Source organism: Salvelinus namaycush, chromosome 26 (assembly GCF_016432855.1).
Source record: "Salvelinus namaycush isolate Seneca chromosome 26, SaNama_1.0, whole genome shotgun sequence".
Taxonomy (NCBI): Eukaryota; Metazoa; Chordata; class Actinopteri; order Salmoniformes; family Salmonidae; genus Salvelinus; species Salvelinus namaycush.
The window spans coordinates 24,568,710-24,640,798 of record NC_052332.1 but is presented as its reverse complement, the minus strand read 5'-3'; the positions used below and the strand labels follow the sequence as shown (position 1 = coordinate 24,640,798).

The following is a 72,089-nucleotide window of genomic DNA, read 5'->3' as shown; positions in this document are numbered from 1 at the left end:
CAGAGAGAGAGATGGGCAGAGAAAGAGAATAAGAGGTCTGGGTCAGCAGCTTCAGGCCAGCAGCCTTGTCTCTTCTGCCACATTCTTTCTTTTCTGGATCCATGTATTGAGCCTAGGGCAACGGGTAGCAATTTTACAGCCAGACCCTCTACTACGTCATCCACAAGTGTGGGCGCCACCGGTGCATCAAGACCCTCTACGTCATCTACAAGTGCGACCATCGCCTCCACAGGTGCAGCGAAACCCTCTACAATGTCTACATCATCCACAAGTATGACCACCACCGGTGCAGCCATGGAAGATGATGAAATGGAGTAAGCACCTCTGGATCTCGGACCAGCTGAGATTATTATGAACCTCACGGAAGTGACCACTGAGGACCTTGTTGAACAGGATGTGGCCATGAAGACAAACGAGGAGAGAAACAAGGAGAGAAACATGGAGAGAAACGATGACGAACAACGTCACACCAGGCGTCATCTGAGGTACCAGCCCCCAGATCCACGCAACTCATTTCAGCAGAGGCTCCTCCAAGCCGTCGAGAGGGATGCAGCCCAACCTGATGCTCACAGGAAGGAGGATGAAGAGACCCTCTTTGCCATGAGCCTGGTGCCAACACTGAAGAGGCTGCCTCAGCAAAGAAAAGCAGCAGTCAAGATTAAAATGTATCAGCTGCTTTCCGAAGCTGAGTTCAATGGTACGTTTTTTTTCTTCTCCACAACACAGGTAGTGTCATATTTTTGCGACAGAAGTAAAGTAGGTAATTTTTACAGTATACTCATGTAGGCTAACTGGTATTTCAGATCAAAGGTTTAATATGAGGCAAATGTATAGCTGTTGTTTCTGGGTTAGAAAATATCCTAAAACAACAGTTTGCTGTCTAAATATATTCATATTCATATTTTGATCTGAAATATAAATTCCATGAGTAAACAGCAAGAATGACTAACTTTACCACACAATATTTATGCCACTAACTACACTATACAAGCAGTATTTAGTTATCATAAATCTCACCTTCTATGGTGTTATATTATGTAATGCTTGTGTGTTGTTTTTCTCCTCCCTTCCAGAGATGGAGTCAATTTAGCCGACCAGCTCACAGGAAGGACAGGAAGAGGAGAGGAAGGACAGGAAGATGAGAGGAAGGACAGGAAGAGGACAGGAAGGACAGGAAGGACAGGAAGAGGAGAGGAAGGACAGGAAGGACAGGAAGAGGACAGGAAGGACAGGAAGGACAGGAAGTACAGGAAGAGGACAGGAAGGACAGGAAGACGAGAGGAAGGACAGGAAGGACAGGAAGAGGACAGGAAGGACAGGAAAGACAGGACGAGGACAGGAAGGACAGGAAGGACAGGAAGAGGACAGGAAGGACAGGACGAGGACAGGAAGGACAGGAAGGACAGGAAGAGGACAGGAAGGACATAAAGAGGACAGGAAGGACAGGAAGGACAGGAAGGACAGGAAGAGGAGAGGAAGGACAGGAAGGACAGGAAGAGGACAGGAAGGACAGGAAGGACAGGAAGAGGACAGGAAGGACAGGAAGAGGACAGGAATGACAGGAAGGACAGGAAGGACAGGAAGAGGAGAGGAAGGACAGGAAGAGGACAGGAAGGACATGAAGGACAGGAAGAGGACAGGTAGGACAGGAAGGACATGAAGAGGACAGGAAGGACAGGAAGAGGACAGGAAGGACAGGAAGACGAGAGGAAGGACAGGAAGGACAGGAAGAGGACAGGAAGGACAGGAAGGACAGGAAGAGGACAGGAAGGACAGGAAGAACAGGAAGAGGAGAGGAAGGACATGAAGAGGAGAGGAAGGACAGGAAGAGGAGAGGAAGGACAGGAAGAGGACAGGAAGGACAGGAAGAGGACAGGAAGGACAGGAAGAGGAGAGGAAGGACAGGAAGAAGAGAGGAAGGACAGGAAGAGGACAGGAAGGACAGGAAGAGGACAGGAAGGACAGGAAGAGGAGAGGAAGGACAGGAAGAGGAGAGGAAGGACAGGAAGAGGACAGGAAGGACAGGAAGAGGAGAGGAAGGACAGGAAGAGGAGAGGAAGGACAGGAAGAGGAGAGGAAGGACAGGAAGAGGAGAGGAAGGACATGAAGAGGACAGGAAGGACAGGAAGAGGAGAGGAAGGACAGGAAGGACAGGAAGAGGACAGGAAGGACAGGAAGGACAGGAAGAGGACAGGAAGGACAGGAAGAGGACAGGAATGACAGGAAGGACAGGAAGGACAGGAAGAGGAGAGGAAGGACAGGAAGAGGACAGGAAGGACATGAAGGACAGGAAGAGGACAGGTAGGACAGGAAGGACATGAAGAGGACAGGAAGGACAGGAAGAGGACAGGAAGGACAGGAAGACGAGAGGAAGGACAGGAAGGACAGGAAGAGGACAGGAAGGACAGGAAGGACAGGAAGAGGACAGGAAGGACAGGAAGAACAGGAAGAGGAGAGGAAGGACATGAAGAGGAGAGGAAGGACAGGAAGAGGAGAGGAAGGACAGGAAGAGGACAGGAAGGACAGGAAGAGGACAGGAAGGACAGGAAGAGGAGAGGAAGGACAGGAAGAAGAGAGGAAGGACAGGAAGAGGACAGGAAGGACAGGAAGAGGACAGGAAGGACAGGAAGAGGAGAGGAAGGACAGGAAGAGGAGAGGAAGGACAGGAAGAGGACAGGAAGGACAGGAAGAGGAGAGGAAGGACAGGAAGAGGAGAGGAAGGACAGGAAGAGGAGAGGAAGGACAGGAAGAGGAGAGGAAGGACAGGAAGGACAGGAAGAGGAGTTGTCTGGTTGCTGTTTTGACCTCCCTCATTGTACCTTTCTTTTCACACACGTCAGTTCCGTTTAAAATCAGTCAATTCATAAAGTCATTTGTTTATAAAGTCTTAGGATAGCATTCATTATTAGTGTTACATAGATTTCTGAATTGACAGAATTGAAACTCACACTGGAGAATTCACAGATGCTCTTGTTGGTCTCTTACGAGACTAAAGGTGAATATATTTCTTTCATTTAAAACCACTTGAAAACTGGGTGTTGAAACTGTTTGTGAAGTTGTGTTCCATTGACTGGTCCATGACGTCCAGGGGCCATTTGTTTGTTTAGTGGTGTTATGGTTACACATTATTAAATTTTTTTCAGAGACAGAGACACACCTCTCCTCCACTCCTCTCTGTGCCTCAGATCTCCAGTGCCCTGCCCTCTCTCTCTTTATCGCCACACACAAACATACTTGTCATGTTCTTTCCTGTACTTGAATACTTATAAAATTCTAATGTTTTCATAGTTGTTTCATTTCTTTATTTACTAATTTAGAGTTAATCTGCTTATTTCTTCCCTACACCTTTGCAGATCTAAGACAAGATGAAAGTAAAAACACATTCTCTTCCTAATTAGTTTTTCTTCCACCTGTATTTTGTCAGGCCAGTGAACATGGTGGTAAACTGTACTATTTGTATGGACCCTAGGTTACCCTTTCCCTTTGTTATCATACTAACTGTATGTCGTATAACCTTAATTAGTGCTCCTGCTCACCTGATATACCATGCCAGGTGTGTATAATACTGACATTAATGGGAGAGGGAAGGGGTTATTAAGGTGTGGTCTTTACTCCCAAATGTCACTTAAATATAGCTTCCAAATGAAGAGAGACAATGAGACATAAAATAATCTGGGGGAAAATGCTATTTTATGGACAACGGTAGATGGTTCTGAAAATAACCTTGGTGTTAGGGGGCTCTTAAAAGAGTTGTTTCACTCCACAGCATACTGCCATGGGACTTCACCTGCTGGCGATGAGAAGTAGGTGGTCAGCTTCTCCCTCACCTGGAGTGCCTGTCTGGGGGCGTTGTTGGCACCTGCCCTGACATCAGGTAGGTGACCATTTGGCGTGCCCGTCTCCATCCGGAGCGGCTCCTGGAATGACCTCCGCAGGAAGTTGTGGAGAACACATGTGGGCTTCACGCAGGCATCGACATTTGAGGGGCTGAGACCAAGCACTCTCCGATACATTCTCCACCGGGCTGCCAGAATTCCTAACCTTGCCATGGACAGTCATTTGTTAAAGAACCTTACAGGCTTTGGCAATGGTAGCTGGTGTCCAGCGAAGGGCCTTAGGAGGTTGTGTCTCAAAGGGAATGCCTCATCACCGACGAAGACGTGGGGAACGGGTCCCAGGTCTTCAGCCCCAGGGAGTGATGCAAGTGGTGGAATCTCCAATGTGCCATCCTGAGTCCCGGAGGGTCCCGCCATCACTTCCCTTGCCATAAGCACCAACATCGATGACACGGAAACAGTAGATGGCATCTACAACAGCCAAGGGTACAACTGAATATGTACCCTTGTAGTTGTAGAATTGCGAACCCGAGCACAGTGGAGCCTGGATTACATACATGTTTCCCTGCAATTTCCATCCCCAACTACAACATTTTCCGTCAAGATAGAACTGCCAAAGGGGGCGGAGTTGCAATCTACTGCAGAGATAGCCTGCAGAGTTCTGTCATACTATCCAGGTCTGTGCACAAACAGTTCGAGCTTCTACTTTTAAAAATCCACCTTTCCAGAAATAAGTCTCTCACTGTTGCCACTTGTTATAGACCACCCTCTGCCCCCAGCTGTGCCCTGGACTCCATATGTGAATTGATTGCCCCCCATCTATCTTCAGAGTTCGTACTGTTAGGTGACCTAAACTGGGATATGCTTAACACCCCGGCCATCCTACAATCTGAGCTAGATGCCCTCAATCTCACACAAATTATCCATGGAGAATAAGAGCACCTCCTCCCAGCTGCCCACTGTACTGAGGCTAGGAAACACTGTCACCACCGATTAATCTATGATAATCGAGAATTTCAATAAGCATTTTTCTATAGCTGGCCATGCTTTCCACCTGGCTACCCCTACTACGGCCAACAGCTCTGTGCCCCCCGCTTCTCCTTCACCCAAATCCAGATAGCTGATGTTCTGAAAGAGCTGCAACATCTGGACCCCTACAAATCAGCTGGGCTAGACAATCTGGACCCTCTCTTTCTAAAATTATCTGCCGAAATTGTTGCAACCCCTATTACTAGCCTGTTCAACCTCTCTTTCGTATCGTCCGAGATCCCTAAAGATTGGAAAACTGATGCTGTCATCCCCATCTTCAAAGGGGGAGACACTCTAGACCCAAACTGTTACATACCTATATCCATCCTGCCCTGCATTTCTAAAGTCTTCAAAAGCCAGGTCAACAAACAGATCACAAACCATTTCGAATCCCACCGTACCTTCTCCACTATGCAATCTGGTTTCCGAGCTGGTCATGGGTGCACCTCAGCCACGCTCAAGGTCCTAAACGATATCATAACCGCCATCGATAAAAGACAGTCCTGTGCAGCCGTCTTCATTGACCTGGCCAAACCTTTCGACTCCGTCAATCACCACATTCTTATTGGCAGACTCAACAGCCTTGGTTTCTCAAATGACTGCTTTGCCTGGTTCACCAACTACTTCTCAGATAGAGTTCAGTGTCAAATCGGAGGGCCTGTTGTCCGGACCTCTGGCAGTCTCTATGGGAGTGCTACAGGGTTCAATTCTCGGGCCGACTCTTTTCTCTGTATATATCAATGATGTCGCTCTTGCTGCTGGTGATTCTCTGATCCACCTTTAGATGACAGCATTCTGTATACAACTAGCCCTTCTTTGGACACCGTGTTAACAAACCTCCAAACGAGTTTCAATGCCATACAACACTCCTTCCGTGGCCTCCAACTGCTCTTAAATGCTAGTAAAGCTAAATGCATGCTCTTCAACCGATTGCTGCCCGCACCTGCCCACCCAACTAGCATCGCTACTCCGGGCGGTTCTGACTTAGAATATGTTGACAACTAAAAATACCTAGGTGTCTGGTTAGACTGTAAACTCTCCTTCCAGACTCACATTAAGCATCTCCAATTCAAATTGAAATCTTGAATCGGCTCCCTATTTTGCAACAAAGCCTCCTTGACTCATGCTGCCAAACATACCCTCGTAAAACTGACTATCCTACCGATCCTTGACTTCGGTGATGTCATTTACAAAATAGCCTCCAACACTCTACTCAGCAAACTGGATGTAGTCTATCACAGTGCCATCCATTTTGTCACCAAAGCCTCATATACTACCCACCACTGCAACTTGTGTGCTCTCGTTGGCTGGCCCTCGCTTCATATTTGTTGCCAGACCCACTGGCTCCAGGTCATCTATAAGTCTTTGCTAGGTAAAGCCCCACCTTATCTCAGCTCACTGGTCACCATAGCAACACACACCCGTAGCACGCGCTCCAGCAGGTATATTTCACTGGTCATCCCCAAAGCCAACACCTACTTTGGCCACCTTTCCTTCCAGTTCTCTGCTGCCAATGACTGGAACGAATTGCAAAAGATCACTGAAGATGGAGACTTAACTTCTTATGGCTGCAGCCCGGCGTCGGTACACTTATGACAACAGCCAGCTCAAGTGCAGGGCGCGAAATTCAAAATATATATTTTTTAAATATTTAACTTTCACACATTAACAAGTCCAATACAGCATATGAAAGGCACACATCTTGTGAATCCAGCCAACATGTCCGATTTTTTAAATGTTTAACAGGGAAGACACAATATGTAAATCTATTAGCTAACCACGTTAGCAAAAGACACCACTTATTTTACTCCACCAGTTTTTTACTCCATCAGTAGCTAGCACAAATTCGACCAAATAAAGATATAAATAGCCACTAACCAAGAAACAACTTCATCAGATGACAGTCTGATAACATATTTATTGTATAGCATATGTTTTGTTAGAAAAGATAGATATATGAAATAGCATCATAAAATGTTTCTTACTTTTGCTGATCTTCCATCAGAATGTTGGACAAGGTGTCCTTTGTCCAGAACAGTCGTTGTTTGGATTTAGAACGGCAACTTTCCCTCTTCATTTAGCACACGCACTAGCCAAGTGGCACGGATCTCTCCATCGTCAACAAAGTCAGAGAACGGAACACGGCAAAACTCCCGAAAAAATTTCAATAATCTGATTAAACTATATTGAAAAAACATACTTTACGATGATATGGTCACATGTATCAAATAAAATCAGAGCCGGAGATAGTAGTCGTCCATAACGGCAGCTAAACAGAAGGCAATCCCACTGTCCACCTCGCGCTCCCAAGAGTACCGGAAATGAGGGACACGTCATACAAAGAACTTGTATTCCAATTCAGACCAAGATAAACACTAAATTTCTTCTCTCACAGCCTCTTGACATCCAGGGGAAGGTCTATGAAGTGCACGTAGACTCTTACGTATCATGCCCATGTATAGGCAGGAAGAAGAACAGAGCCTCGATTTCAGACTTTCCACTTCCTGGTCAGGAAGTTTGCGCCAAATGAGTTCTGTTTGACTCACAGATATAATTCAAACGGTTTTAGAAACTAGAGAGTGTTTTCTATCCAATAGTAATAATAATATGCATATTGTACGAGCAAGAATTGAGTACGAGGCCGTTTGAAATGGGCACCTTTAATCAGAGCTACTCAATACTGCCCCTGCAGCCATAAAAAGTTAAATCTCCCTCACTAACTTTAAGCATCAGCTGTCAGAGCAGCTTACCAATCACTGCAACTGTACACAGCCCATCTGTAAATAGCCCACCCAACTACCTCATCTCCATATTGTTATTTTTTTCACATCTATCACTCCAGTGTTAATTTGCTAAATTGTAATTACTTCGCTACTATGGCCTATTTATTGCCTTACCGCCTTACTCCATTTGCACACACTGTGTATTGATTTTTCTATTGTTATTGACTGTCCTTTTGTTTATCCCATGTGTAACTCTGTGTTGTTTTTGTCGCACTGCTTTGCTTTATCTTGGCCAGGTCGCAGTTGTAAATGAGAACTTGTCCTCAACTGGCCCAATTGGTTAAATAAATGTGAAATAAATAAAATAAAAAGTGGAGCCAAGACATTTGGGGAAATTCCACCTCTCCAGGAACTCGGCAGCGATGGCCCTCTAGTCTTCCTCCTTGGGGACAGGTATGTATTCACCAACCAGACAGTCCCAAATGGTTTGTGCCACAGAGGGGACAATGCCTGCCACTGTGGACCGTCCAACTCCGAAGCTGAATCCGATGGTCCTGTAGGAGTCCCCTGTCATCAAGAGCCTGAAATTTAATTCAAAAATAATATATTATATGTAACTTGAATTCCACCCACATATTCTATCTACTCACATAGCTACCTCATTACTGTTTATTATGCTCTACTAATTATATTGTAATACTCAACCATCATTAACAATGCCTTGTAACAGTACAATTCAGTCTATGACTAATCAATAAACTGGATCCCAGGCCAACTCTGCTCTTAGAAAGAAAGGTACTATCTAGAACCTAAAAGGGTTCTCCCTTTGAATAACCCTTTTTGGCTCCAGGTAGAACCCTTTTGGTTCCAAGTAGAACCCTATTGGGTTCCATGTATAACCTATACCTGGAACCAAAAAGGCTTATCCTACGGGGAAAGCAGAACGGCACTTTTGGAACCCTTTTTTTCTAAGAGTGTACGTGATTCCAACAAGAAAGTAATGAATGACTGTAACTGTCTTGAACAACAAGGGGTCTGGAGAAGACTAGCCTACCTTCATCAGGGCAGAAGGCACCTCAACTTTCTTTTCATTTGGTAACATTGCATCATTACATTTAAAATATTTTAAACCAACTTTGGGAAAAGTTATAGTCCTAATGAACATTCTGTAAAAGTACATCTGATGTCACATAGGGGCTATTAACTAGAGAGCCCTCTAAAATATATATAATATCAATCAGTTATGGTATCAAACACTTTCAAAATTTACTTTAGCTTAGCAGAGACAAATCGACAGGCGTTCAACTGGGCTGACGGACTCCCGGTAGTTGGTATCCATCCGGGAGATCCTGGCTCTAACCATCTGGAGCAGGTGATCGAACTGGCTTCGGTCCAGACGAAAGTAACCTCAGAATTCCTCTCTAACAGTCTAAGCTCTTGAATGAGACTCCCCTGCCTGCTTTCGGGACTTCAACCATCTCTGGATCCACACAGACCTGCACTTTCGGCTGGGCTGGGCCCAACAGCGCGATCAAGACCACCTTCCTCAACGTTGGTCTCATTGTTGAAAGAGCCTACTTGTAACGGATTTCCTCTTCGTCTGAGGAGGAGAAGCAAGGATCGGACCAATGTGCAGCGTGGTAAGTGTCCATAATTAGATTTTTAATAAATCAAAATGAACATAGAACAAAATAACAAAAACACAAACAAACAACCGAAACAGTCCCGTATGGTGCAAACACTAACACAGGAAACAACCACCCACAAAACACAATAGAAAACAGGCTACCTAAATATGGCACCCAATCAGAGACAACGACTGACAGCTGCCTCTGATTGAGAACCATACTAGACCAAACACATAGAAATATAACAACAGAACAAAACATAGAAAAACAACATAGAATGCCCACCCCAACTCACGCCCTGACCAACTAAAATAAAGACATAAAAAAGGAACTAAGGTCAGAACGTGACACTACTCTCTAATATATTGACCATTTATTATTGCATTTCGCTCCAAAACAATGTATTTTGGAGGAAAATTATATTGTAGGCTCTCACAATGAATTTTTAGATGTTATCGAATAAATAATAGGCTATGTATGCTACTTGGCAAATACATTAATACAATTTTTTTTATAAATTCTACAGTCAAACTGTTTATGTAATCCCATTTTTTTTTTACTGGATATGCGTGTAACACAAATTCAACATTCACATTTTGCTACTTTCTGTCAAGTCTACACATACAATTGTATGCATACGTTCGATAAATCCAACGTATGCACCACACAGAACTAACTGCAACTGCCTCTGCAACGCAATTTTGTAGTATGAAAATAATGTCAGTGTTGGAGCGTGCTCTTGGCTATCCGTAAATTTAAAAACAAGAAAATGGTGCCGTCTTGTTTGCTTAATATAAGGAATTTTAATTTGTTTATCATTTTACTTTTGATACTTTAGTATGTTTTAGCAATTACATTTACTTTTGATACTTAAGTATATTTAAAACCAAATACTTGTAGACTTTTACTCAAGTAGAATTTTACTTCCTTTTCTATTAAGGTATCTTTACTTTTACTCAAGTATGACTATTGGTTACTTTTTCCACCAGTGTTCTTCTTTAAGTTGTTTTCCAGCAGACTATATGCTTTTTTGCATATTGATGCCTTTCAGAAGCACTGCACATTTGTTCACAAAAAAGGGAAATGGGGGGGAAAGGAAATTGCAACACCATCTAACCCTATATACACTGAGTGTACAAAACACCGCTCTTTCCATGACATAGACTGACCAGGTGAAACCTATGATCCCTTATTGATGTAATTCGTTAAATCCACTTCAATCAGTGTAGATGAAGGGGAGGAGACCGGTTAAAGAAGGATTTTTAAACCTTGAGACAATTGAGACATGGATTGTGTGTGTGTGACGATCAGAGGGTGAATGGGCAAAACAAAAGATTTAAGTGCCATTGAACGAGTTATTGTAGTACGTGACCAGGTGCACCAGTTTGAGTGTGTCAAGAACTGCAATGCTGCTGGGGTTTTCACGCTCAACAGTTTCCCGTGTGTATCAAGAATGGTCCACCACCCAAAGGACATCCAGCCAACATGGCACAACTGTGGGAAGCATTGGAGTCAACATTGGCCAGCATCCCTGTGGAACGCTTCACACATTGTAGAAGCCATGCCCCGACAAATTGAGGCTGTTCTGAGGGCAAAAGAGGGTGCAACTCAATATTAGGAAGGTGTTCCGAATGTTTTGTATACTCAGTGTATATACCACTATCCCCAACACACCCCACCACCCCTTCCCACTCCTTGGGCCCTAACAGATCCTACACCAGGCCACCATCCTGGTGTAGTTCTTCTGCACTACAATCTCTGACACACAGACACTTCTCTGCTGCTGCTATTACCAATTCAATCTTCTGGGATTTCCTTTCCATCTGTGCGGTACAATTAATGACTATAGCAATAAATGCCAAGACACCAACCTTACTAAAGCTGCATGAGAAGGTTTTGTTTACCTCAATTTCTCCCAGACTGAGAAACAGCATCACCAAGTGGTTTAACTTTATTCTGTCTTTGTTTTATTGCATGTCACACTTGCGCAATAGAACTGTGGCTTGAAATGTAAGAGTAGCCTATCACTGTATAGATTATGCAAGATTATTTAAAATATGCATGGCCTGTTATATATTTCTGTCATGACTATCTGTTTGTAATGCTCTCCATGGATGTGTTCGACTGGAAGAGAGACTATCCAGTTTACGTTACATATTTATAAAAAACGATCCAATGGCATGGCTTTATGTGGCCTACAGTATTATTGGTATTATGTGCGTTTTTGTATCTTTAATTTGAGATTAAAACACGAAAAATTATACACTTTCCTTCATGTGTGGTATTTCTTGATCATCATGTGTACTTGGTACTTCTCTGTACTTGTACTCTGTACTTGTCTTGCTAGATTGCACCACTGTTAGTCTTGTATAATGTCCTTTGTCTTCAAGGTTTTAAACTGCAATTGGCTCGTTAGCATATAGGTATTTGCTATAACCTTGCAATAACTGTTTTTCCATAACAGGTGTTTTACTGAGATTATTAGTTGTCAAAGTACGCCCTCTTGAGGATTTAATTGAAGCAGTATATTTTTGATGAACGGCCTCGGCTCTGGAATAAATAGAGCACAAACAAATACTGACCTTAATCACATTTAAATATATTTTTTGGCTAAATATTTGTAATAGTATGGGAAATATGAATAACAATAATTGGGAGTATGCTGTCATAGATTTGCACCAGGCTTCATTTACTGTCAGGCAAAAAGAAAGCTTGCAGTTGTTTTTCCAATCTTAGCATACATTTTCTGTGGATATAAATAAATAATTAGAGTAATGTAGTTAATTTCACATTTTCTTTTAATCTGATTTCACATATCTTTCATTGTTTGTTTATTTGATAGGTTCCGTTTAGGCCCATGCAGGGAAGCAACATTCAGTACAAAGTAGGTCTACAAATTACACTTTTAAACCACACTAACGATTCAGAAAGAAAAAAAATTGGTTTAAACTTCTTTCTAAAAATTGTATGTGCGTAGGCTACGTGTGTGTGAATGTATATGTGAATGTGTGTATGTGTGTGGAAGAGAGAGGCATTGGAAAGAATTTGCAAAAAAACCAGAGCAAACTACAATGCTATTTGGCCCTAAACAGAGAGTACACCGTGGCAGAATACCTGTCCACTGTGACATATTTGACTATGTACAGAAAAGCCTTGCTATTGAGAAAGGCCGCCGAAGGCAGACCTGGCTCTCAAGAGAAGACAGGCTATGTGCACACTGCCCACAAAATGAGGTGGAAACTGAGCTGCATGTCCTAACCTCCTGCCAAATGTATGACCATATTAGAGATACATATTTCCCTCAGATTACACAGATCCACAAAGAATTTGAAAACAAATCCAACTTTGATTAACTCCCATATCTATTGGGTGAAATAACGCAGTGCACAATCACAGCAGCAAGATTTGTGACCTGTTGCCACAAGAAAAGGGCAACCAGTGAAGAACAAACACCATTGTAAATACAACCTATATTTATGTTTATTTATTTCCCCTTTTGTAATTGAATACCGTATATAGACATAATATGACATTTGAAATGTCTTTATATGTGTATGATTACATTTTTTGGTGACTTTAATATTCACATGGAAAAGTCCACAGACCCACTCCAAAAGGCATCATCGAATCAGTGGGTTTAGTCCAAAATGTCTCCGGACCTACTCACTTCCACAGTCATACTCTTGACCTAGGTTTGTCCTATCGGACCACCATTTTATTACGTTTGCAATCGCAACAAATAATCTGCTCAGACCCCAACCAAGGATCATTAAATGTTGTGCTATAAATTCTCAGACAACCCAAAGATTCCTAGATGCCCTTCCAGACTCCCTCCACCTACCAAGGACGTCAGAGTACAAAAATCAGTTAACCACCTAACTGAGGAACTCAATTTAACCTTGCGTAATACCCTAGATGCAGTCGCACCCCTAAAAACATTTGTCATAAGAAACTAGCTCCCTTGTATACAGAAAATACCCGAGCTCTGAAGCAAGCTTCCAGAAAATTGGAACGGAAATGGCGCTACACCAAACTGGAAGTCTTCCGACTAGCTTGGGAAGACAGTACCGTGCAGTATTGAAGAGCCCTCACTGCTGCTCGATCATCCTATTTTTCCAACTTAATTGAGGAAAATAAGAACAATCCTAAATTTATTTTTGATACTGTTGCAAAGTTAACTAAAAAGCAACATTCCCCAAGAGGGGATGGCTTTCACTTCAGCAGTGATAAATTCATGAACTTCTTTGACGAAAAGATCATGATCATTAGAAAGCAAATTACGGACTTTTTAAATCTGCATATTCCTCCAAAGCTCAGTTGTCCTGAGTCTGCACAACACTGTCAGGACCTAGGATCAAGGGAGACACTCAAGTTTTTTAATACTATATCTCTTGACACATTGATGAAAATAATCATGGCCTCTAAACCAAGCTGCATACTGGACCCTATTTCAACTAAACTACTGAAAGAGCTGCTTCCTGTGCTCGGCCCTCCTATGTTGAACATAATAAATGGCTTTCTATCCACTGGATGTGTACTAAACTCACTAAAAGTAGCAGTAATAAAGCCTCTCTTGAAAAAGCCAAACCTTGACCAGGAAAATATAAAAAACTATCGGCCTGTATCGAATCTCCCATTCCTCTCAAATTATTTTGAACAAGCTGTTGTGCAGCAACTCACTGCCTTCCTGAAGACAAACAATGTATTCGAAACGCTTCAGTCTGGTTTTAGACCCCATCATAGCACTGAGACTGCAATTGTGAAGGTGGTAAATGACCTTTTAATGGCGCCAGACCGAGGCTCTGCATCTGTCCTCATGCTCCTAGACCTTAGTGCTGCTTTTGATACCATCGATCACCACATTCTTTTGGAGAGATCGGAAACCCAAATTGGTCTAAACGGACAAGTTCTGGCCTGGTTTAGATCTTATCTGTCAGAAAGATATCAGTTTGTCTCTGTAGATGGTTTGTCCTCTGACAAATCAACTGTAAATTTCGGTGTTTCTCAAGGCTTCATTTTAGGACCACTATTGTTTTCAATATATATTTTACCTCTTGGTGATGTCATTCGGAAACATAATGTTAACTTTCACTGCTATGCGGATGACACACAGCTGTACATTTCAATGAAACATGGTGAAGTCCCAAAATTGCCCGCGCTAGAAGCCTGTGTTTCAGACATAAGGAAGTGGATGGCTGCAAATGTTCTACTTTTAAACTCGGACAAAACAGAGATGCTTGTTCTAGGTCCCATGAAACAAAGAGATCTTCTGTTGAATCTGACAATTAATCTTGATGGCTGTATAGTCGTCTCAAGTAAAACTGTGAAGGACCTCTGCGTTACTCTGGACCCTGATCTCTCTTTTGACGAACATATCAAGACTGTTTCAAGGACAGCTTTTTTCCACCTACATAACATTGCAAAAATCAGAAACTTTCTACTCCAAAAATGATACAGAACAATGTATCCATGCTTTTGTCACTTCTAGGATAGACTACTGCAATGCCCTATTTTCCGGCTACCTGGATAAAGCACTAAATAAACTTCAGTTAGTCCTAAACACGGCTGCTAGAATCTTGACTAGAACCAAAACATTTTATCATATTACTCCAGTGCTAGCATTTCTCTACACTGGCTTCCTGTTAAGGCTAGGGCTGATTTCAAGGTTTTACTGTTAACCTACAAAGCATTACATGGGCTTGCTCCTACCTATCTTTCCGATTTGGTCCTGCCGTACATACCTACACGTACGCTCCGGTCACAAGACGCAGGCCTCCTTACTGTCCCTAGAATTTCTAAACAAACAGCTGGAGGCAGGGCTTTCTCCTATTGAGCTCCATTTTTATGGAATGGTCTGCCTATCCATGTGAGATACGCAGACTCAGTCTCGACCTTTAAGTCTTTATTGAAGACTCATCTCCTCAGTAGGTCCTATGATTGAGTGTAGTCTGGGCCAGGAGTGTGAAGGTGAACGGAAAAGCACTGGAGCAACGAACCGCCTATGCTGTCTCTGCCTGGCCGGATCCCCTCTCTCCACTGTGATTCTCTGCCTCAAACCCTATTACAGGGGCCGACGTGATCACTGACGTGATATTTCTGTTCGGGTTGGCGCCCCCCTCCTTGGGTTCGTGCCGTGGGGGAGATCTTTGTGATCTTCGTGGGCTATACTCGGCCATGTCTCAGGATAGTAAATTGGTGGTTGAAGATATTCCTCTTGTGGTGTGGTGTGGGGGCTGTGCCTTGGCAAAGTGGGTGGGGTTTGGCCCTGTCCGGGGGTATCGTCGGACGCGGCCACAGTGTCTTCCGAACCCTCCTGTCTCAGCCTCCAGTATTTATGCTGCAATAGTTTGTGTCGGGGGGCTAGGGACAGTCTGTTATATCTGGAGTATTTCTCCTGTGTTATCCAGTGTCCTGTGTGAATTTAAGTATGCTCTCTCTAATTCTCTCTCTTTTTTTCCTTCTCTCTCTCTCTCTCTCTCTCTCTCTCTCTCTCTCTCTCTCTCTCTCTCTCTCTCTCTCTCTCTCTCTCTCTCTCTCTCTCTCTCTCTCTTTCTGTTTTCTTTCTCTCGGAGGACCTGAGCCCCAGTCCACCTGGTTGTGCTGCTGCTCCAGTTTCAACTGTTTTGCCTGCGGCTATGGAACTGTGACCTGTTCACCGGACATGCTACCTTGTCCCAGACCTGCTGTTTTCAACCTTCTAGAGACAGCAGGAGCGGTAGAGATACTCTGAATGATCGGCTATGAAAAGCCAACTGACATTTGCTCCTGAGGTGCTGACCTGTTGCACCCTCTACAATCACTGTGATTATTATTATTTGACCCTGCTGGTCATCTATGAACATTTGAACATCTTGGCTATGTTCTGTTATAATCTCCACCCGGCACAGCCAGAAGAGGACTGGCCAACCCTAGTAGCCTGGTGCCTCTCTAGGTTTCTTCCTAGATTCCGTCCATTCTAGGGAGTTTTTCCTAGCCACTGTGCTTCTACACCTGCATTGCTTGTTGTTTGGGGTTTTAAGCTGGGTTTCTGTACAGCACTTTGTGACATCAGCTGATGAAAGAAGGGCTTTATAAATTCATTGATTGATTTATTATTTTTGAATTTTTGTGAGTGTAATGTTTACTGTTCATTTTTTATTGTTTATTTAGCTTTTGTTAATTATCTATTTCAGTTGCTTTGGCAATGTAAACATATGTTTCCCATGTCAGTAAAGCCCTTACATTGAATTGAGAGAGAGAGAGACAGCAAGAGAGAGAAAGAGAGAGAGAGAGAGAGAGAGAGAGAGAGAGAGAGAGAGAGAGAGAGAGAGAGGTGATTGGTTGAACTGCTCAATGAAAACGGAAGAGGTGAGAGTGTAGAAACCTTTGCCACGGAGCATCAAATTTGCAGATACCATTCGATGTTTCAGCAAGGATCAGCAAATCAGTTGAAACTTGAAACAACATATTTGGCACCTGAGAATAAAACAATTAAACACTTGCCACTTGTACACGTTGAAGACTAAAGGAATTACTGAAAGAAGACTTCAGACTGACGCACTAAATGGAAACACAACCTGCCTTTACTTGTAAAAGTGTATAACGCAGGTAAATTGTGTTAATTGTATTAAACCAAACTTGTTTTTTCCCTTGACAACTTTAAGAGGCCGTTTATCTGTTTTGTATGGGCATTGCTATTTAGTAATCGAAACGTCTAGACTTTAACCTGTTGAAGGACTGAAATGTGTGTCTTTGCCAGTCTCAAATCATTTTGAAAGCCTCTTCCTTTTGAGGAACTTTTTTTTTAGACAGACATTTGAAATTGCCACTTGCACATGCTCAGATGTGTCAGACATGACAAACAGGGTCCTGCTATATTTGTGTAAGAGACCTGTGGGTTGATCAGATTCCGGTCCAGTGTTTGCAGTTGACAACCATGCAAGCCTCATTAATTATTTATGCTCAAATTTAAAGTCCTGCATCACTGGAGTCATGCGTGGTGAGGACTTTACTCTCACCTTAGGATATAATATGGACCTATATTAGTAATCTAAGTGCAACATTTCCCCCCCAAAGTTATTTTATAATATAGCCTATTGTAAAATCGGTGCTAACATTGCTGTGAATAAGGGTTGTGGGGGGGATGGCAGTTCACTGTAGATTTAACAAACCATACCAATCATACCTTTTGATGCCTTGTATATTGAGACTGTGATCAGTACTGAGTTAAAAGGGGTCAAAATAGGCTATGAATGTGATCTGCATTGGCCATGATGGAATTCCAGTCCAGTGGCAAGAGATCTATCTAACTCTCCTCCAAACTGATGTGTGAGAATGTCATTGTTTCTCAGATGATTTCAATGTTCATGGAAAACTACCCCCTTATTATTCCATTATTACTCAGAAGATACCCATGTACCTTGGGGCTTATATCACCTCACCACATTTGGTATTATCCTCTTCACATGTGCTGTTGAGAATGAGAGGCCTCATTAGTTATGGATAGACCCCAGCAGGGGGATGTGAGTGCTTTGTTCTGTTCTTCACGAGGAATAACTAGTCCTCATCCTCTCTGCTCTGTCCCCAAACCACGGCTGGCACGATCAACCTGGATGAAGAGGAGTGTGGAATACAGCTGCTTATCCATCCACCACTGACCACCACACAAAGACCCCTTTAGAATCCATTACGTCTACGTCTCGGCACATGTATGCATGACCGTAGACTCATACGCACGCGCACACAAACACACACACACCTTCACAGAACATCTACAAATATTTGATGTTTCATTATGGTGGTTTCTGGCATCACTCAGAGGCATGGAGTCTTTGTTACCTCGCTGAATATTGTAGCCAATGCCTTACCCCAAAAACACACATGTGATCGGCATAACCCTTCTCTTCCGTGTCACAGGAATAGAATGAGAGTGACAACATCTCTCTCGCACCCATAGTGGCAATGGATGAGTTGGAATATTTCCCACTTAAGTGCACATCTGGTTAGAGAGCGTCTGTTGTAAGAGTGTCCAGAGCTCCCTCCCTAGTCAGTATTCAGGCGGGGTTATGGATGGGTTATACAGCTAGGTAAATGGGTTAGTATTCTCTGGCGGCTACAAATCAATCGCTGCCCATTTACCTGATTAAATGTAGTAGTATTTCACCAGTAACCCTGTCCCTGTCGTCCCTGCTCTCCTGTCTGGTGAGAAATCAAAGACAGGCATTTCCTGTTGGTTATGGTCTGTTATTTTTGCTGTACACATATTGCAGGAGCTTTGTGTTGTTAACGTCGTCAGTGTGTTTGTAAGGCAACGCTGCTTAGCTGGTGACAGGAGGTGTAGTGAGAGAGACTAGGCCTAGGTTACCACGGTTGAAGAGCTTTACCGATAATGAGCATGTTTGTGTTACTGTCCCTCTGCAGGCCTACTCTGCTTTCTCGCTCTCTCTCTCTCTCTCTCTCTCTCTCTCTCTCTCTCTCTCTCTCTCCACAGAAACAGTCAGCCCTGTGTGTACAAATCAAATCAAATTGTATTAGTCACACGCACTGAATACTTACGAGCCCCTAACCAAGAATGCAGTTTCAAAAAAATACAGAGTCAATGTGCACTGGTTATTTGAGGTAGTATGTACATGTAGGTAGAGTTATTAAAGTGACTTTGCATAGATGACAACAGAGAGTAGCAGTGGTGTAACGAGGGGGTGGGGGGGGATCTGCAAATAGTCTGGGTAGCCATTTGACTAGATGTTCAGGAGTCTTATTGCTTGGGGTAGAAGCTGTTTAGAAGCCTCTTGGACCTACACTTGGCGCTCCGGTACCGCTTGCCGTGCGGTAGCAGAGAGAACAGTCTATGACTAGGGTGGCTTGAGTCTATGACAATTTTCTGGGCCTTCCTGCATTGGCCATTGACACACCAAACCCTTCTGACTGACTAGCCAAGCCTTTCATCCTCAGTCGTACCTCACCCACTTTCTGTTTGGGAGGAAAGATAAGAAGCAGCAAACAACACTGTTTTACATGTATCTTTGCTTGCTGCTGTCTGACTCATGGTCAAGGCAATCGATTAGTAATGCAATTGAAATAGAGTAACAACAGACGAACACACTCAAAACGATTATTACCTTAGTACTAGAGACTTACTGGTTATGTTGCTCAACTTACAAGACAGTCTATCGCATTCTGTTTATCGTCTTGACTTTGTGCAGAAGACTGCCATAGAGTTTTATGATGAGCATCACCAGACACGTAGCCTATCACCTATTTGCCAATTGTGTTACCCGAGTGAGTCTTGCTGCTGCTCGTATTCAGTAGGCCATTCAGGGAGCGGTCACTCTTGACCTTTTGCTCTCTCACTCTCTCTTGTAACGACCATGAAGACCTATAGAATATGACTTGCTATACTTACCAATTCTTATCAGTTAATAATACTTTTTAAAAATGTATTTTCATATGCATTCAATATTTTTTATTTCAATTTGAAATGCATTTTAATTGGTATGAAATCCTGTTCAGCTTGATTGCAGCTCTTGGTGGATTTGTTTGTATGTGGATATGTTGCTGTATACGTGGGATTTGTTTGTATGTGGATATGTTGCTGTATACGTGGGATTTGTTGGGATCCTTGGTGGACTTGTTTGTATGTGTGACATGTGCCAATGGGATTTGGTGAGCGGTGCTGCTCCCGCCCTCTAAAAATAGCTCTTGCGGTCTAGCAGTGGCTGTAATTAACTTAGCGTACTAATCTACCGTTAGGGGTGTGTGGTAAAGCGTGTTGGGAACTCTGGGTGTGTGGATGGAGAGCTGAGTGGACTATTAGCCCACCCTTTGTTAAATCACTCCCTCACATGAGCTTGCCCAGTCTCATGCGGCTCTGGAGAACATCGTACGTGTGGGGGACTCCAGAAAATCAATCAAAGTATCTCTAGCTCCATGGATGGCATTCAGGTTTAATGTATAGATTATAATAGTAGGGGTAAGCTCTGACTTTCTGAGACATTGATTTTTCCCCCTCTAACTGGAAACCTTCATCATGGTTTTGACATAGTGGATCATGAAAACATGCTCAATATCTTCTTTAACCTTCTAGGAGTATTGCAAGCTTTATGACACCAATGACTGATGCACCACATGCAGTACAATGCTTCTGGCTGCTGTATGTGTCTCCTGCCACCCAGCTTATCTCCTTGACTGGTGACTGCAGTCCCTGCCAGACCCAGCTAACGAGTTCACTGGGCTCTCTGAGTAAACAACACTGATTCTTACTCCAGCCGGTCAGGTGCTCTGCACAACTGACTCTCCAATTATTTAATGGGCATCCATGTCATGAGAACCATTTCGGGCTGGGAGGCTTTTGACAGGGTTGCTTGTTGGATATCCATTTGATCCATTGATGATATGGGGTGAATTCCAATCTTCAGAGAGCTACTTTGTAAATGTAAACACATCTCCCATGTGTCTATAAGCTAGACACAACTGTCAGCTCTCTCTCTCTCTCGCGTGCCTGCTGGTATGGCGACAGGTGACAGGTTGGAAGATTCAATACGTGACAAGTGTGTCTTTTTGCCAACAGGTAAATGATGCTGGAGGCTGTGTGACTGGCAGCTATGGGACCAAAGAGGTGCTATTTCGTGGATGTCACCATGGTGACTGCACTCTGCCTGCTGTGTGAGTACTACTTATGCATTCCCTCTGTAATGAACTATCTGTCATTGAGTTGAGTTTATTGAGTTTGTTTTATTTTTACAGGGACAGTGCACATTAATCAACGTTTCAGTAAAAGTGCTGGTTTTAGCCAGCCGGCTAATTTTCAACCACAGTCCCTGGGCAGGTTATTAAAAACAATTACAATATAGACAATCATTGAGCAGTGAGCACACGCAGAGCAACATAGGACAAGCAAGACATAGCATACAGACAGAGCAACATAGGACAAGCAAGATGTAGCATACAGACAGAGCAACATAGAACAAAAAGCAGCAAGACAAAATTCATAAAAGCAACAAAGTGTTTCCACACCTCACAAGCTACAGACAACAGACAACATGAAAAGCGGCAATACACAGCTAGGGATTATGTTCACAAATCTGATTGACCTTTAGCCATGTCTTCATGCATTTTGTGAAAGTGTGATATGTGGTGCAGTTATGTGTGTCTGATGGCAGTGTATTCCAGACATGGGAAGCTCTCACAGAGAAAGCGGATTTTCTAAAGGTGCTTTTCCTTAAGGGAACTGTACAGTCACCTCTCATGGCAGACCTTGTGGATCTTCTGCCATATGTTTGGGTTTTCTGTTTAACAAAAATACTGAGTGGAGGGGGAGCCAGGCCATTTAGGATCTTGAATACAAGACATGCGTCGGTGTATTGCACAAGATTTTCCCAACTCAGGAGCTCATGCTTTCTGAGGATGTAGCAGTGATGATGGCTATTGGGCTTCCTATCAAGCACTTTGAGAGCCTGTTTGTAGACAGACTGAATAGGTTTTAATGTTGTACAGCAAGCTTGGGCCCAACTAGTCAAGCAGTATGTTAAGTGGGGGAGTATCATAGATTTGAAGTACAGTTCTGCTACCTCTGTAGTCAAACAATTTCGTATAAATCGGAAATTAGCTAGGTTGAATTTGGTTATCTGAATGACCTTTTTCACATGCTTTTTAAAAGAGAGGTTGGATTCAAGTATGATGCCAAGGTACTTAAAATCAGATACCACCTGGAGCTTCTCCCCTGACACATAGACATCTGGCTCAGTAGCATCTGTTGCCCTCTTTGTGATGAACATGCAAACAGTTTTTTTTCACATTGAGATGCAAACACGAGTCACTGAGCCACTTTGTAACCTGGACCATTACAGTAGTGAGTTCTTGTGCAGCTTGTTGTTTGCTCTTTGCATGCACATATATCACTGTATCATCTGCATACATTTGAACTTCAGACCCAGTACAGACAGAAGGCAGATCATTAATGTACAGGCTGAACAGGAGGGGCCCCAGTATTGACCCTTGGGGCACGCCCACATCATAGCTAAGGTTATAACACTCAGGTTATAACAACACATTGTGTTGGCCTTCCTAGGTGTCAGCCATGGTCAGAAGCCGGATGTGCATGCCAAGGAAGGGGGTGTGGTGGAGATGGAGTGTAGACTGCCACCCACTGACACGGGTGCGTCTGTGTCCCTGCACGTTGTGGAATGGGTGCGCCAGGGCGTCGAGATCCCAGTCCTGATCAAGTTTGGAGTGTATGCTCCTCGGGTGCATCCCAACTACGAGGGTGAGTCCGTCTTCATCCTATCAGCAGCTCAACTGGGATCTAATCTTACCTTGAGAGTCTTTAATTTCAGCCCAATATCAGGACTGTCTCAGCACAGCCACTTCTAGAGGCCTTGTCCATTTACACTCTCATGCCCCCTTTCCTACATTCAAAGTATATCCAGACTTCATTCTACCTATATCCTACCTTAACAGTAACGTTAGTTCAAAACAGCTTCAGTCCTCCTAACTGCACCACACCCCATTGGTCTTTCCATCTATCATCAGGATGCTTTGTTGGAGCTGGGGGTTTTGTGTTAGTTGTGTCTCTCAGATTGCATCATGTCTATTGTCCCCATTCTGCCATCGGGTCTGTGGGGAAAAGGGATCTTCAATAGAGAAAAAATTACTTTTGTGACCGCTTCTGTCCTTGAAAGTCTCAGACAAAAGGCTTGACGTGGACAGAGGGAGAGCAAGTCTGGGTGTTTTTCATCTTCCTTTAGTTAGGATCGTCCTGTGTTCCAAAGGGCTGGTGGGAGTGAGATTTGACCTGTCGACCTCTCTGATCATTGGAATTTGTGCACGGCGCAGATGCGTTCATGTTTGTGTATTGGCTAGGGCTCAGAAAGCCCACTATACACCTGCTCAGTCAATTCCTATCAGAGTGTTAGGTATCCAGATGACACACTGATACCAAACACGAAAATACGATAACGATACAGAAATGTACATGGTAATAAAGTCAGTCAGCAGCCTGTGATGACAAGCCATAATGAGTAGGTACGTACAGATATATGATCTTAAATTGATCACCCTGTTGCAGGAGAACTTTCCTGCAATGCAGGAAATTTAAAACTTGTGGTGTATTTGAGGTTTTTAAAGGCTTCTGAAGTTTGGAATTTCCACTTAGACATTTCAGACTTGATTTTCCCTTACAAAAAATGTAGCAACCCCTACAAAAATGTAATTATAATTATAATTATAATTTTAATTATAATCCACATAACATTTCACATTTCCTGTTGCTGCAGCGAACTGGCTCAAATTAAGATCCTACACTTAGAAAAAAGGGTTCCAAAGGGGTTCTTCGGCTGTTCCTGTAGGATAACCCTTTTGGGTTCTACGTAGAACTATTTTGGGTTCCATGTAGAACCCTCGGTGGAAAGGGTTCTACATGGATCCCAAAAGGATTCTACCTGGAACTGAAGGAGTTCCACCTTGAACCAAAAAGGGATTGTCTATGGGGACAGCCGAAGAAGCCTTTTAGGTTCTAGATGGCACCTTTTTTTCTTAGAGTGTACATCTGACCATGGCAGAGGGAGTGAGGATTCACCTCATGTCAATAAAAGACACTAGCCTTTTTTCTCTATCCTTGAAGAAGAACCTCCATTTGTTCAGTGATGCCATTTATGGCTGATTGCAGTTTTGCACTAAATTGTAGCTTCACAAGGACACAGACTATATGCGGACAAGGACAGGGACAACAACATACGTTTGACAATAGTGGAGAAAGGGCAATAGTATTCTACCTATTTTCTAAACAGCATCACCTGATTCTGTCAGGTGAAAAAACCCTCTGAAGCCATGGAAACAAATAAGAGTCTAAAATGACCAGTAATAACAACCTTCTCCAGTAACAAACAGATCGTTTTAAAAGCTCATGTTCAGAGCAACAAAAGGTTGAAAAAGAGGCATTATCTGGTCTGAGTCCACCTTTCTCACAGCTAACTGGTGACTGATGGGAAGGACAGGTGTAGCTTGGGAAGGGGAGGTTTGGTGGGGGGTAGATGAGGTGTTGAGTTCCCTTCCTCAGGCATGTCTCTTCTCATGTGTATTTTTCTAGACAGCCCCTCAGCTTGACTCTCAGGGTTGTGTCAGTTAGACTCAATGTCCACCTGTCATATCAAACACTTTAGCTCCGTAAACTACTGTATGTTACTCACCTGTTAGCTCAACCTATATTTAATCATATGTTAAACATGCTACATGCTTCATGAATTCAACATTACTATGCTGGTATTAAGTAGTGATGGGGGGAAATCGATACAGTTACATATTGCAATATTATTTTTAGACGATACCTTTATATTGATATTTGACTCCCAAGTATGGATTTGTAGGTGATGTTAGCTAGAGCTAGTCGGCTGTACCTGCCCTAAAACTCCTGTATTTTTCATCTTATAGCTTGTTTTCCATCATCTTTTTGAATAGTGAGCCAACATGTTTTCAGCACTTTTATTTCCATGACTGATCAAAACTCATTTTCTCATGGCTCTCGCTTGTTTCTCGGCAGCAGACATAGGTTGAGCAATATGTTTGAATATCAAATCGCAATAAAATCGCAGTACTGAATCGCAATACATATAGAATCGCGTGTGTGTGCGTGTGCATGCGTGTGATTGCGTGCGTGTGTGTGCGTGTGTGTGTGTGACCATTATTAGCCTACTGCTGTATTTCAATGAATGACACATTTTTCATTGAGGCAGGCTTTTGGCACTACAGCAGCTGTTTGATCTCTGCTGTTGATCGTGAGGGAGCCTTTAGCCAAACTGTGATGATTCACATTTCAAATGATCACAGCGTCTCTTAACAGAGGAACAAGATGGAGACATTGGGGAGTGAAGGATTTCAAGAGGTGAAACTCTACCTGCTCTATTCTCTGACAGAAACTTGAACACCAGCGCCTGGGATGACGACACGTCTAAAGGAACTTAGGTTGGAGTCATTGAAACTCGTTTTTCAACCACTCTACAAATTTCTTGTTAACAAACTATAGTTTTGGCAAGTCGGTTAGGACATCTGCTTTGTGCATGACACAAGTAATTTTTCCAACAATTGTTTACAGACAGATTATTTCACTTATAATTCACTGCATCACAATTCCAGTGGGTCAGAAGATTACATACACTAAGTTGACTGTGCCTTTTAACTTTGAAAATTCCATAAAATTATGTCTTGGCTTTAGAAGCTTCTGATAGGCTAATTGACATAATTTGAGTCAATTGGAGGTGTACCTGTGGATGTATTTCAAGGCCTACCTTCAACCTCCATGCCTCTATGCTTGACATCATGGAAAATCAAAAGAAATCAGAATAAAATCATTAAAAAAATTGTAGACCTCCACAAGTCTGGTTCATCCTTGGGAGTAATTTCCAATCGCCTGAAGGTACCACGTTAATCTGTACAAACAATAGTACGCAAGTATAAACACCATGGGACCACGCAGCCGTCATACCGCTCAGGAAGGAGACGTGTTCTGTCTCCTAGAGATGAACGTACGTTGGTGCGAAAAGTGCAAATCAATCCCAGAACAACAGCAAATGACCTTGTGAAGATGCTGGAGGCAACAGGTACAAAAGTATCTATATCCACAGTAAAACGAGTCCTATGTCGACATAACCTGAAAGGCCGCTCAGCAAGCAAGAAGCCACTGCTCCATAACCGCCATAACAAAGCCAGACTACGGTTTGCAACTGCACATGGGGACAAAGATCGTACTTTTTGGAGTAATGTATATCCCTCCCTCTCTCATCCTCTAGTATCTCTCCCTCTTTCTCACTCCCTATTATCTCTCCCTCTCTCTCCCTATTATCTCAGTACCTCTCTCTCTCCCTGTTATCTTTCTCCCGCTCTCTCTCCCTATTATCTCTCTCCCTCTTATCGCTCTTTCTCTCCCTATTACATCTTTCCCTATTATCTCTCTTCCTATCGCTCTCTCTCTCCCTATGATCTCTCTCCCTCTCTTGCTCCCTATTATCTCTCCATCTTTATCCCTATTATCTCCTTCTCTCTCTTTCCCTATTATGCCTTTACTTATTATCGCTCTCTCTCTCCCTATTATCTCTCCCTCTCTCTCTCCCCCTATTATCTATCTCTCTCTCTCTCCCTCTCTCTCTCCCTATTATCTCTCTCTCCCTCTCTCTTCCTATTATCTCTCACCTCTCTCCCTATTATCTCTTTCACACTCTCTCTCTCCCTCTCTCTCCATATTATCTCTCCCTCTCACTCTCTCCCTATTATCTCTCTCCCTCTCTCCTTATTATCTCTCTCTCTATTATCTCTCTCCTCTCTCTCCATATGATCTCTCTCGCTTCCTATGCTCTATCTCCCTTTCTCTCTCCCTATTATATCTCTCCCTCTCTATCTCCCTATTATCTCTCTCACAACCTATTATCTCACTCACTCCCTCTCTCTCTATTTTCTCTCTCCTTCTCTCTCTCCCTATTATCTCTCTCCCTCTCTCTCCTTTTTATCTCTCTCTCTCCCTATTATCTCTCTCCTTCTCTCTCCCTATTATCTCTCTCCCTCTCTATCTCCCTATTATCTCTCTCACTACCTATTATCTCATTCCCTCTCTCTCCCTATTATCTCTCTCACTTCCTATTATCTATCTCCCTCTCTCCCTATTATCTCTCTCACCATATTATCTATCTCCCTATTATCTCCCTTTCTCTCTCTCTCCCTATTATCTCTCTCTCTCTCCCTATTATCTATATCCCTCTTTTATCTATTATCTCTCTCCATCTCTCTCTCCTTCTTTATTATCTCCATCTTTATCTCGCTCCCTATTATCCCTCTCTCTCTTTGTTATCGCTCTCCCTCTCTTTCTCTATTATCTCTCTTCCCCTTTCTCTCCCGATTATCTCTCTCCCTCTCTCTCTCTCACTATTTTCTCCCTATCTCTCTCCCTAGTATCTCTCTCCCTCTATTTTCTCTCCCTGTTATCGCTCTCCCTCTCTCGCTCTCTCTCTATTATCTCTCCATTTCTCTCTCTCCCTATTATATTTCTCCCTAGTATCTCTCTCCCTCTCTCTCTCCCTATTATCTCTCTCTCTCCCTATTGTCTATCACCCTCTCTCACTCCCCTTCTCTCTCCCTATTATCTCTCTCCCTCTCTCCCTAATATCTCTCTCCCGAGTATCTCTCTCACTTCCTATTATCTCTCTCCCTCTCTCCTAATTATCTCTCTCGCTTCCTTATTATCTATATTCCTCTCTCTCCCTATTATCTCTCTCACTTCCTATTATCTATGTACCTCTCTCTCCCTATTATCTCTCCCTCTCGCTCGCTCTATTATCTCTCTCCAGCTCTCTATCCCTATTATCTCTCTCCCTCTATCTCTCTCCCTCTATATCTCTCTTATCTCTCTCCCTTTTATCTCCCCCCTCTCTCCATATTATATCCTTCCTTATTATCTCTCTCCCTCTCTTTCTCTCCTTATTATCTCTCTCTCCCTTCATCTCCCTATTATCTCCCCCTCTCTCGCTCTTTCCCTATTATCTCTCTCTCTATTATCTCTTCCCCTTCTCTCTCTCCCTGTTATCTCTCTCATATCCTATTATCTCCATCTCTCTCCCTATTATCTCTCTCACTTCCTATTATCTCTCTCTCTCCCTATTATCTCTGTCCATCTCTCTCTCCCTATTATCTCCTTCTCTCTCTCTTCCTATTTTCTCTCTCACTTCCTATTATCTCTCTCCCTCTCTCTCTCCCTATTATCTCTCTCCCCCTCGCTCTCTTCCTATTATCTCTTTCACGTCCTGTTATCCATCTCCTTATTATCTCTCTCGCTTCCTATTATCTCTCTCCCCCTTGCTCTCTTCCTATTATCTCTCTCACTTCCTGTTATCTATCTCCCTATCTCTCTCCCTATTATCTCTCTCTCTCCCTATTATCTCTCTCTCTCTCCCTATTATCTATCTCCCTCTCTCGCTCCCTATTATGTCCCTCACCCTCTCTCTCTCTCGCTATTATCTCTCTCACTTCCTATTATCTCTCTCTCCCTATTATCTCTCTCCCTCTCTATCTCCCTATTATCTTTCTCACTACCTATTATCTCATTCCCTCTCTCTCCCTATTATCTCTCTCACTTCCTATTATCTATCTCCCTCTCTCCCTATTATCTCTCTCACCATATTATCTATCTCCCTATTATCTCCCTTTCTCTCTCTCTCTCCCTATTATCTTTCTCTCTCTCCCTATTATCTATATCCCTCTTTTATCTATTATCTCTCTCCATCTATCTCTCCTTCTTTATTATCTCCATCTTTATCTCGCTCCATATTATCTCTCTCCCTCTCTATCTCCCTATTATCCCTCTCTCTCTTTGTTATCGCTCTCCCTCTCTTTCTCTATTATCTCTCTTCCCCTTTCTCTCCCGATTATCTCTCTCTATTATCTCTCCCTCGCTCTCTCACTATTTTCTCCCTATCTCTCTCCCTAGTATCTCTCTCCCTCTATTTTCTCTCCCTGTTATCGCTCTCCCTCTCTCTCGCTCTCTCTCTATTATCTCTCCCTTTCTCTCTCTCCCTATTATATTTCTCCCTAGTATCTCTCTCCCTCTCTCTCTCCCTATTATCTCTCTCCCTCTCTCTCCCTATTGTCTATCACCCTCTCTCACTCCCCTTCTCTCTCCCTATTATCTCTCTCCCTCTCTCCCTAATATCTCTCTCCCGAGTATCTCTCTCACTTCCTATTATCTCTCTCCCTCTCTCCTAATTATCTCTCTCGCTTCCTATTATCTATATTCCTCTCTCTCCCTATTATTTCTCTCACTTCCTATTATCTATGTACCTCTCTCTCCCTATTATCTCTCCCTCTCGCTCTATTATCTCTCTCCCGCTCTCTATCCCTATTATCTCTCTCCCTCTATCTCTCTCCCTCTATATCTCTCTTATCTCTCTCCCTTTTATCTCCCCCCTCTCTCCATATTATATCCTTCCTTATTATCTCTCTCCCTCTCTTTCTCTCCTTATTATCTCTCTCTCCCTTCATCTCCCTATTATCTCCCCCTCTCTCGCTCTTTCCCTATTATCTCTCTCACTTCCTATTATCTATGTACCTCTCTCTCCCTATTATCTCTCCCTCTCGCTCGCTCTATTATCTCTCCCCCGCTCTCTATCCCTATTATCTCTCTCCCTCTATCTCTCTCCCTCTATATCTCTCTTATCTCTCTCCCTTTTATCTCCCCCTCTCTCCGTATTATATCCTTCCTTATTATCTCTCTCCCTCTCTTTCTCTCCTTATTATCTCTCTCTCCCTTCATCTCCCTATTATCTCCCCCCCTCTCGCTCTTTCCCTATTATCTCTCTCTATTATCTCTTCCCCTTCTCTCTCTCCCTGTTATCTCTCTCATCTCCTATTATCTCCATCTCTCTCCCTATTATCTCTCTCACTTCCTATTATCTCTCTCTCTCCCTATTATCTCTGTCCCTCTCTCTCTCCCTATTATCTCCTTCACTCTCTCACTTCCTATTATCTCTCTCCCCCTCGCTCTCTTCCTATTATCTCTTTCACGTCCTGTTATCTATCTCCCTATTATCTCTCTCGCTTCCTATTATCTCTCTCCCCCTTGCTCTCTTCCTATTATTTCTCTCACTTCCTGTTATCTATCTCCCTATCTCTCTCCATATTATCTCTCTCTCTCCCTATTATCTCTCTCTCTCCCTATTATCTATCTCCCTCTCTCGCTCCCTATTATGTCCCTCACCCTCTCTCTCTCGCTATTATCTCTCTCACTTCCTATTATCTCTCTCCCTCTCTCTCTCTCCCTATTATCTCTCTCCCTCCCTATTAGCTCTCTCACTCTTTCTAGAGTTTTTTTTTATGTGCACCTTTTTAAACAGCGATAGGCTATCAGGCCTCCTCTGTTGATCCACCCTCCCCTTCCCTCTCCTCACTCTCCATGATGTATGTTGTTTTATTTAACCTTTATTTAACAAGGCAAGTCAGTTAAGAAAAAATTCTTATTTACAATGACGGACTACCAAAAGGCAAAAGGCTTCCTGCGGGGACGGGGGCTGGGATTAAAAATAAAAATATAGGACAAAACACACATCACTGATGGTGCCTGTCAGGTCTCCACAGAAACTATATTTAAATCCAAACCTCTGCTAAGCTTCTATGTTAACCATTGCTATTATACTGTGCCCTGGCTGGAATTATTGGTTGTTTATAGAGCAAAGCAAAGGTCAGAGGCTAAGGTATTGAAGCGAACCAGTCCCTGGTGTGTTTATGTATGTTAGCATGTGAATGTGTATTTTGCTCTGACCCCAACCCCCATGTGGATTTTGTCCCCATTCCATTTAGAAAAGTAAACAAGATGTGATGTCATACGCGTTTCCTCACCTGTTATCACAGCCACCATCCCTTTAACTAGCTTCCTGATCCCCACTGTGGGCATAGAAACAGTCCCTCCCTGTCACTAGGGACATGGACTGTGGTTAATGATTAGCCTAACACACTTCAATGACTCAATGTCACAAACACATTAGCGCTACAGTGTGAGGCAGGCTCATGTCCTTGTAATGTCTTGTATGTGTGTGTGGTAGGTGTATGTGTCTATGGATGAGAGCGAGGCAATTGGCAAACAAACAATGTGCATTTTCTCAAGTTCCAAGTGTTATTATTCGTAGTAAATGTTTTATTTGTTTCCTAAATGCTTCACTGTCTGTAAAGGAGAGGCTAATCACGCTGATAAACTGCAGTGTTTCAGTCATTTATTGTGAAAATGGCTTTATAGAATAACAAAAGAAATGACAAGCTAAGAGATAACTGGAGAGATGAGAGAGAGAGAAAAGCCACAGGGAAGGTGTAGGGAGGGAGGGGTGAGTCAGCAAACACCATTGATCCAGGGTGCAGTCACCTGGCAACCAGGAGATCAAATTTTAAAGCTCACAACATCGTGAAGGCTTTATCTATTGGACATTTAAGTACCATTGAAGAAAATTCCTATCAATTGTAAAGCACATGTTCTTTGAATTGAAAAGCCCTAAAACTCCAGTTGTCTGATTGGTTTGTAACCTGTCTCATGTTGTCTAACCCTGTGTCCTCCTATGTGTCCCCAGGCCGTGTGTCTCTGGTCAGGAACACTGTTCTGAGAGTGAAGGGGCTCCTCCTATGTGTCCCCAGGCCGTGTGTCTCTGGTCAGGAACACTGTTCTGAGAGTGAAGGGGCTCCTCCTATGTGTCCCCAGGCCGTGTGTCTCTGGTCAGGAACACTGTTCTGAGAGTGAAGGGGCTCCTCCTATGTGTCCCCAGGCCGTGTGTCTCTGGTCAGGAACACTGTTCTGAGAGTGAAGGGGCTCCTCATGGAGGACCAGGGCCTGTACGAGTGTCGCATTTTCCTGTTGGACCAAACCACAGACCAGACCCACAATGGAACCTGGACCCTACTGTCTGTAACTGGTGAGAGGAGGGGCTGGTGATGGGGAGGGGCTGGTGAGAGGAGGGGCTGGTGAGAGGAGGGGCTGGTGAGAGGAGGGGCTGGTGATGGGGAGGGGCTGGTGAGAGGAGGGGCTGGTGAGAGGAGGGGCTGGTGATGGGGAGGGGCTGGTGAGAGGAGGGGCTGGTGGTTGGGGAGGGGCTGGTGAGAGGAGGGTCTGGTGAGAGGAGGGGCTGGTGATGGGGAGGGGCTGGTGATGGGGAGGGGCTGGAAATGGGGAGGGGCTGGTGAGAGGAGGGGCTGGTGGTCGGGAGGGGCTGGTGATGGGGAGGGGCTGGTGAGAGGAGGGGCTGGTGATGGGGAGGGGCTGGTGAGAGGAGGGGCTGGTGGTTGGGGAGGGGCTGGTGAGAGGAGGGTCTGGTGAGAGGAGGGGCTGGTGATGGGGAGGGGCTGGTGATGGGGAGGGGCTGGAAATGGGGAGGGGCTGGTGAGAGGAGGGGCTGGTGGTCGGGAGGGGCTGGTGATGGGGAGGGGCTGGTGAGAGGAGGGGCTGGTGATGGGGAGGGGCTGGTGATGGGGAGGGGCTGGTGAGAGGGGCTGGTGATGGGGAGGGGCTGGAAATGGGGAGGGGCTGGTGAGAGGAGGGGCTGGTGGTTGGGGAGGGGCTGGTGAGAGGAGGGGCTGGTGATGGGGAGGGGCTGGTGAGAGGAGGGGCTGGTGATGGGGAGGGGCTGGTGAGAGGAGGGGCTGGTGAGAGAAGGGGCTGGTGAGAGGAGGGGCTGGTGATGGGGAGGGGATGGTGAGAGGAGGGGCTGGTGAGAGGAGGGGCTGGTGAGAGGGGCTGGTGAGAGGAGGGGCTGGTGATGGGGAGGGGCTGGTGAGAGGAGGGGTTGGTGATGGGGAGGGGCTGGTGAGAGGAGGGGCTGGTGATGGGGAGGGGAATGGTTTGACCGCCATGGAGCCCTATTATCCTCATCCTTCCTATCCTACACACACACACCCTCTATCTCTCTCTGTTCTCTCTCTCTCTACACACACACTCCCTCTATCTCTCTCTGACCTCTCTCTCTCTACACATACTCCCTCTATCTCTCTCTGACCTCTCTCTCTCTACACACACACTCCCTCTAACTCTCTCTGACCTCTCTCTCTCTACACACACTCCCTCTATCTCTCTCTGACCTGTCTCTCTACACACACACTCCCTCTATCTCTCTCTGACCTCTCTCTCTCTACACACACTCCCTCTATCTCTCTCTGTTCTCTCTCTCTCTCTACACACACACCCTCTATCTCTCTCTGACCTCTCTCTCTCTACACACACTCCCTCTATCTCTCTCTGTTCTCTCTCTCTCTACACACACACTCCCTCTATCTCTCTCTGTTCTCTCTCTCTCTACACACACACTCCCTCTATCTCTCTCTGTTCTCTCTCTCTCTACACACACACTCCCTCTATCTCTCTCTGACCTCTCTCTCTCTACACACACTCCCTCTATCTCTCTCTGACCTCTTTCTCTACACACACACCCTCAATCTCTCTCTGACCTCTTTCTCTACGCACACTCCCTCTATCTCTCTCTGGTCTCTCTCTCTCTCTACACACACACTCCCTCTATCTCTCTCTGACCTCTCTCTCTCTACACACACTCCCTCTATCTCTCTCTGACCTCTCTCTCTCTACACACACTCCCTTAATCTCTCTCTGACCTCTCTCTCTCTACACACACTCCCTCTATCTCTCTCTGACCTCTTTCTCTACACACACTCCCTCTATCTCTCTCTGACCTTTCTCTCTACACACACACACTCCCTCTATCTCTCTCTGACCTCTCTCTCTCTACACACACTCCCTCTATCTCTCTCTGACCTCTCTCTCTCTCTACACACACTCCCTCTATCTCTCTCTGACCTTTCTCTCTACACACACACACTCCCTCTATCTCTCTCTGACCTCTCTCTCTCTACACACACACCCTCTATCTCTCTCTGTTCTCTCTCTCTCTCTACACACACTCCCTCTATCTCTCTCTGTTCTCTCTCTCTCTCTACACACACTCCCTCTATCTCTCTCTGTTCTCTCTCTCTCTCTACACACACTCCCTCTATCTCTCTCTGTTCTCTCTCTCTCTACACACACACTCCCTCTATCTCTCTCTGACCTCTCTCTCTCTACACACACTCCCTCTATCTCTCTCTGACCTCTCTCTCTCTACACACACACCCTCTATCTCTCTCTGTTCTCTCTCTCTCTCTCTACACACACTCCCTCTATCTCTCTCTGTTCTCTCTCTCTCTCTACACACACTCCCTCTATCTCTCTCTGTTCTCTCTCTCTCTCTACACACACTCCCTCTATCTCTCTCTGTTCTCTCTCTCTCTACACACACACTCCCTCTATCTCTCTCTGACCTCTCTCTCTCTACACACACTCCCTCTATCTCTCTCTGACCTCTCTCTCTCTACACACACTCCCTCTATCTCTCTCTGTTCTCGCTCTCTCTACACACACTCCCTCTATCTCTCTCTGTTCTCTCTCTCTCTACACACACACTCCCTCTATCTCTCTCTGTTCTCGCTCTCTCTACACACACTCCCTCTATCTCTCTCTGTTCTCTCTCTCTCTACACACACACTCCCTCTATCTCTCTCTGTTCTCACTCTCTCTACACACACTCCCTCTATCTCTCTCTGTTCTCGCTCTCTCTACACACACTCCCTCTATCTCTCTCTGTTCTCTCTCTCTCTACACACACACTCCCTCTATCTCTCTCTGTTCTCTCTCTCTCTACACACACACTCCCTCTATCTCTCTCTGTTCTCTCTCTCTCTCTCTACACACACACCCTCAATCTCTCTCTGTTCCCTCTCTCTCTCTATGCACACTCCCTCTATCTCTCTCTGTTCTCTCTCTCTCTACACACACACTCCCTCTATCTCTCTCTGACCTCTCTCTCTCTACACACACTCCCTCTATCTCCCTCTGACCTCTTTCTCTACACACACACCCTCAATCTCTCTCTGACCTCTTTCTCTACACACACTCCCTCTATCTCTCTCTGTTCTCTCTCTCTCTACACACACACTCCCTCTATCTCTCTCTGACCTCTCTCTCTCTACACACACTCCCTCTATCTCCCTCTGACCTCTCTCTCTACACACACTCCCTCAATCTCTCTCTGTTCCCTCTCTCTCTCTACACACACTCCCTCTATCTCTCTCTGACCTCTCTCTCTACACACACTCCCTCTATCTCTCTCTGACCTCTTTCTCTACACACACTCCCTCTATCTCTCTCTGACCTTTCTCTCTACACACACACACTCCCTCTATCTCTCTCTGACCTCTCTCTCTCTACACACACTCCCTCTCTCTCTCTCTACACACACTCCCTCTATCTCTCTCTGACCTTTCTCTCTACACACACACACTCCCTCTATCTCTCTCTGACCTCTCTCTCTCTACACACACTCCCTCTATCTCTCTCTGACCTCTCTCTCTCTCTACACACACTCCCTCTATCTCTCTCTGACCTCTCTCTCTCTACACACACTCCCTCTATCTCTCTCTGACCTCTCTCTCTCTACACACACTCCCTCTATCTCTCTCTGACCTCTTTCTCTACACACACTCCCTCTATCTCTCTCTGACCTTTCTCTCTACACACACACACTCCCTCTATCTCTCTCTGACCTCTCTCTCTCTACACACACTCCCTCTATCTCTCTCTGACCTCTCTCTCTCTACACACACTCCCTCTATCTCTCTCTGACCTCTCTCTCTCTACACACACTCCCTCTATCTCTCTCTGACCTCTCTCTCTCTACACACACACTCCCTCTATCTCTCTCTGACCTCTCTCTCTCTACACACACTCCCTCTATCTCTCTCTGACCTCTTTCTCTACACACACTCCCTCTATCTCTCTCTGACCTTTCTCTCTACACACACACACTCCCTCTATCTCTCTCTGACCTTTCTCTCTCTACACACACTCCCTCTATCTCTCTCTGACCTCTTTCTCTACACACACACCCTCTATCTCTCTCTGTTCTCTCTCTCTCTCTAGGCCTTTCTCAATAGCAAGGCTATGCTCATGTAGTCGGTACATAGTCAAACGTTCTCCTTAAGTTTGGGTCAGTCACAGTGGTCAGGTATAATGCCACTGTGTACTCTCTGTTTAGGGCCAAATAGCATTCTAGTTTGCTCTGTTTTTTGTAAATTTCTTCCATTGTGTCAAGTAATTATCTTTTTGTTTTCTCATGATTTGGTTGGGTCTAATTGTGTTGCTGTCCTCCTGGGGCTCTGTGGGGTTTGTTTGTGTTTGTGAACAGAGCCCCAGGACCAGCTTGCTTAGGGGACTCTTCTCCAGGTTCATCTCTCTGTAGGTGATGGCTTTGTAATGCAAGGTTTGGGAATCGCTTACTTTTAGGTGGTTGTAGAATTTAACGTCTCTTTTCTGGATTTTGATAATTAGCGGGTATCGGCCTAATTCTGCTCTGCGTGCATTATTTGGTGTTTTACATTGTACACAGAGGATATTTTTGTCTCAATTTGGTGTTTGTCCCATTTTGTGAATTCTTGGTTGGTGAGCAGACCTCAGACCTCACAACCATAAAGAGCAATGGGTTCTATAATTGAATCAAGTATTTTTTGCCAGATCCTAATTGGTATGTCGAATTTTATGTTCCTTTTGATGGCATAGAATGCCCTTCTTGCCTTGTCTCTTTGATCGTTCACAGCTTTGTGGAAGTTACCTCTGGCACTGATGTTTAGGCCAAGGTATGTATAGTTTTGTGTGTGCTCTAGGGCAATGGTGTCTAGATGGAATTTGTATTTGTGGTCCTGGCGACTGGACCTTTTTTGGAACACCGTTATTTAGGGCTTACTGAGATTTACTGTCAGGGCCCAGGTCTGGCAGAATCTATCTCTCTCTGACTTCTCTACACACACTCCCTCTATCTCTCTCTGACCTCTCTCTCTACACTCACACTCCCTCTATCTCTCTCTGACCTGTCTCTCTACACTCACACTCCCTTTATCTCTCTCTGACCTGTCTCTCTACGCACACTCCCTCTATCTCTCTCTGACCTGTCTCTCTACGCACACTCCCTCTATCTCTCTCTGACCTGTCTCTCTACACACACACTCCCTTTATCTCTATCTGATCTCTCTCTACACTCACACTCCCTCTATCTCTCTCTGACCTCTCTCTCTCTCAACAAAACATGACTGCTCAGACGATCACATTGCAACATCTCACTCATGCAGACACCCCACCACTCTCCTGCCACGCAGATATTTGGTGAGGTGAGCGAGGAGCAGGAGAGGAGAGAGGAGCAGGAGAGGAGAGAGGAGCAGGAGAGGAGAGAGGAGCAGGAGAGGAGGGGAGAGGAGAGAGGAGCAGGAGAGGAGAGAGGAGCAGGAGAGGAGAGAGGAGCAGGAGAGGAGAGAGGAGGGGAGAGGAGCAGGAGAGGAGAGGGGAGAGGAGAGGAGAGGAGAGAGGAGCAGGAGAGGAGAGAGGAGCAGGAGAGGAGAGAGGAGGGGAGAGGAGCAGGAGAGGAGGAGAGAGGAGCAGGAGAGGAGAGAGGAGGGGAGAGGAGAGGAGCAGGAGAGGAGGAGAGAGGAGCAGGAGAGAGGAGCAGGAGAGAGGAGCAGGAGAGAGGAGCAGGAGAGAGGAGCAGGAGAGGAGAGAGGAGGGGAGAGGAGAGGAGCAGGAGAGGAGGGGAGAGGAGCAGGAGAGAGGAGCAGGAGAGGAGAGGAGAGAGGAGGGGAGAGGAGCAGGAGAGGAGAGAGGAGCAGAGGCATTAGGGCAGATTAGCCAGGCACATGGCCTGTGGTGTCCCGTCAAAGACCTGCAGGTTCACATCTAAGGCCATTGTCTGATGAGGTTTAAGACTCCTTGGCAGGCGCACAGTGTCAGGGAGAGCTTTACTCATTCACTGGAGGACTGTACATTACATGATCGGCCTCTAAGTGATGTTTGCGTACCCCAGTTCAATAGCCTTTAGCCCATTTGACTTTAAACAGGGTCAAACCTGCTGATTCAGCTTTGTTGTTTATGAGACCTTCAGCTTTACAATCTGTTTAGCGCTCTCTCTGGAAAGGGATTGACGTTGTTGTCTTGGCTGTCTTTGTTGTTTTTCTGTAGCTCCTCCTATTTTCACCAAGACCCCTCCCCCTGTCCTGGAGGCTCTAGTGGGGAATTCTCTCTCTCTAGCCTGTGTTGCTCGTGGCAACCCACCACCCACTATAACCTGGGCTAAAGATGGTACTCTGATTGGAGGAGACAAAGTTGAGGTGAGGAGTCATGGTTCAGTCTTCATGGCTAAACAAATAAATATATAAAAAGTTAATTTCACCACTACAATCCCACATTGCAATCTCTCTCGCTGTCAATGCAAACTTTATTGTCCCTGCAGGGAAATTCATTGCTCTCTCGCTCTCGCTCTCTGTCTCTCTCTCTGTATCTCAGCTGCTGAGTGGGAAGTTGTCTCTCAGAGCAGTGAGCACGGAGGCCGGAGGACGGTATGAATGTCTTGCCACCAACACAGAGGGCAATGTGACTCATGTTACAAAGCTGAAGGTCAAAGGTCAGTCACTGTCTGTTTGTTTATGAGTTTCCTGTCTACAGTTTCCCCCTGGGTCATACTAGGAGAATAGAAAAATCTAGCAGCATACTCTGTCCTTATTTTCTCCCAATCTTAGTCACTGGAATCCCCACCGGTACACAGTGAGCCATACAATCTCCCATCACTTTGTCTAGTATTACCCAAATCCTCTGTTGAGTGTAGTGAGGCATTATCGTCATCTAGTGGTGAATGGGAGTTCTTGCATTACAGGTGAATCTGAGGATTTATGTTGTGTTCTTTCTGTGGATGTTTTTCCTCATGAATCTCACTTATGTAATACAATATGCTCCATTTATTTTAAGTCATGCTATGTTTATGCCCAATGACGTCAATATGACCAGGATATGCCGTTTAGCTTTGGCATTGACACCTGTTTGTATTATAGTAAGGCTTTGATTTCTGGCTGTAGTAACTTTTTCGAAGCCTTATGTAAGCCCGTAAAACAGACCTTCAAGCAAATCCTCTAAACATTTATCTCAATCAGCCATAATCTCCCAACATGAAAAATGTTGCTGTGTCATGCTGTGTGGCAGTGTTGCTCACACCAGATAACTGATTGGATTTGAGATATCTTGCTAATCTGCGATGTCCTGCTAAGTTTGATCAAGGAAAGAAATCCCTTATCTCTTTATTTCGTCTCAAACAGGTCCTCCAGTTATTGTTATCCCCCCGAATAACACGGCCCTCAACATGACCCAGAATGCCCTGCTGCGGTGCCAGGCCGTGGCTGATCCCCCCAACATGACCTATGTGTGGCAGAGGCAGGGAGAGAACGTCCATCACATAGAGTAAGTTTGGTGTATTTTGTCACGGTTTATTCATATTGGATTTGTGTGTTTACATGGGATTTAGCGTTTGTTATGATGTTTCTAATGTGGCGTTTGCTTTATTTGAATGTCCTTCATGGGTTGTGTGTCTGAATGTTTAAGTTTTGCTTTGTTGTTAGGCCTCTAAAGTCCCGGGTGAAGATCATGGTGGACGGCACCCTCCTCATCACCCGCATCACCCCAGACGATTCTGGGAACTATACCTGCATGCCCACCAATGGGCTGTTAACTCCACCTACTGCTTCCGCCAGTCTCACTGTGAGACGTAAGTGTCTATGTGCTGATGTCTTCATCTCTAATCTTGTGTGCCCCCCACGTAATTATACAAATCCTTCCTATCCATCTATCAATCCATCCATCCATCATTTCATTTGTTTCTTTTCTTCCTCGCAGACCCTGCCCAGGCTCTCCTGATGCCTCAGCAGACGTATCTCCCCACAGGCCTGGGGGGTCTGGTCTCCTGCCCTGTGAGAGCCCAGCCCCTCCTGCTCCGTGTTGATTGGACCAAGGATGGACAGCCACTGGATCTGGCCATGGTAGAGAGATCAACCTTATATCTACTCATATCTTCCATTTCCACAAGGAATCAATATGCCATGTAGGCCTAGTGCTCAGAAGAGAATATGTTCCCATTCAAGAGAGATATATGAACATTAAGTTGAATTGAAAAACTGTTGAGAAGTTCTCTGACCTCTCACTGTTTTATCCAATCAGTACCCAGGATGGACGCTGACGTCTGAAGGCTCGGTGTTCATGGCAACTGTCAATGATGATGCAACAGGGGTGTACAAGTGCACCCCCTACAACAGCTTCGGGACCATGGGCCAATCAGGGCCTACGACAGTCATCCTACAGGTCAGGGTGCACACACTATTTTCTAGCACTTTATTAGACAAATAACCCTTTATTTATCCTCCAAATGATGTGGTAAAATGGTAATTACACAATAATAACTTTATAAATATTGCTTTGTTTCTTAGAAAATGAACTAGAATTCCCCATTTTTACCACTTTGTTTCCTTGTAAATTGCAAGTAAATAACAACTATGTGAAGACAGCACTTTAAAATAAAGTGCTACCCAATTATCTGCCTCTTTCAGTCCAAAGAGGGAGCTCATATCTGAGACAAGTAAGGACTTTTAGAAAATATATTTAGATTATCTTTTTTTCTCTCTTCTACTTGTCAGTCTGTGACATGAATTGAGTTCAATGTGGCCTGATTACAATAGCTCCTGTATGGCAAGGTTAATTGTGGCGCTAATCCTTTTGTGAATAGGTTGTAAATAGGTGAAGATGAGGTTCATCTTGGCTAAGCTAAAGGTAATCTACTGTTTCACTCGCTTTCTCTAATTGTGATAAAGTCCTTGTCTAAATGACATGGCTGGTTGTTTTGTTCCGACCCGCAGGACCCCCCGTCACTCAACGTGTCTCCCCGAAAGGAGTATCGAGAGAAGGTGGGTAGGACACTTGTTATCCCCTGCCAGACCACTGGAGAGCCAGCCCCTACTGTAACCTGGAGCAAGGTGAGTGCATTTCAATACGCTCCACAGCAAATTACTGTACTCCTCTGACTACTTGAGTCAACAAGCACGTACACAGGCCTGGCAACATGTGAATAAGATAGTAGGAACTGTGGACATGCCCTGGAGCAGAAATAGCTATTATTTAACACACACATGCAAGAAAGAACATATACACACTCACACTCGCACACACCTTTCTCGACAAACAGGGACAAACAAACTCTTCACTGACTGCAGTTCAGCAATCAGCCCAGCTTGTGTGTCCGGTCTCCTCTCTGTCGTCCCTGTCTGTAGGTTGCACCTGCCACACTCTCTCAGTACTCTGTAGCAGCCAACGGCTCCCTGCTGCTGCTTCCTCTCAGTAAAGACCACCAGGGGGTGTGGGAGTGCAGTGTTACCAACCGCGTGGGCACTGTCAAATCCAGCACTCATCTCAGCGCTGGGTGAGTGGGACAGACAGACTGACAGACATCTAAGTCATCTTTATTAATGTAGCTAATATGTATTCATGACATTATGGAACCTCACCAGTGTATTACGAATCCGTGTTGAATAAGGATGCAACTCTTATTTCATTTTCTATTCTCCCTCTTCTTCCTTCTCACTCCCTCTCTCTTTCTTCTCCTTCTCTCTCTGTGTGTCAGGCACCAGTCCCCATGCTGCCACCCTGGTGTCTGTGTTTCCAGGGGTCAAGCAGGCCAATGTGTCCTGGGAACCAGGCTTTGATGGGGGATACCCCCAGAAATTCACTGTCTGGTGAGTCGTCTACTCTTCTAGTCTCTGTTCTGTCTCCCTCTCTTCTCTGTCTGGTGAGTCGTCTACTCTTCTAGTCTCTGTTATGTCTCCCTCTCTTCTCTGTCTGGTGAGTCGTCTACTCTTCTACTCTTCTAGTCTCTGTTCTGTCTCCCTCTCTTCTCTGTCTGGTGAGTCGTCTACTCTTCTAGTCTCTGTTCTGTCTCCCTCTCTTCTCTGTCTGGTGAGTCGTCTACTCTTCTAGTCTCTGTTCTGTCTCCCTCTCTTCTCTGTCTGGTGAGTCGTCTACTCTTCTAGTCTCTGTTCTGTCTCCCCCTCTACTCTGTCTGGTGAGTCGTCTACTCTTCTAGTCTCTGTTCTGTCTCCCTCTCTTCTCTGTCTGGTGAGTCGTCTACTCTTCTAGTCTCTGTTCTGTCTCCCTCTCTTCTCTGTCTGGTGAGTCATCTACTCTTCTAGTCTCTGTTCTGTCTCCCTCTCTTCTCTGTCTGGTGAGTCATCTACTCTTCTACTCTTCTAGTCTCTGTTCTGTCTCCCTCTCTTCTCTGTCTGGTGAGTCATCTACTCTTCTACTCTTCTAGTCTCTGTTCTGTCTCCCTCTCTTCTCTGTCTGGTGAGTCGTCTACTCTTCTACTCTTCTAGTCTCTGTTCTGTCTCCCTCTCTTCTCTGTCTGGTGAGTCGTCTACTCTTCTAGTCTCTGTTCTGTCTCCCTCTCTTCTCTGTCTGGTGAGTCGTCTACTCTTCTAGTCTCTGTTCTGTCTCCCTCTCTTCTCTGTCTGGTGAGTCGTCTACTCTTCTAGTCTCTGTTCTGTCTCCCTCTCTTCTCTGTCTGGTGAGTCGTCTACTCTTCTAGTCTCTGTTCTGTCTCCCTCTCTTCTCTGTCTGGTGAGTCATCTACTCTTCTAGTCTCTGTTCTGTCTCCCTCTCTTCTCTGTCTGGTGAGTCGTCTACTCTTCTAGTCTCTGTTCTGTCTCCCTCTCTTCTCTGTCTGGTGAGTCATCTACTCTTCTAGTCTCTGTTCTGTCTCCCTCTCTTCTCTGTCTGGTGAGTCATCTACTCTTCTACTCTTCTAGTCTCTGTTCTGTCTCCCTCTCTTCTCTGTCTGGTGAGTCATCTACTCTTCTACTCTTCTAGTCTCTGTTCTGTCTCCCTCTCTTCTCTGTCTGGTGAGTTGTCTACTCTTCTAGTCTCTGTTCTGTCTCCCTCTCTTCTCTGTCTGGTGAGTCGTCTACTCTTCTAGTCTCTGTTCTGTCTCCCTCTCTTCTCTGTCTGGTGAGTCGTCTACTCTTCTAGTCTCTGTTCTGTCTCCCTCTCTTCTCTGTCTGGTGAGTCGTCTACTCTTCTAGTCTCTGTTCTGTCTCCCTCTCTTCTCTGTCTGGTGAGTCATCTACTCTTCTAGTCTCTGTTCTGTCTCCCTCTCTTCTCTGTCTGGTGAGTCATCTACTCTTCTACTCTTCTAGTCTCTGTTCTGTCTCCCTCTCTTCTCTGTCTGGTGAGTCATCTACTCTTCTACTCTTCTAGTCTCTGTTCTGTCTCCCTCTCTTCTCTGTCTGGTGAGTTGTCTACTCTTCTAGTCTCTGTTCTGTCTCCCTCTCTTCTCTGTCTGGTGAGTCGTCTACTCTTCTAGTCTCTGTTCTGTCTCCCTCTCTTCTCTGTCTGGTGAGTCGTCTACTCTTCTAGTCTCTGTTCTGTCTCCCTCTGTGTAACCATAGCAGCAACATATGAATATACTGTATTGAACGTCAGTGGAGGACAGCTCATCATCAGCAGCAGGGGTGAACAATCACAAACAGGGAAGCAGACATATTGTATTGACATAGACGGGTACAGAACACAGAAATCCACAAACAGTAATTACCGATGCCAGATAGAGGAACGTTTGAAAGAGAAATCACTGGGAAAAGGATGCTGTTCAACTGTCCTTTTTCAAGCAGTTTCTTTTACAAACCCTGCCTCATCTCGTGAAAACGATTATATTATAGAATATCTATGTTGTCATTTAGATCTGTCACATGGAGCATAGAATGCATTGTGCAGTCTCTTCATCTGTTATAGTGCATAGAATTTGCACACACACACATACACACACACTAGGGCTGAATGGCAGGAACCCGGTTACTGAGATTTACCACCCAAAACCACTCCCTTTTCCCGTGATTAATAACTAAGAGAAACCGGTAAATTATAATAAATGATTTATATCAACAGCATGATGTGAAATGGAACTGTTCAATTATATGCAATGTCTAAATGTAATTTCTCTTTGCTTATTTGAGCTGTTCTTGCCATAATATGGACTTGGACTTTTACCAAATAGGGCTATGATCTGTATACCACCCCTACCTTGTCACAACACAACTGATTGGCTCAAACGCATTAAGAAGGAAAGAAATTCCACAAATGAACTTTTAACAAGGCACACCTGTTAATTGAAATGCATTCCAGGTGACTACCTCATGAAGCTGGTTGAGAGAATGCCAGAAGTGTACAAAGCTGTCATCAAGGCAAAGGGTGGCTACTTTGAAGAATCTAAAATATATTTTGATTTGTTTAACACTTTCTTGTTTACTAGATGATTCCATATGTGTTATTTCATAGCTTTGATGTCTTCACTATTATTCTACAATGTAGAAAATAGTAAAAAATAATGAAATACCCTTGAATGAGTAGGTGTCCCAAAACATTTGACTGTATTATTAATTGCAACTGCATAGTTTTAAAACAGCCTATCACTCGAATATCGTTGATTTAAATTAAATTGCATCCAAAATAGATCCTCCTGTTTAAGATTGATATATATACAGTATATATAGGGCCTAGCCTACCTCTTCCAGGTAATAAATGCAATGCAGTATTAGCCTTATATTTAACTAATTAATGATAGGTTATACATAAGCTTCTAACTCATAGCCTCTGTCTCTTGCTCAATACGTACCTGTGCTCCGCTGGACTCTCCTTAAAAAACACCCCTTAGCTCTTCGAGTCCCATGCAGGAAACGCTAGACTAGAACAGCATGCTGGACTTTTTTGTTGTTGTTGCATTTCTTATACCAATATTCTAAGAGGGACAAAGGCTCTAGTTTGCTGAATGTTACATACAGCAGCCAATAGATCTCAAGGGTAGTTTGAAAGAAGAAGGAACGCTCGATGGCGTTAGGCTAAAGCAGTTATTTATTCAGACCTAAAGCCATTCAATCTCCGTGGAGAGAAGTGAAAGCCTTCTGCATCTAATTCTAGTCTAATTTGATTGATGACGATAAGGACAACAAAATATATTTCATTTAACTATTGAAAGCGAGGAAGGAAAGAAGGAACAATAGCTAAAGAGGAGGTAGGAAAATGACATTAAGATAAATATTAATAACATTTTAGCCAACGCTCATATCTAAAGCAATACATTTTCATACTTTTTTCGTACTGGCCCTCCGTGGGAATCGAACCCACAACCCTGGCGGTGCAAGCACCATGCTCTACCAACTGAGCCTCACGGGATCTTATGAAAGGTAGGCCTACATATGCTTCAGCCTACTAATTATAAAAATAGGCCTTATTATATTAGAAAAATAAAATTCTCTAGACTATATCCTACTTGTAACTTTGTAGGCCGCATGTACTGCACCAGAATCGTATGTTCTCTCAGCTTTAACATGGGTTGAACAAGGTGCGTAATTCCAGTCCATATAATACAGTATAATACAATACAGTACAGTAATACAGTTATTATTAGCCTACTGGAGCTAGTTTCATTTATTTACCCAAGAGAGCATATAGCTAGCTACATCAATGGGCTTTTATGTTTTTCTGTTGTGCGTGATGTGCAGTAGCCTATATATCATATACTGTACTGTAGGCTATTGGAAAACAGCACAATAATTTGGGCTTGGGCTCATAAAATGTCTTTAATATAGGTCTCATAAAATGTATTATATATATGGTTCATCAGGCTTGTATTTTCGATCAAAGCTCTAATCAAATCCAGATATAGGTCTATGTACATGCTTGTAGTGAAATGCTTGTGCATCTAGTTCCGACAGTGCAGTAATATCTAGCAAATAAATCTAACAATGCCCCAACAACTACTTAATACACACAAATCTAAAGGGATGGAATAAGAATATGTACATGTAAATATTTTGATGAGCGATGGCCGAGCGTCATAGGCAAGATGCAATAGATGATATAAGATCAGTATATAAAAAATGCACACACGGGCTGTCTCTATTTTCTCTTCATTTTTTAATTCTATTTTTCTTTCTCTCGCTCCCTTTTCTTTTTCTTTTTTCTTTCTCTCTCCATTCACTCCCCCTCTCCTTCTCTCTCCGCAGGTTGAAGCAGATGTCTGTTGGTGACAGTGGGGAGAAACAGGAGTGGCTCTCTGTGCCCGTGCCCTCCTCCTCTGGCTCCAGTCTGCAGGTGACAGGGCTGGTCCCTGACACAGAGTATCAGTTCAGTGTCCTGCCACACAACAAAGTGGGCACTGGGCCTTTCAGTGAGATCGCCACCATCCGAACTCTGAGTCAGTACCCGTTGTGTTGAGAGCCTGAATGACATTGTCTACTCAAGGCTGCATGCCTGGAGAATTAGGCATTTACTTTTTTTTCAAAGTAGGGGTATTTCTTTCTAAGGCTGTTCTGCTCTACACCATCAGATACACTCCCAAGGAGAGCGAAACTAGAACCGCCCACATCGCTGTCAGCCAATCAGAGCTTGGCAGGTATAGTCCTGCAATGGTCTCCTGTGGCTCAGTTCCAGCCCATCACTGGATTTGTCCTCCAATCTCGCGCAGAGCAAGGGGAGTGGTTCAATCTAGACGAGGACATCAGTGCCAATAGAACTGTGATGATCGTTCCAGGTATGCGCAAGGTAACCGCCAGTCCCTGTTAGTCACTCCCTCTGAGACCAATCAACGGATATCATGCCCTGCTTTAGCTGCCTTAGAGACATTTATATTGGTTATGAAAATCAAATGGAGCTTTATTTAAATAGCACATTTCAGACATGGAATGCAACACAATGTGCTTCACAGGAAAAAATTAATAAAAACAATGAAAATAAAAACTGAAAAATGTACAATAAAAACTGAACCCTCTAAAAGCACCCTAAGGAAAGCAAAGCTAAAAAGGTGTGTTTTAATAAGATCTATTTTAAATATGTCCACAGTTTCGGCCCCCCTCAGGTTCTCTGGCAGGCTATTCCAGAGGCAGGGGGCATAGTAATTAAAGGCTGCCTCTCCATGCCTCTTGGTTCTAGGCTTTGGGATAGTTAAACGGCCAGTACCAGAGGACCTGAGGGACCTACTGGGTACATAACTTAAAAGCATGTCTGACATTTATTGTGGTGTACAATCGTGGATTGATTTAAAAACCAATAGAAGAATCTTAAAATGTATTCACAGGCAGCCAGTGCAGAGACCTTAAAACTGGTGTTAAAAGTGCTATCTAAAACCTAAAATGGTTCTTTGGCTGCCCTCATAGGAGAAACCTTTGAAGAACCATTTTTAGTTCCAGGTCGAACATTTCTGGGGCCAGGTAGAACCCTTTTGGGATCCGTGAAGAACACTTTCCACCAAGGGTTCAACATGGAACCCAAAAGGGTTCTACCTGGAACCAAAAAGGGTTCTCCTATGGGAACAGCTGAAGAACCGTTTTGGACACAAATTTGTTTACATCCTAGTTAGTAAGCATTTCTCCTTTGCCAAGATAATCCTTCCACCTGACAGGTTTGGCATACTAAACAGCATGATCATTACACAGGTGCACCTGGGGTCTGGGGACAATAAAAGGCCACTCTGAAATGTGCAGTTTTGTCACACAACCCAATTCTACAGATGTTTCAAGTTTTGAGGGAGCATGCAATTGGCATGCTGACTGCAGGAATGTCTACCAGAGCTGTTACCAGATAATTGAATGTTCATTTCTCTACCACAAGCCGCCTCCAACGTTGTTTTAGAGAATTTGCCAGTACGTCCAACCGGCCTCACAACCGCAGACAATGTGTATGGTGTTGTGTGGGTGAGCGGTTTGATGATGTCATCGCTGTGAACAGAGTACCCCATGGTGGCGCTGGGGTTATGGAATGGGCAGGCATAAGCTATGGACCACAAACACAATTGCATTTTATTGATAGCAGTTTGAATGCACAGAGATACCGTGACGAGATCCTGACGCCCATTGTCGTGCCATTCATCCTCTGCCATCACCATCATGTTTCAGCATGATAATGTCGTAAGGATCTTTACACAATTCCTGGAAGCTGAAAATGTCCCAGTTCTTCCATGGCCTGCGTACTTACCAGACATGTCAACCATTGAGCATGTTTGGGATGCTCTGGATCGATGTGTACGACAGCGTGTTCCAGTTCCCGCCAATATCCAGCAACTTTGCACAGCCATTGAAGAGGAGTGGGACAACATTCCACAGGCCACAATCAACAGCCTGATCAACTCTATGCAAAAGAGATGTGTCGCGCTGCATTAGGCAAATGGTGGTCACACCAGATACTGACTGGTTTTCTGATCTACGCCCCTACCTTTTTTTTCAGGTGTCTGTGACCATCGATGCATATCTGCATTCCCAGTCATGTGAAATCCATAGATTAGGGCTTAATTTATTTATTTAAATTGACTGATTTCCTTATATGAACTGTAGCTCAGTAAAATCTTGAACATTGTTGCACATGTGTTTGTATTTTTGTTCAGTATATATCCTTCCTCTCTGTCTGCCTCCTTTGTCCCTCTCCTTCTCTTCCCTAAATCTGAATTCAGATGATCCTGATTAGCATTCCAGGCGCTATCCCATGTTGACAAAGTGTGGTTTCATCCCCCTACCCCTCCATCCTCCCGTGTGTGTGTGTCTGTGTGTTTGTGTGTGTGTGTGTGTGTGTGTGTCTAGGACTCTGTGTACGAGCTGCGGCTGCTGTCCCGGCGAGGGGTGTTGCTGAGCGAGCCCAGTCCATCAGTTAACGTCTCCAACATGGGTTAGTGTTTCAGGCTTTGGAGCCAGGGAAAGCTAGGCAGGCAGCCTCTCTCCTCTCTGTTCCACTGGCACCACATAATTAGAACAGCCCTCTGGAGAATACTGGTCTAGTAGGAGTCTGAATCATGGAAATATTGCAGCAAATTGTTTTGTTAGAATTAGACCATTGTCTGGCTTTTTTAACATGATATTAATATTTCATCATGGGACATATTGAAGACCAATATAACAGAGGTAGTAGACATCATGCTTCCATTCTGTCATGCAGTATCTTGGGTGAACTACCCTAGTGTATCTACTGTAAGGGAATGAATGCATTGTTAACATTTGGTTGTGATAAATCTCTGTCTTATGGATGCTGATGTTGTGGTCATGCCACAGGGATGGATATGTACCCTGCCAGTTCCCGCCTGGAGTTTGTACCCAAGCCGTTATTGGCTGGAGTGATGGGAGGAGTTGCCTTCCTGTGTTTGGCCCTCATCCTGGTCCTAGGGACAGTGTGTATCATCAGTCACAAGAGAGACCAGCGACGCAGGAAGAGGAAAGATGGTGAAACATTATCAATGAACTAATTACATGCACTATGAGCACCACGATACAGCAGATAGAGGTCCTCCAATACTCTTTGATAAATCATAGTTCAGAGCATGGACATGACGCCATGCTTGTCAACTCCATCCCGCTTTAGTTGTAAAATATATTCATGTCGTTTACATTGCGGCTAATTAGGGTCATTTCTCAATAATGTGGCTGATTATTGTGCCGGTAATTAACTTTGAGGGATGGCCAATTGCTGTGCCTCCGGCCATTTTTGTCTGCTTTGAATGGGCTCGTATTATTGGGCTTGATTTTGTTTTTTCATTGATTTCCTTTCCATGGTGACTGTGTCATTGTGAATGATCATCTTTCCCCCCTGCCCTTTCAGATCTCCCTCCTGCCATCTATAAAAGCCCCCCCTCAACGTAAGTGCCCCTTATTATGAATTGTTTTCCTTCTCATTGCCATTTTGTTTTACTTAAGATTATTTTTTTTCTGACTTTCATAAGATTTTAAAGTACCATACCCAGCCATCGCCTTTGTCTTAATGTCATTTTCTAAACATCTTAAGACGTCTTCAAGACGTGTCTGTAGAGACATTTTAATTTTTCCGAAGACATTGGGTTGGGTAGGTTACCTCCTAAATGTAATCCGTTACAGTTACTTGATACCTGTCCAAAATTGTTACCCAAACTCAATAACATAATCTGATTACTTTCAGTTACTTTTAGATTAGTTTCCCCTTAAGAGGCATTAGAAGAAGACATCTATTGCAGGATAAATCAAAGTTAGAATTTACATAGCTGGTTATGTAGGCTTCTTCTAACCCATTGCTTTCTAATACAGATAATAATAAGATTATTAGGTTATATATTTACATTAAAAACCAAAGTCTGTCAAATTTCCAGTCATTCCAATGAATTGAATAACCCTTGATCAAATCAAATCAAATGTATTTATATAGCCCTTCTTACATCAGCTGATATCTCAAAGTGCTGTACAGAAACCCAGCCTAAAACCCCAAACAGCAAGCAATGCAGGTGTAGAAGCACGGTGGCTAGGAAAAACTTGATCTTCAAAAATAGGACTTAGAAATATGGAAGTTTATATTAGCCAAATTGTTTTACCTCAGCATAACCCAAAAACTACAGGCTTATTAGCCTACTCTGATTTTGTTGTGAAGGAGGACTGATTGGGCTCATTATTTCATATTGAAAATAAATACTGATCTTCCTGGAATGGTATGCTTTGAGCATTACCGAAAAGTGCTATTTGCATGTGAAAAATGAATGCCATATGCTGAATTTGCTATAGCCCTATTGTTTACGTTTTTGTAGGTGACACTTTCATATCTCGATAATTTGCAGCTGTTTAAAGGGCGAATCCACAGTTGAAACAATAACAAAATGGACTTTTTGGTAAAAGTTGAGGGATGGGCCTGGAGAAATGTAACCACTCTCAGATTAATAGACAGAGCTATGGATGCAAGGACTGACCATCCATGATATCAAAATGATTGTTTTAACCATGTTATAAGGCTATATAGTGTTTGTTTACATTGACAATGTTTACAAACATTAGATAAAAACTGGTTTATATTTTGGGTTCTCATGGAGTAGGACAGTTGAACTAAACTCATGATGCATTTATAAGTTATATTCTTCAAAAGTCAATTGGTATATGCCATTAATTTATAAATCCATACATGGATGAAGCAACTACAGGTTGCCCCTTTAAGTCTATCAAAAGTGTGTGAATTTGAGCATGTGTCCGTTAGACCTATAGACCTATTCTTTTTGAATCAGCACGAATTAGATTGAGCAATAAAAGCCTCACTTGTGGTCTTCTTAAATAAAACTTGTTTTTGACAGTATGTAGCAAAATACAAAGGAGGAGTTTACAAGTTAGGAAGTCCCTCAAACTTCTATTCCATAATCAAATTGAATCAATCAAATGTATTTATAAAGCCCTTTTTACATCAGCAGATGTCACAAAGTGCTATACAGAAACCCAGCCTAAAACCCCAAACAGCAAGCAATGCAGATGTAGAAGCATGGTGGCTAGTAAGAACTACCTAGAAAGGCAGGAACCTAGGAATAAACCTGGAGAGGAACCAGGCTCTGAGGGGTGGCCAGTCCTCTTCTGGCTGTGCAGGGTGGAGATTATAAGAGTGCATGGCAATTAAGGCCAGATTGTTCTTCAAGATGTTCAAACATTCATAGATGACCAGCAGGGTCAAATAATAATCCATAGGCTGAGATATGCAGTATGCAGTTGTTGCAAGAGCAGATCTTTCACTGGCTGTTCACAGGTTGCAAAAACAATGATTGATACGCAGCTTAAACTTCTTCAATTCAACCATCATTAAAATACACATCTACATTTGTGATCAGCCATCCATAACAACCATAATCCGTAAGGCACAAATAACTAAATGAGAGAGAAGCAGTGTGATTCACATCAATGCGCTATGTAGATATCAATAATTAGTGATATCCGTATTTCACCCGTAGGCTACACCACTGCTGTTGTCCTTACCTCCAAGTGTTTATTAAAGTTGGATAAACTTTGGATGCCGACAGCAGTCGCACCATTGTAGCCTACAAAAGCCTATTCCTGCTCTTTTCCTGTGATCCATCAAACACATTTGGTGTGTCATCATAGTGGTCTCTAACTTGTGGTCAGACTTGCTCAAGTGGAACAAACTTAAACTTGTGCCTTTTTTAAATGCTGATTTGAATGTCATTGAGAAAACAGAGAAGTGTCAAAGATTTGTTTTCGCAAATATCCTTTCTGATTTTAAAGTAAGCCTAGAAGTAATCATCTAGTTTTTCAAAAGTATCTGTGATCTGTGATCTATTTTTGATGGTAACGTAACAGATTACAGTTACAGTCTTTTGTTAAACTGTTACATGCAACGGGTTTCACGTAATCTGTTACTCTCCAACCTTGCTTAAGATGTCTCAAGATGTCTTCACAAAACATCTCAAGACATGGTTGGTGATGGCTCGGTAAAGTGGCCCTTCGACCTGATGAATATTCCCTGTTCTCTCTCTCTCGTAGCGGGTCACTTGCTAGCAGTCCAGACAGTGTGCTGAAGCAGAAGCTCCTCCACTCCCACTATCCTGGCTCCACCTCCCGCTCCTGCTCCTCCTCCCAGTCTGACCACTCCTCTTTCGACAGACCCAGCCGCAGTGAATACCATGACCAGTGCCAGCAGCTGCTCTCTTGCCCCCCACCACCTCCTCATTACGCCCCCCCACCTCCCCAGGACAGACTCTTCTCCCACTTCCCCTCTAGAGTTCATCTTCAGAGGCCCTGACGGTCTCTTCATGATGCAGCCCTATGACCAGACCTCTGTCCACATTTCCCACAACATAAGATCCCTGAGGAAAGACTTCCCACAATCCACTGAGGTCCAGAGGTCAGTGTCCCCCTGTGTGAGGAGGGAGCCGCCATTGGTCCTCTCAGTGGACCTACCCCCCTGTGGTGGATCTAACCCCAACCCCACGACCATGGTCCGTGCCATGGCCAAACACCTTTCCCTCCATGGACGATTATACCTGGATGGGAAGAAAGACAGTTGTGCTGGACATCCAGGCGAGAGTAGTCTCTACTCGGACAGTAACTCAGACATGGCAGGGTTGGTCCTGCAAAGCCAAAGCCCCCTAAAGGGAGAGCATAATAAACAAGGAAATTCTCAAAGCTGCTAATGAGAACCTTGACGACCTTGTACCTAGCCGGTGGGGATTCCGGTGGGGTGCCCCCACCCAGGCAGTGGCAGTGCTGGCAACACTAGCTGCAGTAACCCATGGGGAGGGGGTCACACTCGGACATTCAGAGAGGGGGTATATTATTGTGGCCCTGGTGGCACGAAATCAAGTCGGACTGCATGGAGATGCTTGGGAACATGGTCAAAATGGATGACCGTATTGTGGGTGTTTCAGGAAGAAGGTGTACATTTGACCTCCATCATTTAGGATGTGACAATGGTAATTAAATCTCTACATTTATGCTCATTTTTTGCGCGGTCTTGCAGGCCTTCTCATGCAGCTGCAACTGCAAGTACATTTGTAAATCATGATCCATCTTGAGTTGGGCTCTGGGATGGTGCAATTGTTGAGAGGGTGAGCTTATGGTTGTGTGGGGGTAAGGGCTGAATGTGTGTGGGTGTATGTGTGTATCCCACAACTGTTGCGAAGGAAGAAGTAAAAGATGTTAGGGACTATAGAGGATGATTCACAGCAATATGTAATAAAAATAGAGGTGAGGGCGATGGAAATGCATTTGGCAATGGATCTGCTTCGGTTCGGTGGATGGCGCTGTGTGCACTTTTCGAAGGATGGATCCCAGTCGGTCCGGGGCTGTGCGATGCGGGGGGTCGGGGGTGGTCTGCCGGTCATTGGGATGACAACCCAACTCGAGATGGGGGCTTTTGGCGGGTGGAATAGTGGGGACCAATTGGAGGTTTGCTTAGTGGAGATGCAAATGTCATGGTACAACTATATAGACACTCAATCATTATGTTACTTTTTAATAGGACGTTTACAAACATATATTTTGATAAAAATAATTGAAAGGTGTGTCTCATTATGGTAAGTGGTGAAATAAGTATAGCCAGTTACAATTGTAATGGCTTAGCAGATAATAAGAAAAGACGATCAGTATTTACCTGGCTAAAAGAGAAGGATTATAATATCTACTGTTTACAGGAAACCCATTCAACAGTTTTAGATGAAGTTTTGTGGAAAAAGAACTGGGGGGGCGAAATATATTTCTCCCATGGGCAAAGAAATTCAAAAGGGGTGATGGTTTTAATTAATAATAACTTTGATCCAAATGTGCAACTTGTCCAAATAGATCCTCAAGGTAGATGGATTATTTTAAATATGTTATTGGACAATAAACATATATGGCTTATTAACCTATACGGTCCGAATAATGATGATCCAAGCTTCTTTGACAATATATATAAGAATGTATCAACTCTACAAGCAACACTAGACTCTATTATTATAGTGGGAGATTTTAATACGGTCTTAAATACCTCTATGGACCGGAAAGGAAATCACACTACAAACTATCACCCTCAGGCACTTAAGGAAATCAGGAATGTCATGGATATTGTTATGCTGGTGAATGAGGACCCAAAAGCGACGTAATAGAAACAGAGTCTTTATTCCAGTCTTAAACAAACAATGATTCTCCTGGATATTATCAAAGGTAAATCCAAAACAGGAAACTGAAATCCTCTCGTCAGTAGAGAGGAACGACTGGAGACGCGACCACAGACTGCAGGTCGCTTCAGGAAGGCACAGGCCGTAGCTGACATAGACACCTGCTCACACGCAGCATCTGAAGAAGGCAAAAACACGACAGGGCGGAACAAGGACACAGAACAGCAAACATCAAACAAGAATCCGACAAGGACAGAAGCGGAAGACAGAGGGAGAAATAGGGACTCTAATCAGAGGGTAAAATAGGGGACAGGTGTGAAAGAGTAACTGAGGTAGTTAGGAGAATGGGAAACAGCTGGGAGCAGGAACGGAACGATAGAGAGAGAGAGCGAGAGAGGGAGAGAGGGAGGGGGAGAGAGAGGGATAGAAAGAGGGAAAGAACCTAATAAGACCAGCAGAGGGAAGCACAGGGACAAGACATGATGATCAATGACAAAACATGACAGTACCCCCCCACTCACCGAGCGCCTCCTGGCGCACTCGAGGAGGAACCCTGGCGGCAACGAAGGAAATCATCAATCAACGAACGGTCCAGCACGTCCCGAGATGGAACCCAACTCCTCTCCTCAGGACCGTAACCCTCCCAATCTACTAAGTACTGGTGACCACGTCCCCGAGAACGCATGTCCATGATCTTCCGTACCTTGTAAATAGGTGCGCCCTCGACAAGGACGGGGGGGGGGGAGGGAAGACGAACGGGGGCGCGAAGAAAAGGCTTGACACAGGAGACATGGAAGACAGGGTGGACGCGACGAAGATGTCGCGGAAGAAGCAGTCGCACAGCGACAGGATTAACGACCTGAGAGACACGGAACGGACCAATGAACCGCGGAGTCAACTTGCGAGAAGCTGTCGTAAGGGGAAGGTTACGAGTGGAAAGCCACACTCTCTGACCGCGACAATACCTAGGACTCTTAATCCTACGTTTATTGGCGGCTCTCACAGTCTGCGCCCTGTAACGGCAAAGTGCAGACCTGACCCTCCTCCAGGTGCGCTCACAACGTTGGACAAAAGCCTGAGCGGAGGGAACGCTGGACTCGGCGAGCTGGGACGAGAACAGAGGAGGCTGGTACCCAAGACTACTCTGAAACGGAGATAGCCCGGTAGCAGACGAAGGAAGCGAGTTGTGGGCGTACTCAGCCCAGGGGAGCTGTTCTGCCCAAGACGCAGGGTTTCGAAACGAAAGGCTGCGTAATATGCGACCAATCGACTGATTGGCCCTCTCTGCTTGACCGTTAGACTGGGGATGAAACCCGGAAGAGAGACTGACGGAAGCACCGATCAACCGACAGAACTCCCTCCAAAACTGTGACGTGAATTGCGGGCCTCTGTCTGAAACGGCGTCTAACGGGAGGCCATGAATTCTGAACACATTCTCAATGATGATTTGTGCCGTCTCCTTAGCGGAAGGAAGCTTAGCGAGGGGAATGAAATGTGCCGCCTTAGAGAACCTATCGATAACCGTAAGAATCACAGTCTTCCCCGCAGACGAAGGCAGACCGGTAATAAAGTCTAAGGCGATGTGAGACCATGGTCGAGAAGGAATGGGAAGCGGTCTGAGACGACCGGCAGGAGGAGAGTTACCCGACTTAGTCTGCGCGCAGTCCGAACAAGCAGCCACGAAACGGCGCGTGTCCCGCTCCTGAGTAGGCCACCAAAACCGCTGGCGAATAGAAGCAAGCGTACCCCGAACGCCGGGGTGGCCAGCTAACTTGGCAGAGTGAGCCCACTGAAGAACAGCCAGACGAGTAGAGACAGGAACGAACAGAAGGTTACTAGGACAAGCGCGCGGCGACGCAGTGTGAGTGAGTGCTTTACCTGTCTCTCAATTCCCCAGACAGTCAACCCGACAACACGCCCTTCAGGGAGAATCCCCTCGGGGTCGGTAGAAGCCACAGAAGAACTAAAGAGACGGGATAAGGCATCAGGCTTGGTGTTCTTATTTCCCGGGCGATAGGAAATCACGAACTCGAAACGCGCGAAAAACAACGCCCAACGAGCTTGACGAGCATTAAGTCGTTTGGCAGAACGGATGTACTCAAGGTTCTTATGGTCAGTCCAAACGACAAAAGGGACGGTCGCCCCCTCCAACCACTGTCGCCATTCGCCTAAGGCTAAGCGGATGGCGAGCAGTTCGCGGTTACCCACATCGTAGTTGCGTTCCGATGGCGACAGGCGATGAGAAAAGTAAGCGCAAGGATGGACCTTATCGTCAGAATGGAAGCGCTGGGACAGAATGGCTCCCACGCCCACCTCTGAAGCGTCAACCTCGACAATGAATTGTTTAGTGACGTCAGGAGTAACAAGGATAGGGGCGGATGTAAAACGCTTCTTGAGGAGATCAAAAGCTCCCTGGGCGGAACCGGACCACTTAAAGCAAGTCTTGACAGAAGTCAGAGCTGTGAGAGGGGCAGCCACTTGACCGAAATTACGAATGAAACGCCGATAGAAATTAGCGAAACCGAGAAAGCGCTGCAACTCGACACGTGACTTAGGGACGGGCCAATCGCTGACAGCCTGGACCTTAGCGGGATCCATCTGAATGCCTTCAGCGGAAATAACAGAACCGAGAAATGTGACAGAGGAGACATGAAAGGCGCACTTCTCAGCCTTCACGTAGAGACAATTCTCTAAAAGGCGCTGGAGTACACGTCGAACGTGCTGAACATGAATCTCGAGAGACGGTGAAAAAATCAGGATATCGTCAAGGTAAACGAAAACAAAGATGTTCAGCATGTCTCTCAGTACATCATTAACTAATGCCTGAAAGACAGCTGGAGCATTAGCGAGACCGAACGGCAGAACCCGGTATTCAAAATGCCCTAACGGAGTGTTAAACGCCGTTTTCCACTCGTCCCCCTCTCTGATGCGCACGAGATGGTAAGCGTTGCGAAGGTCCAACTTAGTAAAGAACCTGGCTCCCTGCAGAATCTCGAAGGCTGACGACATAAGGGGAAGCGGATAACGATTCTTAACCGTTATGTCATTCAGCCCTCGATAATCCACGCAGGGGCGCAGAGTACCGTCCTTCTTCTTAACAAAGAAAAACCCCGCTCCGGCGGGAGAGGAAGAAGGCACCACGGTACCGGCGTCGAGAGAAACAGACAGATAATCCTCGAGAGCCTTACGTTCGGGAGCCGACAGAGAGTATAGTCTACCCCGAGGGGGAGTGGTCCCCGGAAGGAGATCAATACAACAATCATACGACCGGTGAGGAGGAAGAGAGTTGGCTCTGGACCGACTGAAGACCGTGCGCAGATCATGATATTCCTCCGGCACTCCTGTCAAATCACCAGGTTCCTCCTGAGTAGAGGGGACAGAAGAAACAGGAGGAATAGCAGACATTAAACACTTCACATGACAAGAAACGTTCCAGGATAGGATAGAATTACTAGACCAATTAATAGAAGGATTATGACATACTAGCCAGGGATGACCCAAAACAACAGGTGTAAAAGGTGAACGAAAAATCAAAAAGGAAATGGTCTCACTGTGGTTACCAGATACTGTGAGGGTTAAAGGTAGTGTCTCACATCTGATACTGGGGAGAAGACTACCATCTAAGGCGAACATGGGCGTGGGCTTTCCTAACTGTCTGAGAGGAATGTCATGTTTCCGAGCCCATGCTTCGTCCATAAAACAACCCTCAGCCCCAGAGTCTATCAAGGCACTGCAGGAAGCAGCCGAACCGGTCCAGCGTAGATGGACCGACAAGGTAGTACAGGATCTTGATGGAGAGACTTGAGTAGTAGCGCTCACCAGTAGCCCTCCGCTTACTGATGAGCTCTGGCTTTTACTGGACATGACATGACAAAATGTCCAGCAGAACCGCAATAGAGGCAAAGGCGGTTGGTGATTCTCCGTTCCCTCTCCTTAGTCGAGATGCGAATACCTCCCAGCTGCATGGGCTCAGTCTCTGAGCCGGTGGGAGGAGATGGTTGAGAAGCGGAGAGGGGAAACACCGTTAACGCGAGCTCTCTTCCACGAGCTCGGTGACGAAGATCTACCCGTCGTTCTATGCGGATGGCGAGTGCAATCAAAGAGTCCACGCTGGAAGGAACCTCCCGGGAGAGAATCTCATCCTTAACCTCAGCGTGGAGTCCCTCCAGAAAACGAGCGAGCAACGCCGGCTCGTTCCAGTCACTGGAGGCAGCAAGAGTGCGAAACTCTATAGAGTAATCCGTTATGGATCGATCACCTTGACATAGGGAAGCCAGGGCCCTGGAAGCCTCCTTCCCAAAAACTGAACGATCAAAAACCCGTATCATCTCCTCTTTAAAGTTCTGATAATCGTTAGAACACTCAGCCCCTGCCTCCCAGATAGCTGTGCCCCACTCCCGAGCCCGACCAGTAAGGAGTGATATGACGTAAGCGATCCGAGCTCTCTCTCTTGAGTACGTGTTGGGCTGGAGAGAGAACACAATATCACACTGGGTGAGAAAGGAGCGACACTCAGTGGGCTGCCCAGAGTAACATGGTGGGTTATTAACCCTAGGTTCCGGAGACTCGGAAGACCAGGAAGTAGCTGGTGGCACGAGACGAAGACTCTGAAACTGTCCAGAGAGATCGGAGACCTGAGCGGCCAGGGTCTCAACGGTATGACGAGCAGCAAACAATTCCTGCTCGTGTCTGCCGAGCATTGCTCCCTGGAACTCGATGGCAGTGTTGAGAGAATCCATAGTCGCTGGGTCCATCTTGGTCGGATTCTTCTGTTATGCTGGTGAATGAGGACCCAAAAGCGACGTAATAGAAACAGAGTCTTTATTCCAGTCTTAAACAAACAATGATTCTCCTGGATATTATCAAAGGTAAATCCAAAACAGGAAACTGAAATCCTCTCGTCAGTAGAGAGGAACGACTGGAGACGCGACCACAGACTGCAGGTCGCTTCAGGAAGGCACAGGCCGTAGCTGACATAGACACCTGCTCACACGCAGCATCTGAAGAAGGCAAAAACACGACAGGGCGGAACAAGGACACAGAACAGCAAACATCAAACAAGAATCCGACAAGGACAGAAGCGGAAGACAGAGGGAGAAATAGGGACTCTAATCAGAGGGTAAAATAGGGGACAGGTGTGAAAGAGTAACTGAGGTAGTTAGGAGAATGGGAAACAGCTGGGAGCAGGAACGGAACGATAGAGAGAGAGAGCGAGAGAGGGAGAGAGGGAGGGGGAGAGAGAGGGATAGAAAGAGGGAAAGAACCTAATAAGACCAGCAGAGGGAAGCACAGGGACAAGACATGATGATCAATGACAAAACATGACAGATATATTGGAATTAGTGGATATATGGAGACTTAAATACCCTGACCTAGTGAGATATACATGGCGGAGGCTTAATCAAGCTAGTCGCCTTGACTACTTTCTTATATCATTCTCTCTGGCACCAAAAGTTAAAAAGTGTTTGATAGGGGACAGAATGCGGTCGGACCATCACATAATTGGCATATATATTACTCTTACAGAATTTCCACGTGGGCGAGGATATTGGAAATTTAATCAAAGCCTACTAGATGATAAATTGTTTAGAACTAGGACAGAAGAATTTATAACTGACTTTTTTAGACATAACATAGGTACAGCAGATCCCCATATTGTATGGGACACTTTTAAGTGTGGCTTTAGAGGCCATGCAATTCAGTACTCATCTATAAAACAAAAGCAATTTCGATCAAAAGAGTCCATATTAACAAAGGAAATTGAAGGACTAACAGTACAGTTAGATAACAATAAAAACGGTACCATAGAGGCACAGAATAAGTTAGAGGAAAAACAAAAAGAAATGGAGGAACTTATTCAAGAAAGATCCAGTGTAATATATTACAAAAATAAAGCGAACTGGATGGAATATGGGGAAAAATGCACCAAATTCTTTTTCAATCTTCAATATAGAAATGCTACCAAAAAAAACGTATTAAAACTTGTTACAAATGATGGAGTCACGCATGATTCACCAAATGATATTTTGAAAGAGGAAGTAAAGTACTTTAAGAATATATTTTCGTTTCAGGCTCCTCCATCTCCACTAACTGAAACTAATTGTATGGATTTTTTCCCTAATAATAATGTAAAATTAACATCTGTACAGAAAGACTCATGTGAAGGCCTAATTACAGAGGAGGAACTACTTGATGCAATTGGGGCCTTTAAGGATGGGAAAACTCCAGGACTGGATGGCATACCAGTGGAAGTATACAAACATTTTTTTGATATACTCAAAGGACCATTATTAGCTTGTTTTAACCACTCCTATATAAATGATAGATTATCAGACACGCAACAAGAAGGTGTGATATCATTATTACTGAAACAGGACCCAAGTGGTATATATAAAGATCCAGTCCATTTAAAAAATTGGAGACCTCTTACACTTCAGTGTTGTGATGCAAAAATCCTAGCAAAATGCTTGGCGCATAGAATAAAAAAAGTTTTGTCAGATATTATTCATCCTAATCAGACAGGTTTTTTACATGGACGATACATTGGAGATAATATAAGGCAAGTACTGGAAACAATAGAACACTATGAAATATCGGGGACACCAGGCCTGGTTTTCATAGCTGATTTTGAAAAGGCTTTTGATAAAGTACGACTGGAGTTTATATATAAATGCCTAGAATATTTCAATTTTGGGGAATCTCTTATAAAATGGGTAAAAATTATGTATAGTAACCCTAGGTGTAAAATAGTAAATAATGGCTACATCTCAGAAAGTTTTAAACTATCTAGAGGAGTAAAACAAGGTTGTCCACCATCGGCATATCTATTTATTATTGCCATCGAAATGTTAGCTGTTAAAATTAGATCAAACATTAATATTAAGGGATTAGAAATCCAGGGCCTAAAAACTAAGGTGTCATTGTACGCTGATGATTCATGTTTTCTTTTAAAACCACAACTAGAATCTCTCCACGGCCTCTTAGAGGATCTAGATACATTTGCTATCCTCTCTGGATTAAAACCAAATTATGATAAATGTACCATATTACGTATTGGATCACTAAAAAATACACATTTTACATTGCCATGTAGTTTACCAATTAAATGGTCTGACGGTGATGTGGACATACTCGGTATACAAATCCCAAAAGAAAGAAATGATCTCACTCCAATAAATTTTTATAGAAAGTTAGCAAAAATAGATAAGATCTTGCTACCATGGAAAGGAAAATACCTGTCTATTTGTGGGAAAATCACCCTGATTAACTCTTTAATCATATCACAGTTTACCTATTTGCTTATGGTTTTGCCTACACCTAGTGACCTGCTTTTTAAATTATATGAACAAAAAATATTCAATTTTATTTGGAACGGCAAGCCAGATAAAATTAAAAGGGCCTATTTATATAACGAATATGAATTCGGAGGGCAGAAATTATTAAATATTAAAGCATTAGACCTCTCACTAAAGGCATCAGTCATACAAAAGTTATACTTAAATCCAAACTGGTTCTCTAGTAGATTGGTACGAATGTCTCATCCTATGTTCAAGAAGGGCCTTTTTCCCTTTATTCAGATTACACCTGCTCACTTTCGGTTGCTTGAAAAGGAAATAATCTCCAAAATATCTTTATTTTTTAAGCAAGCCTTAGAAAGTTGGTTGCAATTTCAGTTTAATCCACCTGAAAGGACGGAACAAATAGTACAACAAATCTTGTGGTTAAATTCAAATATAGTAATTGATAAAAAAACTGTATTTATCGAAGAAATGTTTAAAAAAGGTATAATTTTTGTGAATGATATCATAAATAGGACTGGTGGAGTAATGTCACACATGCAGCTAACACAGACATATGGAAATGTCTGCTCTACCCAAAATTACAACCAATTAATTGCAGCATTACCACAAAAATGGAAGAGGCAGGTGGAAGGGGATAAAAGCAAGGAACTTGTATGTCGGCCTTATATTAAAGAACATAAATGGTTAAAGAAAAGTGTGATAAATAAAAACATATACCAATTTCATTTAAGGACCAAAAAACTTACAGCTGTGCCATATAAATTGCAAAATAGTTGGGAAGAGATTTTCGATGTACCCATTCCATGGCACATGGTGTATGAATTGATACGCAAAACAACGCCGGATTCAAAACTTCGAATTTTTCAATTTAAATTATTGTACAAAATTCTTGCAACTAATAGAATGTTATATATATGGGGGATACAATCTTCCCAGCTCTGTAGATTCTGCTGTGAGGAGGCAGAGTCATTAGACCATTTATTTTGGTATTGTCCGCATGTAGCTCGTTTTTGGTCACAGGTCCAGGAATGGTTGAAGAATTGCAACATTTGCGTAGAACTAACGCTACAGATAGCAATACTGGGGGATTTGAAAAGCCATAGTCAATCAATCAATAATATAATAATTATTTTAGCAAAAATGTTTATTTTTAATTTACAATCCGTGGAAGCTATGAGAATAGGAAGATTCAAATCTTTTGTGAAGCATCACAGCACAGTTGAAAAATATATGGCAAATAAAAATCCGAAATGGATGATGTTGGAAGATAGATGGGAAAGGTTGAGTGGAGCTGAAGGGTGGGACTAATAACAAGATAAACAATGTAGGGCATACGGGATCTGTGAAATGTGTATAGGTGCGGAGCTATTGTGAAATAGCACAGTTACAAGTGGAAATCAAACTGGATGGACAACAGAAATAGAGGAAGGACTAAGAACAAACAAGAGAGAACTATTATAAAGTAGACTGTGTCTGTAAAATGTGTATAAGATGTATAAATTGAAGGTAAAAACAGAAATGTTTATCAGTTTACTCCAATTGGGGGATCGGTGGTAGGGTTTGCGGGGAATAATAATAAAGGTATACTCTTTAAAAAAGTATGTATGTCTATGTAGGTATGTGTATGTATATATGTGTATATGTATGCATACGTGAATGGATATATATATTTACCCAAAAAAATATGGGGGATTGGAAATGATGCAGACAATTACATTGGAAGCAACATTCTTTCCGCAATATTAAGCTGATCCACCCCCCAAAAAAAAAAAAAAAAAAAGTAACTCAGACATGTACCCCCAGCCTAGCCTGGAGGAGAGCAAACCAGGATACCTGTCACTAAAGCGGGCCGTCCAGCCTGCCATCTCCAGCACCCTGATGCTACAGATGGAGCATGAGAGGGAGACCGGCAACCTGAGCAGGTGTCTGAAGCTGGCCCGGGAGAGAGAGGAGCTGGAGAGAAATCTACGGAAGTACACACTGGAGAGGAACGCTACTTTAGATGGGAAGAGCAAGAGACCAGGCATAGATGAGGAGAGCTGGAGAGAGACTGAAGAATGTGATCCCATATGGAAACCTCAGGAAAGCACCTCCCTACAAAACCACCCCCATCACTGTCATCCTCAGGCCAACTGGGGAGTTGGGGAGTTCTAGCATGGCCAAAAGGCCTTCGTCCCCATCTTATATTCACTGGGAGGCCAGCCCTCTCACCTCAGCCACCAGCCTGGTCGCAGCCCTTCACACCACCTCTGAGAGGACAGTGACCCTCCACTGTGACCCTCCAGTCACTCAATGTCCCTCTCTGTCACCTGTCACACAACACCACCTCAGGGCTAAGAGATTAGAGGGTCACTCTAAGAGGAGGGTGAGTCACCAGCCACTAGAGAGGCAAGAAGGGAAAGAAGCTGCGAGTTTCAAGACACACACAGGGCTTTGTGATACTATTCACATGTCAACAGAGTTGAAGGGAGATGACTCAGAGTCACATGAATGGAACAGCAAGAGCAATCAATGCCATTCCAATGGCAGAATTTCACACAAGTCTAAGCCAGATGTCTCTGTCAACAAAGTGCATGGTGTATGGAAAGTGGCGTTAACAAAGTCACAGCCATTTGAAAAGCAATCTCAACACCCAGTGTTGTATCTCTCAGACTGTTTAGAGATGAGTGTGGATGAACCAGAAGGCTCAGTTGATCCTCCTACAAATCCCATAAAGCTCCAGAGCCTATTGGCAGAGAAAGGCCACAGAGGACCGCAAACCACAAAAAAAGGCTGCAGAGGCCATCCATTGGACCACAAAAAGAGCCCAGTACCTAGAGAGGAGCGGGAGAAGTGGCACAGGAGATCACCTCGGGGCAGAAGCCCAACTACCATTCAGCCTCCCAGGCCGGTGCTCAGGAAGGCCCTCAGTCTAGGAGGCTCTCAGAACGGGGACGGCCGCCACCACCAGCGCAGCCACAGTCTAGATTCCAGGAGACAATCCCAGGGTAACTTCCTGACGCCTGACGCCTGGGTCGACTCTCTCAGCCATGAGAACTGTTCCTCTCCTTTCTCCTTTCGACTAGACTCTGTGTCCTGGGAACCGGAATTCACCTCAGCTCCTGAGACCAACCACACAGAGGCCCCCACTGCCTGCCCACCTCCCCCCCAGGACCTCCAGCCTCCCAGCAAGGCCCCACAGCAGCTTTATGAAGCATACAAGGGTAATGCGCACATCCCAAATGTAAGAAAACTGGTGCTGGAGAGACAGCAGCCGCTCCCCCCAACCCCTCCTCCAGTGCCTTCGGTCCCCATCCACCCCCACCCCCCCCCCACAACCCCCGCAAAAAGGCCTCCATCTTCCCAGACGCCTCCAGGTGGCCCATCACCTACCAGGAGGCCCTGAGGTCTGTGCAGCGCATGGAGGCCAGGAAGAATGCCTCTCTCCCCAGGGACCACAGGGAGCACCCCAGACCATCAGACTGTAGAGGCAGAACTACAGCTCCCTCTCTGCTCAGAGGTTACAGCTGGCCCGCACCCCTTCACACCTCTCAGCCGTCCCAGGAGGAGGAGAAGCAGGAGGAGGTGGTAGAAGCGGAGGAAGGAGAGGAGAGGTATGCGGGGCATGAAATGGAGGTGGAGATTGGGAGTAATCAACCGGGAGTGCCAGACTCAGGGAGGAGCTACAGTAGCTATGCCAGCCAGAGCAGTGGCAGGGGGAGTCTGGAGCCTCCCAATGGGTGCCTGTCCATCTGCCTGTCCCCAACCCTCACCAGCTCTCCTGAGACCATCGAGGAGATACAGGGGAACACAGAGGAGACACGCCTACAGGACATGGAGGCATTGAAAAGGTGAGTGCTTGAGTCTTCTTTTATTTAATAGCTCTATTACTCTCTGTCTACATTGTCCCTTTCACATTGAGTAAGATGCAACACAATTAATAGACAATTAAATAAAATGCCCTTCAATGTCAGCCATCACAAACTTTCCACTTGTGTGTGTGTGCTTCTTCAGGAGAAAGGCCTCAGTGGATAAGAATTATGAGTGGGACTCAACTGATGTGTCCATTCAGCCAGGAGATCAAGACCTTGAAGGCACAAGTGAGAGAGCTATAATGTTTCTTTTTAGACTGGCATGCCACTGTCTGTGAATTAAAGATGTTCAGAACTGAGTTTAATAACACTAGCTCTGTTGCTTAAGAACAGGCATGTCAATCTCATTTTGCCCTAAGGGCCACATTCGGTCTTCACCGAGGCCACACAGCAAATTGGTTGTCTTGCCTTGCTGTCAAGATCCACATAAAATCTGTCCACTCTTTTGGGACTTTTTAAATGTTCCTGACTGTCTAGCTTTAGTTTTAGAGACTGTTAGCGGGCTGGACACAGTGAAGACACTTCGTTTTTTTTAAAACTAAAGGTTCTTCAGAAATTCTTCAATTGGTTTGATTGACACCCCTGCTTTAGATTATATAAGGATCTTTCTAATCCCTATCCAATCTTCTCCTGCTTTAGGCCTGTTCTCCTCAGTGAGTCTACTGAAGTCTACTCCCAGCATGCACCATTCCAGGAAGGGCCTCAAAGAGTCAGTCCAATTCCAGGGTCATCACCATGAGACCAGCCGCTACTCAGACCCCGAGCCAGACAATCCCATCTATACCTAAGGTCAGCTCAGAGCTCTAATTTCTGTTATTGTGTGTCTGAACAGGACTACTGATCTGTGTGATTGGCTGTGTTTACCCATGTCCCTCCTACCTTATTGTGTGGGTGTTTTTGTTTGCTTTTCTGTTTGTATGCATCTGTCGGTCTTCTCCCGTTGCTTTCCACGAATATCCCAGTGAATTTCACACTTTTATTTATACAGTCTTCCACCAACAATGTGAAAATAGAGTGCCATCGTCAGTATGGCTGTACAGTCATCAACCTCTCAACCATCTGACTGACTGGACTCTGGTGGACGCTCAGGACTGAATAAAGAATTGGCTGTTGTTGTTCAGAGCTGTACCTACCGAAGAGGACTTTTACCACTGATTTACAAGAGCTAGTAGTTACATTGATTGATCTCTGCTTCTTGTATGGAATACTACATTTATGGTACCAAGTCAGTGAACAAGCAGGTACAATATTTGGTCTGCCTTGCTCATCATCATGGTGCTGACTATAATCAATACAATAATCATACTCTTGGACTCACGGAAGAACAGTTGGAGATTATTTTTATTGCTTTGAGAAAAGGCAAACCACCACTGGGCTGGCACTTTGTTCCACTGCTGACACTTTGTTCCAACACTTTCAACGTTTGACAGAACTCTGACGGATGATCAATTTTCTGTGAGATGGAGAGGGACAGCGAGCAAGAGAGAGCAAGAGAGAGCGAGAGAGAGAGAGATAGAGAGAGAGAGAGAGAGAGAGAGAGAGAGAGAGAGAGCTTGACAGCTTGACATGGCAGGATAACAGGACTGATGGACATTGTGCAGAAGAAGTAGGCTGCATCATGCCTTTTTCACAAGTAGTTTTTTTCCACAGGCCTGGCCTAGTGTGACAGCATCTGCAGTACAACCCTGAGCTCTGAGTAAACAATCAATACTATTACCCCAGGAGGTTAACTCACTAGGGATGATCAGATGTAGCTATAGATCACACTATGAAGAACCACTCCTTTCTTTTCTACCCATATTCTCAAGATGTAGCAAATCTAATTTCCCTCTGTTTTTAATCTCATTGATGTTGTGCAATGTTTGTACTGTCAATAGATTTTTTTGTACTCAGAGTGCAGTAGTTCTTTTGTGTGTGAATGAGGAGGGTAAGGGTTTGGCTGGTAATAATCGCCTGTTGCTGGGATAAATGAAGGCCATTTTTTTTCACCAACCTTGTGTAAAATGAGACTGATAATCAGTGAGCATTAGCGGCAAGATATTGTTTGCCATGTCTAATTTGGAGATTGAAACCTAAATGGGATTTTTTCAATCAGTCTATCTCTTAGTCATCCGAGTCAGGGAGGGAGATGAGAATTCACAGCATGTCAGAGGAGTTAATTAGGTTCTAGAATGCCTTCCAGCACAACGTCTGGTGAGAAAGGAGAGGAGGGGAGCTGGGGATGTGAATGCCTTTTGAGCTGTACTCACTCTGTTATCAGTTTACAACGGCAGATCACCCCACTTACCCTCCATTTTAATTTCAACACTCATTTTGTACACAGAAATGACTTCCAGAGAAATGTCAGTTTGCCCACTTAAGGTTTTATATACGTTCTATGGCACCCAATAGCAATACACTGCCAATATACTGTACATTCATTATTTTCCTCAGACTGAATGCAAATGCAGCAAAAAGCATGACAAGAAATGTATTGCTACTTTGCTATTGTAAAGGAACACATTGGGATTGTAAACAAATTATAAAGGTGAACTATTTTCCAGGTTTTTGTGCACTTAAGATATATTTGTTTTTATACAGAAAATTATTCAGTGTTTTGTATAGACTGACTATAGTGTATGAGTTTGTATGTTTTGTGCTTTGTTTACTGATTATGTACTACTTACTGTACAATGTATCCTATTTGTATCCAAATATTTTCCAGAGAACTGAAGATTAAATACTTGTTCTATACATGTTTTATTCAGTACCCCAAAGCAATTAGCTGGCTTTTTCAAATTATAATTCAAATGAACATTTACTACTTAAACACATTACCATAAACCTGAAGTTGGATATGTTTACATTAAATAACATTTTATATTTAACTAGGCAAGTCAGTTAAGAACAAATTCTTATTTACAATAACGGCCTACCCCGGCCAAACCTGGACGACGCTGGGCCAATTGTGCGCCGCGCTAAGGGACTCCCAATCACAGCCGGATGTAATACAGCCTGGATTCATACCAGGGACTGTAGCGACGCCTCTTGGACTGAGATGCAGTGCCTTAGACTGCCTTTCATGTAGTTGTGCTTTTTCTCCATCAGAAGTGTTCCCTCTGTCTGGAAGAGGACGTCATTATAAAGCCATTAACGGGTCATGATGCAGTAGATAACCCTTCCATCTGTTAGGCCTATATGTCTGAAGGACCTACCTCTTCCACTAGGGTGTTTTGTTACCCAGCACATTGATCACTGTGTATTCACCGACTCATAGAACAACAATGAACAAACTTCAAACTTTGAGGCCTTTGTTTATCAGTATGTGTAACATTTGATGGGGAGGTTTAATTTAATTTTCACTTTCACTGAGCCATGCTTTAGAACAGTTATCGAACAACGACCACAAAAGGAAAGGGAATTGCCATGGAACACATAAAACAAGCGTATTCTTTTTCAAACATTTTTTTCTGAGGAAAATTACAGACAGTGATTTATCCTATTTCTTCAAAAAGATCCATTATGTAAAACAATGATTTTGTCACGCCCTGACCTTAGAGATCCTTATTTATTCTCTATGTTTGGTTTGGTCAGGGTGTGACTCGGGTGGGAAAATCTAAGTTTTCTATTTCTTTGTTGTTTTGCCGTGTGTGGTTCCCAATCAGAGGCAGCTGTCTATCGTTGTCTCTGATTGAGGATCATATATAAGTTGTCATTTTCCGTTTGGGTTTTGTGGGGTGTTGTTTTCTGTTTAGGTTGTTTCCCTGACAGAACTGTGCACTTTCGTTTTCTCCTTTTCGCCTTTTGTTTGAGTGTTTTTGTGAACATTAAATTATGAACACTTTCCACGCTGCGCTTTGGTCTCATTCCGACGACGAACGTTACAGATTTAAGATATAGATCAAGGATTGTGTATTGACGATGGTCAGTCAAGTATTCCGTTGCCTTGGTGATGGATTGATGTTATAAAAAATACATATAACTGTATAAAGTTGCTGCAGTTGAAAAACAAAATATCACACATTTGCACATATAAACTTGCCAGGATTACTGTATATAGTGTTCCTTGTGGAGAAGACATGTGGCTGGGAAGAATACTAAGCACACTGTGATGGATGTCAGATGATGCTACTGTACTGTATATGAGGTGTCTTATAGCCAATTTATTCCCTCTCTCTCACTCTCTTCACACAGCCTATTAGAATTGACTTGGCCTTGAGCCCAGAGAGAGAAGCACATTGACTTCATTAGCTCATCCTCAGTCAGACTCACAGCACAACATCATGCTGCATTTGTCACAGGTGGTGAGCATGGTTAAAGAGAGGATCCTGGGTGAACCCACGGGAGCCAGGGGCAGGCAGACAGGCACATGTGCACACACTCAGCAAAGACACGTGCATGCACGCTGACCCACGCATACGTGCAATCTCTCTCTCTTCTGTATAAACTGTTAAAGGCTCAGTGCAGTCAAAAACATGATTTCCTGTGTTTTATATATATTTCCAAACTATGAGGTTGGAACATTACTGTGAAATGGAAAAAATCTGGATAATTCCCTTTTAGTGTAAGAGCTGTTTGAAAAGATTGCCTGAAATTTCAGCCTGTGTTGGCGGGATGGCGTTTTGGCTTGCCTGGTGACATCACCAGGCGGTAAATGAGTTAATAGAGCAATAACAAAAATAATTTGAAACCTCTCTGCCAATAGCAGCTAGTTTTCAGTTTTCCCCTCCCCCCTCAGACCACTCGGCTTGAGAAATTGCTCTTCGCTAAGAAGCTATTTTTGTTTCTTTTTGACTATTTTAATTGAAATAATCACAGTAAGGTACTTATTTGTTACCCAGAAATTATTTGATATTGAGATAAAAATGGCCGCATTGGATCTTTAAGCCCTATAGAGAGTTAGGTGCTCCTGCTATTTTAACCTTCAACCCAAAGTGTCATTTCTCTGTGAGTTCCATGTCACTCAGGTAGTTGTTTGCGGTCTGTCCTTTCCCAGGTCTCGGGTCTTGTCCCCATGCTTCTCTACAGCCTGGAGCCCTCTGAATGATTTCCCTTCACTGGCCCTATCTGGGCAGAGCACATCCCTCAGCGGCAGAATAATTGGTTCAGAAAAAGGTATCCCTGCTGGTATCACTGTGACTTACTCTGTCTCTCTCCAGGTCGCTCCTCTCTCTTCCTCTCCTCTCTCCTTGTCCCTCTGTTTCAGTGTCTCTCTGCATTATGCCTGGCTGCGTGGCACACATTTCCTCTCAGCTGAAAGCTTGTAAGCAACACCTCTCTCAGTTAACGCCTGATCTGCTCACATCGCACAATCACTAATGAAGTGTCTCTGCCATTAAAGGTCAGCTTGTTGCCATCTGCCACCCACCACCATGCCAGTCCTTTAGCTTCTGACTGGACAGGGGGATGACAGAGAGTGGTACATCCTGATTGGACAGGGGGAGGACAGAGAGTGGTACATCCTGATTGGACAGGGGAGGACAGAGAGTGGTACATCCTGATTGGACAGGGGGAGGACAGAGAGTGGTACATCCTGATTGGACAGGGGGAGGACAGAGAGTGGTACATCCTGATTGGACAGGGGAGGACAGAGAGTGGTACATCCTGATTGCTATCACTCTCCTACCTCCAGCCCTCCAGCCTATCACTCTCCTGCCCCCAGCCCTCCACCCTATCACTCTCCTGCCCCAGCCCTCCACCATATCACTCTCCTGCCCCCAGCCCTCCACCCTATTACTCTCCTGTCCCCAGCTCTCCAGCCTATCACTCTCCTGCCCCCAGCCCTCCACCCTATTACTCTCCTACCTCCAGCCCTCCACCATATCACTCTCCTGCCCCCAGCCCTCCACCCTATTACTCTCCTGCCCCCAGCTCTCCAGCCTATCACTGTCCTGCCCCCAGCCCTCCACCCTATCACTCTCCTGCCCCCAGATTTAGCTTTTTCTAAATCTAGAAATTGTTTTAAATATTATCAACAAAATTCCTAACACATTCCCAGTGACAGAGCTGGTATAACTGAGTCATATTTGTAGGCCTCCTTGCTCGCACACGCTTTTTCAGTTCTGCCCACAACTTTTCTATAGGTTTGAGGTCAGGGCTTTGTGAAGCCAATACCTTGACTTTGTTGTCCTTAAGCCATTTGCCACAACTTTGGAAGTATGCTTGGTGTCATTGTCCATTTGGAAGACCCATTTAAAATATATATATATTATTTTACCTTTATCTTACTAGGCAAGTCAGTTAAGAACAAATTCTTATTTTCAAGGATTAAATGTCAGGAATTGTGGAAAAACTGAGTTTAAATGTATTTGGCTAACGTGTATGTAAACTTCCGACTTCAACTGTATATATACAGTACATGTTTGTTTTGGGCTTTGTCCCCATCATGTTCATGACGTACGCTATTTGGGGTAGAAAAATAAAAGACCCTATTTCGTATTCCTGCGCCTGTCTCCTATCATTATGCAATGTGACACCCTGATTTAGCCCACTGCAGTAACAGGTTAAAGCAGTGGTTCTCTTTTGCTTCCCCTAGGTAGCATAGACTGACGTTAATGGAATCCTATGAGGCAAATGTTTTGTTCTCCTAAAACACCAAAATTTGCTTCAAAAAACCTGTCTAACAAAATATGCACTTAAAAACTGTCTGGATCAATCAGCAATAACCAAGGTCATTTTAAAATAGATATAAAAATCAACCATCACCTTGAAACGTAAAAATCGTATTTTTGTTAGAAAATAATTAAATGTTGGAGGGTTGATTATATTTGATCGACTGGCTAGAATCAAGTTTGGCCCCACTCCAGGCTTGTTTGAAAACAATAAAAATATACTTTCATTGACGTATACAGGAAGGAAAAAAGTGAAGGTGGGGAACTCATGTCATACCGCTCCACTCTCTCACTTTCTCTCTGTCACTGTCCTTCGCTCTGTCTCTCTGA

The 72,089-nt window shown here is 44.3% G+C and overlaps 3 protein-coding genes across 4 annotated transcripts; 2 read left to right on the top strand and 1 right to left on the bottom strand.

The window, feature by feature from the left end:
* Positions 1 to 31,603: 31,603 nt before the first annotated feature.
* On the bottom strand, positions 31,604 to 32,572 carry LOC120021013 (vegetative cell wall protein gp1-like). The gene has a single exon (XM_038964673.1). It carries the CDS (start codon positions 32,570 to 32,572, stop codon positions 31,604 to 31,606), a length of 969 nt encoding a protein of 322 aa, XP_038820601.1.
* A 5,138-nt stretch (positions 32,573 to 37,710) lies between these two features.
* On the top strand, positions 37,711 to 52,558 carry LOC120021012 (protein turtle homolog A-like; the record flags this gene model as incomplete). The annotated part of the gene is made up of 15 exons (XM_038964672.1): positions 37,711 to 37,896; positions 38,072 to 38,189; positions 38,875 to 39,016; positions 39,175 to 39,320; positions 39,449 to 39,591; positions 39,770 to 39,910; positions 40,462 to 40,578; positions 40,873 to 41,006; positions 41,206 to 41,334; positions 45,655 to 45,845; positions 45,978 to 46,192; positions 48,220 to 48,304; positions 48,685 to 48,852; positions 49,229 to 49,265; positions 51,904 to 52,558. Coding segments are annotated over 15 exons (2,211 nt in total), but the record flags the coding sequence as incomplete, so codon positions are not given.
* A 12,134-nt stretch (positions 52,559 to 64,692) lies between these two features.
* Positions 64,693 to 71,207, top strand: LOC120021802. Of its 2 annotated transcripts, none has more exons than XM_038965654.1 (4): positions 64,693 to 65,148; positions 65,312 to 65,397; positions 65,809 to 65,958; positions 70,145 to 71,207. In XM_038965654.1, exons 1-3 carry the CDS (start codon positions 64,718 to 64,720, stop codon positions 65,955 to 65,957), a joined length of 666 nt encoding a protein of 221 aa, XP_038821582.1. In that variant the 5' UTR covers positions 64,693 to 64,717; the 3' UTR covers position 65,958; positions 70,145 to 71,207. The 2 variants fall into 2 exon arrangements, with proteins under 2 accessions (XP_038821582.1, XP_038821583.1); XM_038965655.1 differs by lacking the exon at positions 70,145 to 71,207 and adding an exon at positions 66,158 to 68,753.
* The last annotated feature ends 882 nt before the right edge of the window (positions 71,208 to 72,089 follow it).

Excerpts from the sequence above, each read along its gene's own strand:
- LOC120021013 (XM_038964673.1), bottom strand. The coding sequence starts at position 32,572 with ATGAGGATAATAGGGCTCCATGGCGGTCAAACCATTCCCCTCCCCATC.
- LOC120021802 (XM_038965654.1), top strand. The coding sequence starts at position 64,718 with ATGGAGGCCAGGAAGAATGCCTCTCTCCCCAGGGACCACAGGGAGCAC. Across the intron at positions 65,149-65,311 it reads GACATGGAGGCATTGAAAAG|GAGAAAGGCCTCAGTGGATA; the intron begins GTGAGTGCTTGA and ends GTGCTTCTTCAG. Across the intron at positions 65,398-65,808 it reads TCAAGACCTTGAAGGCACAA|GCCTGTTCTCCTCAGTGAGT; the intron begins GTGAGAGAGCTA and ends CTCCTGCTTTAG.